A 72,089-nucleotide genomic window follows, 5' to 3' on the forward strand; every position below is an offset into this window, starting at 1 on the left:
TGCCTTCTCTTCTCTTTCTGTGGGACCAGAACCATACTTCATTTGAAATTAAAGAAACAAAGTGGCAGTCCAGGGCGACATTATTTCTATGTACTAGGAAGTCTTCCTCAGGGGAGAGCACTTATTATAGAAATTCAATGGAAAAAAAATGGACACGATATTATTCCACACATTCTGCTATCCCATTTGGAAAAACCATGGAATTAATAAGCATGAAAATAAAAGAAAGAGTTGCTAAGAAAAAATGAGTTATGTGATTCATAAGTGTTCTAGGTCTTACAAAAATTAATAATTCAAGTCAGCAAACTGGTTTTGATCATCTCTGTATGCTGAATTTAATATTATTTAGTATTACAAAAATAAAAAGGGAAGTGTCTCAATGTTAGCATTCTTACATTAATCACTCTATATTTGAATTAATATTAAATTTGATTACATTTTTATTCCTTCACTAAACAAATGAAGGATAAGTATTGATCATGTGCCAGGCATTGTGCTAAGAATACAATATTGAACAACAAAGACCTAGTCCTGGCTCTTGTGGAAAACACTTGTCAGCATGGGATAGATAACTATGGCTATAACAGTGTGATAGGAGAAGCAGAGCATGCTATGGATGAGCATTGCGAGGGTATAAAGCCCATTCTGTGAGGGTAAAATTGTAGCAGGACAATCAATGAAGAATTTCTGGAATTAGTGAAAATTAAGACTTGAAACACATATAGGAGCTATCCAGTTGAAAAAGACACTGCAAATATTCCAGGTGGAAGGAACAGTGCATGCAAAATCTTGGCAACAACATATGACTTTCAGGCACCATTAAGTTGTCAATAGCAAAGTACACTCTGGAAGATGAAGAGAGGTACAAACTAGAAGGGACAGATTTTAAGTCATTTAAGATTTTGGATTATATCTTTTTTTTTCCCCTGCTGGCACCCACCTGAGGCCCAGCCTCTCCTTTCCTGCCGCCAACCCCCCCACCCCCTTCCTCCCCCCCACAAGCTCTCATTTGTCTTCTTATTTTAAATTAATGATAAGAAGAAGTACTTTTCAAAGTACTAAGTTTTCTTTGGAAATGAGAAATAACAGCTTGATATGTTTGAAATGTAGAAATAGCAAGACACTCTCTCCCTACACAATTACATTTGTCTTGTTATTTTCAATTAATGATAAGAAGAATTATTTTACATTTCTGATACATTTGCATTGCTCTGTCTGCTAAAAGCTGAGGACTCATGTCTATTTTTAAAAAGTTTACACAGAGGAGTTTTTTAATACAAGGAAGAATGTGATGTCAAAAGTGCCCTTCAATCACATAATTTTAAAATTTGAAAGTGATTCCTAGTCTAAACTTCTCATTTCATAGTTTATAAAATGGAGACCCAGAAATGTGAGGTGACTTGTCCAGGATCATTTAGTGATTAAGAAAAAGGGCTTAGATTTTAAGCAAGTTATCTAACTTCAATATCTACTTTTATTCTACTGCATTTAATTCTGCATATACTAACATTTAAGTAGAGTGAATTCTCAAAATTCAGTCAAAAAATCTAAAACGCTTATGGACTATGGTAATCTAGTTAACTGAAAGCTTATCCTTTTTTATTTCAAATCTAACTACTGAAATATTTCTGAAATATATTCATTCCCTTCCCTGCTTTATTGAAAATATTAGAATGAATATTATTTAACATATTCTGGATTATTTCTGATCTGGCAGTCTCTTCATAATCAATACCAATTTTTATGGTCATGTGACCATAAAACTCCCAAAATTTGGGAGTTTAAAATCATCTGAATTATTTGTTACTTATCCTGGATTATTTCTTTGACAATCTTAATTTGATGAGTTTTATGATCATAAGGTTAGTTTGATTCTAAAACCAACATACGAGATCTTTTTTCTCAGATGTGCATCTTTGTATTAAATAAGATATCAAGTGCAGAAATTAATCCTGTTTAGGAATTTTTACATAGTTTTACTTACTCTTTCCATAGTTCAAATATCTTCCAGTGTTCTCTAAGAAATGGCAATCAGTGTTGAATAATTTGAAGATATGAATGATTTAGGAACTGTTCTATTTCTCATCTGATTATGCAAAATCTTGGGTTAATAAAGGGTATCAGGAAACTTTCTAAGGGTTTGGGGCAAAAAAAGAGCATCTCTTGTCTTTTATATAGGAGAACTAAGAGGACAAGCAGCACTTCAATTCTTCCTCCCTTAAAATTAAGCCACTTAGGTAAATCTTTGGCCATTATTATAAAAATGGAACAATTACTATTTAACATATCCTTCATAGTTTTCTATCCTTCTTCTTAGTGAACCAGTTATGGAAATATCTGGGCTGGTAGTGTAAATGGATTCAGGTTGAGAATTAACTTCTTTCTCTTCCCCACTTCAACTCAGGGTTGGGTAGAATCAGGTTGGAAGGGATGGTATAAAATAGGGCAAGGCAGGACAGAATATGATAAGGATTTCTATGTGGGAAAGTATTCCAAAGACCATGTTATCCAAAAATTTGAAACAAAAATATCTTCAAAATGCATAATTGTAAACAAAAACAGTAATTAAAGAAGCTTGAGTACATTCATGCTTTTGCCCATGTTTTTTGTCCTCCATGTTTTTCTATGGGACCAACCTATGGATAAGTTTGACTTAAAATGAGTTCCTATTGTAATTTGTTATTGAACATATATAAAATCTAAGATAAGCTTGTCTTAGACTACTTCTAATATAAGATAAGTAACATTTCAATTACTATTCAGCATATCACAGAAAAGTGAAAAGGATGGATAATGGTAGCTCCATTTCTAAATTACAGATAATGTGACTGAACACCAATATGATTGAATCATCATCATCAGCTTAGGTGATTGAATACCTGCTGAGCCCTTGATTTTATCCAAGTATTACGAGTTCTGAAAACTGTGACTTTACTTCTGAGATACTGCCTCAAATGAACTCAATAGGATTCACTGATGTAGAGCTTGCATTATGTCTGTCTTTGGAAGATTTGTCATACTTCATAGCAGTTTTAATTTCCCATCTCCAAAAGAATGAATTAGCTTAGCAGTTTTCTCTGTGTATAACGGTGCATTACATATATTTTCTAGTTTTAGCACTATACATTTATCTCTCTATGTCTATGGATGTATATATTTCTATTCCCTATTTCCTGAATGCTAAAACATCATTGATTATTAGATATACCATCAAGAACAGCTTTGGTGAAGAGGTAAATACCATGGCAAATCGTAAGGTTTCTTCTCTTTTCAGAACTGTCAAAACACATGTTTTTACAAAGGACATCTTAGAAAGACAAATGTGTGATATGCTTGTGCCCCCGCCCCACCCCCATCACTGGAATAATTTACTTCTGAAACTATTATGGAAGAGACCAGAAGAATAACCAATAAATGACACTCATTTGAAAACTATAATAACCCACTTCTTGAAAAAGAATAATTTCTTAATGCAATACAGGTATCAGTAGCTGTCAATCTCAATTGATTATGGTATAGTTTCATGGTCAGGTTCATGCATCAACTTGGCCAGATGATAGTACCAATTTGTCTGATTGGGCAAGTGCTGACCTGTCTGTTGCAATGAGGACATTTCATAGAATTAAATCGTGATCACATCAGCTGCATCCATGGCTGATTCCATTTGTAATTATCCAAGGGGAGTGTCTTCTGCAATGAGTGACATTTAATCTAATCAGTGGAAGCCCTTTCAGGAGGATTCAAAAGAGAAGTCTCTCTTCCTGCTTTAGCTGGCAAGCCTCTCCTGTGGAGTTCATCTAGAACCCCCATCGGAGTCATCAGCTTCACAGCCTGCCCTGCAGATTTTGAACTATATGTTCCCATGGTTATGTGAGGCACTTTTATAAATTTTACATTTATGGACATTTCCTGTTGATTCTGTTTCTCTAGAGAACCCTAACTAATACATATAGATTAATGATTTATTTTTATTAACAACTTGCTGGGATAGAAAATTTGGGGGCCAATATCATGGGAAGTTCAGGCATGGGTTCTCATTTTAACTTGTTCTGAATTGAAAATCAATGAACAGTTGTTCTAGTTTGAAAGTGCTGGAGTGCAATATATCAGAAATGGAATGACTTTTAAAAAGGGGAATTTAATAAGTTGCAAGTTTATAAGTTCTAAGGCTGTGAAAATGTCCAAAATTAAAGCAAGTCTATAGAAATGTCCAATCTAAGGTAACCAGGGAAAGATACCTTGATTCAAGAAGGCCGATGACATTCAGGGCTTCTCTCTCAACTGGAAAGACACATGATGAATATGGTGACATCTGCTAACTTTCTCTCCAGGCTTCTTGTTTCATGAAGTTCCCAAAATGGCATTTTCCTTTTTCATCTCCAAAGGTCTCTGGCTATGTGGGCTCTGAAGCTTTTTCCAAAATGGAAAAATGGACATCTCCATGGACACCATCAAATCAAAGTTACCACCTTGGCCCTGGCAATGTGGGAGATGACTCCCAGTGATGAATCCAGACCTAGTACCATGGGATCAACAATTTCATCCTGACCAAAAGGGGGAAAAGAAGTGTAATTAACAAAGTAGCAGTGGCAGAGAGAGTTCAAGTAGAGTTGAGAGGCTAGTCTGGTGGCTGCTGTCATGCAAGCTTCATTTAGACCTTGCTACCTATTTTAACCTGCCAACCCCCAGCCAGAACCATTCCAGCCAATTCCAAAGAACACCTAGGGCAATTTATAAGATTCCACAAGGGCTCCATGCACTAGAGTAACTTTCCAGAAACCTACAACCTCCAGATGGGTTCCTGGCCCAGACAGGTCCTGAAACCTAGCCCAGCCTCTCCAGAACATCAGATAGTTCCATCTCCCTGCCCCATATTAGTGACAGACCCTTCCAATATGAAAAATTTAGAATTACCATAACCCAAACACCCCTAAAGAGAGGGATGGAAAAAACAAAGGTGATGGTAGAGTTATACAGAGAAGATAGGATTCAACAAATGAATATGAATGCTGAATCGTTAAATTGATATCTCTTTTAGTCTCCAGTATGTTAGAGCATCTAGAAGTTAAAGCCTAAAATTGTGCAATGTAACCCATGCCAAGCTCTGAAATATGTACTACAACTACTTGTGGTGCTGTGCTTTGAAAGTTATAGCTTTTTTGTATATTTGTTATTTTTCACATAAAAAGAAGGAAAAAAATTGATTGTGATGCTAAAACAATGTTTACTCTCTCTAGCCTCTTATATTCTGGAGCAGTTAGAAGGAAAAATATGAGAGGATCTTACAGTAGCCCTTGACAAACTCTGGATCTGTCCTGTAACTACTTGTTGAAGAAGGCTTTGAAAATTATTGCTTTGTTGTTTCTTTGCTTTGTATATATGTTAAACTGTACAATAAAAGAAGTTAAAAATTAAAAAAAAAAAGGTACCACCTTGGTAGACTGCTCACCTAACATGCGGGAGACCTGGGTTCAATTCCCAGACCATGTACCCCCCCCAAAAATGTGACCACCCACAATTGGGTGGGTCATTTCTCCATGAAAACAGTCAAAAAGCTCCCAGCAATATTAAATGAGGATTAAAGGGCATGACTTTTCTGGGGGCCACAACAGATTTAAACCGGCACAGCAGTTGTCCTCACTATTCCTTTATACTTAGTTAGGAGGCAGAGAAAAAGAAAAAAATCTGTCTTAGAAGCAGTAAAGTTTTATTTGCTACAGCCAATAATACTTCCTAAGGGTTTTTCCCCTCTAGAGAGAAAAGTTAATCATTTCGTGCATTTAATCTGATGTGGGCACACAATCACTGTAAGTTTCCCAAGCCATTTCCTCAAACATATTTCTTCTGAGCTGTATTGATCTAAAAAGATAGCACAAGAAAGCATTTTCATCATTGATACTGCCCTGATAGGGTGCCACATGTATGTAAATACTTTGAGGTTCCTTAGAGTGCTTTCACATTTATTATTCTATTTTATCCCAGAGACATATATCTGTTGTACTAGAACTAGAATGAAATTTCAAGGCTAACAAGCCCAATCGCTTCTGTATATGAAGAAAGGTCCAACCAGCTTAGTGATTTCTACAAGGCTAAATTCAATAAATTCCTGGAAGCTAGCTCTCTCACCAACTCAGTTTATTTTTGGCATTGTAGCAATTAGAGACTTTAATTGCAAACAATAAAAGTCAGCCCCAGCTAACTTAAGAGAAAGAAGGAGTTTATTGGGAGACTACTACATAGGTCACAGAAACAAAAGAAGTGCCAAAAGAACTTATTCACATAAAGGTCAAGAACCAAAGCAGTACAGGTAAACAATCTTTATTGTTATCGAAGTAGTTTTCTCCCTTAAGAATGCTTCCTGAGTGCTTTTTTCAAATGCATGCCATTATTTGTTGCTGTAGTCATGTATCATTCTCCATGATTTGTTGTTGTAATTATTTATACTGGTAGATTTCTTGATTTTCAACCATCTCTGGCATATGACCCGGTCAGCCACGGTATATTATTCTTTCGATATACTGGCTGGTATCAGAACAAAGGATATCCAAAACAAGCATAAGAATTACACCATCCCATTAAAGACTCTGAGAGATCAATTCTTAGCAAAGTTAGGGATGAGAAAAAACTGAGAGAAAGAGTGGTTAGGAAGTTAGAAAAATAATCAGGAACAAAACTTTCATTTTCATGTTCTTTCTAGCATAAAAGTGGTATTTAAATATATGATAATAATACTTGACACAAGTTGTAGGGGCAACTTAAATTCTTACCAAAAGAACTAGCATACCATGTGGAAATTTCATTAATCCAGGAGAGTCTACATTAGAAATGATTACTTCAGAATATCTATTTATTTCTGTTACTGTTAAATCCAGAAATCTGATCCAAAGTACCTTAATTAAAAGAGATCTAAACTAAACTTTTCCTCTGTTGGTTAAAGAAGGCCTAAAAATAATGTTTTATATGACAAATAGTAATGGGTGCATTACCATTTACTAATGATTTTTAAATATTAAAATTAATAATTTGAAAAAGCTAAAATATTGGAAAACTAATATATGCTGCTGGGTGCTGTTTTAAGCCCTTTATGCATATTAACCCATTGTCTCCCCCAACAATTCCATGGCATAGTCGCCATTAATACCACCATTTAATGGATCAGGTAATTAATTGAAAGAGCAAGAGGTGGGTAACATTGTTATCACTATTTTACAGAAAAGGAAATTAAGATGACACAGCTAATAAATGGTAAGGGACAGATAATGACCTGATAATAATGATTTCAGCCTAACAAAATTTTTAAATGCCTGTATATCTACTTTCTCAACCCAAAATCACTCCAGAAATTTTATTAGCACTGCTATTTCACTTAGCAATCTATTTCTTTAGGTAATAAGAGTAAATAAACTTTAGCCAATCCCTTTTGGAAATTATCCCAAATCCAGAATCAGTGAGGTCTTAGCTGATAGAGTAGCTCTGTATTTTAGCATGGGCAGGCATCAGACACTGAACCCAGGTCTCCAGCATGGCAGGCAAGAACTCCGCCACTGGGCCACCATGGCCCACCCTAGCTGTGCATTTTGAAATCAATACCTAAATCACCAGCAGCAGCACCATAGCAGCCAAGCAGATATAAGAATGGGTTACTGATAGCAAAAATATGATAAAAGAGTTCAAAAAAGAAATATTCTTACCATCAGTATTTTTCCAGCCAATATAATAGAATTTCTTTAAATACCACTGGTTCATCTCTTTAAAAGGGAGTTTCACTTGAGCCATCCCAGCTAACAAGTCGCAATGTCCTTAATAAAATTTAGAACTAAGTCAAAGGACAATGGCATGCCCTCCAGAAAACATGGGTGCATGCAGAGTTGGGACAGCAGCTGTGAACTGTCATTAACTGGAGATGATAGAGTTTGAAGCAGAAGAAAATAGTATTCTTTGGCAAAAGTTCAGGTGATAAAGTGTTCAGAATGCCTTTGTCTAATGCCTGTTTTTGAGGTAACACTGAAAGCTATAGAACTTAATAGCCTTCAGCCCATTCTTTGTAGAATAATACCTCTTAGTAGGATCTTCATGCCCAATAGTTTGGGGTTATGACCGTTAGCCAGCGAATGACTTATTGAATATCAGTATTTATTTACCATGATGCTGGTACTCTTGGTGATGCAAAGGACATGATTGCTTCCCAGAAATAGCTCATCTCACCCATCAAAAAATTTCAAGTAAATGACTGGGTAGGCTGAATTGTACTTAGTATATCTAATGAAGAAAATTTCCAGCATTTCATTGTAAAGTATCCAGATTGCTTCTCACTCACAGACTCTCTGAATTCAACTTGGTTTTCTTTTTGTACTTAAAACTACTGGTCAGTATTGAGAGTCAGATGGAGGATACCGATATAAATAACGTATAATATCTGTTTGTTTGGACAATTTATTTTTCACTCCAACAATCAGTTCCTGAAAATTTTAAAGGATAAACTATTACATGTTAACATACGTGGTGATTATTTCAATTATATTATAATATGACATTTATTTTCTGGTAATTCTAGCTAACTTGTGAATAAAAAATTACTTTCTCTGCCATAAGGTACTCTTCCTTTATAAATGTAAATATTTCAGCGTAGAATAATTATACAATGTCCTAATTACCAAAAGCCTTAAGACCTCATCTTTTTTTTTCTTCTTTTTTCCCCCCTTTCTTATCCTAAAATTCTCACATGGCTCCTGGTGTACATATTTAAAAATATTTGGTGACTAAAAGAATAAGGCTTTTAAAATGTGGACACAACTAATTATGCATAAGTAAAATACTTATTGCAAAATTGTTGGGCCTAGGCAAATATCTAGCGTAAAAAGAGGATGGGTTTTTCTTAATGCCTACCTACTGCTACCTCATATAAATCTATTCCTCAATAACAATAATTCAATAAAATTACTGAATATCTACAGAACTAAGCATGCTGCTGGATTGCTTCATTATATGGCTGAATATTCTTGTCTTGTTCTTCTACAACCAAAATGTTCAATAGGTGATAGCAAGCACACCTGGGTCGGTAACCCAGCACTATGGAGAACAAGTCTGTGGAGACCACATCCATCTTTTCTTTGTTCAGGCAAATAAGAGAGAATTCAAACATAGAAGTTATTGGTTTCCAAATGGTGTTCCAAGTGGGGGCTACCTCGGCAAGTCAGAAAGAAACTCCCTAGATGGTCTCTGGGTTTCTCACAATAACCATCCCACTCCATCAAATTTCAACAAGATCAATATTGATTATTTACATTTTATATATTGCCAATCTATATAAAATCTCATTTGAGACAAAAAAATTTGATATCACTTATACAAATGATTTCTGTTTCCTTTGAAGTAGCAAAATTGAAATATATATTTATTGCCAAAAAAAAAAAAAAGAAAAAGAAGAAATACTCATTTATTGCTAAGTCACAGCCACTCAATACATTGTAGACACTTCTCTGGAAATTGCCCTTAGAGAAGAATGTCCAAATTCTGAAGTTCTTCTTTGATGGAAGTTATCCATCTCTACAGGATGACTCAGACTTTAAAAATAGTCCATTTATTCCGATATGTTCTGATAGTCTAGGTATGAGATTAAGCTGGATAATTAATATCATGTTTGATTAAATGTGACTATAAAGCAGTGAGATGTGCAATTTGCACGTGGATGAGAGCCAGAGGGGTGTTGGAAGATGGAAAGTGTGTCATTCAGCATTGCTCACTTATTTGTGCAGATCAAACTCCAGAACTGGACAGGGGAGTTTGGCTATAATGTTTATAAGACCAAATTACTCTAAATCTTCTACTGGCTTAATAGACAATATTAATATTATATATAATATATATGTAATGCATACAGAAGTGCCCCTACTTCCTTACCTAGAACGAGAGAAAAATTAGCAAACCTTCATTAACCATCCTCTTACCATAGATTTTTAATGTCACTATTGAAATTCTCCTCTGATGTGAGATGTATCCTTTCCCTTCCTGCCTATGGAATTTTTTAACTTTACTGTCTGCTCATGGTCCAGATTATGACCAATGAGCCTTGAATATGAAAACAAAGGGAATATGTAGATTTTCTATACTTCTTTGCTATCAATTTGACAGGAATTTTCAATAAATCAAAGGGACATTTTTTAATAACAGGAAAATTAGTTGATATGTGAAAGAATATTTTAATTATAAAGTTTACTAATAAAATTATGCAAGGTTCAGCATAAAAATTCTCAGAAATTTGTCATACATATATTCTCTTTGAAAGATTCTTTAGAAGATCTATTCCTGTAAGAATAAAAATGAGTAGAAAAGAAATAAATGCTATATGTGAAATAACAATATGTAAAGAATTTCCACAATAACAGATTGATGAATGACAATAAAATACTAAAATTCCTACAATAACAATACAGGGCAGTGGGTAAATGAGGGGAGAGAAAGAACAGGGGTTTTGAGGAATTGTTAGGAAAGAACAGAAAATAATCTGCTGAGTTCTTTAGGAAGGCATGGTATAGATATTGATAAGGAAAATACAACTATGGGATACCATTTTCAGGCCAGGAGAAATTTTACTATAACTAATGGTAGGAAAATAGAAACAGGAAACAATAGGAAACACTGAAAATAAAAATCATCAAAAAAATGCAAACTGAAGTCCAAATATACCTGCAATTATAGTAAATAAAACCAAGTTAAGAGTGGTCAACGGTGGCTCAGTGACAGAATTCTTGCCTGCCATGCTGGAGACCCGGGTTCGATTTCTGGAGCCTACCCATGACAAAAAAAAAAAAAAAAATATGTTAAAACTTTAAAGATAAGGATTTTCAGATTGATTTTTAAAATAAGCATACAACAGTTGTCCTGAAGTGATACATTTTAAAAAGGTTGAGGGCACAGGAACATTGAGAAGAAAAAAAAGGTAAACATTAACAAGTAAATATAAACCAGAAGAAATCTGGAAGTTAAATTTAATATCAGTCAAAATATAATTTTAAGAAAAAAAGACATCATTGACTTATACTCCTAATATTTATTTAGTGCCAGGCACCTTTCTAATTGGGCAGGGAACAAAATCAAAAGTGTCCTTGCTCCCAAGTTCATTATATTCTAAATAAAGTATACAGGTTTTACACACATATATATATAGAGAGAGAAAAATAAAGCAAGTTATAAGGAATAGAAAAGCTGGCATTTTAGCAGAACCTCAGGAAAAGAGGTAAATAAATGCATAAACCTGAGGCTATCCAGGGGAAAAGCATCCCAGACAGAGCCAATGGCAGTTACAAAGGATCGGAGCTGGAAGTATAACTGGCACATTTAAGTAACATCAAATGGGCCATTGTTGCTGGCAATTACAGGGGGGTAGGTGAGTTCAGAAAAATCATCTAGGGTCTTTTTGCTAGCAAGGAATTTGGCCTTAACCATGAATGACATAAAAAAGCATAGAGGAGATTTTAAACTGGGGGAAACATTTTAAAGAGCTACTGTGCCTGTCACAGAAGAGTGATGACTTGGAAGGCTTTTGCAATAATCAAAGCAAGAGATGATGGTGATGTTACCAAAGGAAAAGTGGTTGAGGTAGCAAGAAGCCATTTGGATTCTAGATAAATTTTGACAATAATGCTAAAAGGATTGAATGGTGGATTGGTAACAGGGTATAAGAAGAATTTTACAAGTCAAAACAACTCCAAGATTTTTTAGGGCAAACAAATGGAAAAATAGAATTGCTATTTTGCAAAACAGAGGAAAACTAGTGGCATGGTAGGTTTTTGGTTTTTTTTAGAAGGCAGGGTTGGTAAAAAAAAAAAAACAACTCACTTTTAGACATGTAAATTGTGAGATGATCATTGAACTTCTAAAATGATGAATTAAGGAGGTTATTGGGTATTAGGAGAAATAATACCTGAAGATGTATATTTAGAAGTTGTTCTAGTTTGCTAGCTGCCGGAATGCAACACACCAGAGACGGATTGGCTTTTAATAAAAGGGGATTTATTTTGCTGGTTCTTCAGAGGAAAGGCAGCTAACTTTCCACTGAGGTTCTTTCTTACGTGGAAGGCACAGGATGGTCTCTGCTGGTCTTCTCTCCAGGCCCCTGGGTTCCAACAGCTTTCCCCAGGGTGACTTCTTTCTGCATCTCCAAAGGCCTGGGCTGAGCTGCAAGTGCTGAGATTAGGAATGCCGAGCTGCTTAGCTGTGCTACATTGCGTTCTCTCATTTAAGCACCAGCCAATTAAGTCAAACGTCACTCATTGCAGCAGACATGCCTCTTAGCCGACTGCAGATGTAATTAGCAACAGATGAGGTTCACGTACCATTGGCTTGTGTCCGCAGCAACAGAACTAGGTATGCCCACCTGACCAAGTTGACAACTGAATCTAATTAACACAGAAGTCATTAGGATATAGATGATTTTTTAAATCATCACTCTAAATGAGATCACCAAGAAAGTGATTGGAAATTGAGAAGAGATGTTCCAAGATTGATCCCTCTAACACTCCAACATATCAAACTCAGGGAAATCGTGAGCAGACAGTCAAGGAGACACAGAGTGTCTGCCTGCTGAAGTTGAAGAAAACCCAGAATCCAAATAGAGTAAGATTGGTTTGCTTTAATATTGCCAATAGACTAAACAAGAAGTAAACTGCGACGTGATCACCGGATTTAGCAAGGTGGAGGACAATGGTGACCTGAACAAGTGACCGCAAATTGGAATAGTGAACACAAAGCCCAATTCGAGAGGATCCGGGAAAGGATAGGAGAAGAATTGCAGTCAGTCTGTATAGACAACCCTTAAAATGAGTATTCTGTAAAGGAGAGCAAGAAGAAGATAGAATAGCTGTAGGGAAATGGGTATTTAAGGGACTTTTTTCCCCCCAGAAAAGAGTTTTTACTACAAGATCTTTGTTGCTGTTGACAGAAAGGATCTAGTAGAGAGAAACAAAATTAATGGTAAGCGTTCAGTCTCAGAAAAAGAATTCTAAGAGCAAAAAGAACTCTTGACACAGAGCCCCCTCAGCGCCCCCTCCTAGCATCCTTGGCAGGTCCAAAGATCCAGATATGAAGCAATTGCCATACTGGCTGGTGTTGTATCCTCCAGATGGACGAAGACATCCCAGGTAACTAGAAATACAGTTATAATCTGTCTCTGCTGATAATATCCTCCCCTTCCAGTGTCTCACCCTGCATGATAAGTGCAGCTGCACATCAAGGGAGAATAGTGTGTCAATACCTCAGCAATCTACCATACCAGAAGTTAACAAGCCCCCATCCAATCAGGTGGCAACACATCACCTAGTAGACACCGTCCCCTCCCAGTGTCACTGTTCCTTTAAACCCAGCTCCCAGAACAAAGAGCGAGAGCCATATTTCTTTTCCTTTCCTAGCAGGCTTCGTTGGTTCCTGCCTGCCTGCTTTCTCCCTGATAATCTCTTTCTTCAATAAACCTGTTAAGCTTTCACTCACTGTCTCATGTGGCTTCCTTAACAACTCCATGCCTCACAATAAGGAGAAAAAAAGGGTGGAAAATGCCCTGTTGGTCTTGAATAGATGTATAGAAAATGTCAGAGAATTATGAACAGGTCAGCAGATACAGTGATGGGAACATGGGAAATTATCAAGTGATTTTTCTATTTCATTGTAACAATAAAAGTAAAGTCATTACATGAAAGTGAGGTTGGAGGAGAAAGAGCTAGATCTATGTAGAAAGAAGAGATGAAAAAAGCTGTCTAGATGATGAATAGAATATGAAATTAAAAAGGAATTATTAAGCAGAACTAAGGGCTTAATCTAAGGTTAATGACCATTAATTTAAAAGAGGACCAGACAGCATGATAGTGTGTTTTAATCTAATCTCAAAATTCATAAAGTTAAAAATAAAATATTTATGAAGAAAAACAGAGCTTATACTTGTGATGTGTATGTATGTGTGTGTGTGCACTTAGCGAGAGAAAGAGAGATTGAAGAAGAAAAGAGAAAATTGGGCCAATAAACATTGAACAGAGATTTCCAGTCTGATATGCAAAGAGCTTAAAAGTTGTCACTCTCATTCTAACAATAAGAAAAAAGCTAAGAAACTGAATATCAACATCTCTTCCTAGATCCATCAGAAAATGGAGGTCAAAGGGCAAACCACTGCCCCAAAAACTAGAGAGATAGGTGGTTTAGAGAATAACAACTTACTGAGAGAAGACACCTCTGCTAGATCCAGTGTATTATCTAGGATTCTCTAGAGAAACAATCAGCAGGAAATATCCATAGATATAAAACTTATAAAAGTGTCTCACGTAACCCTGGGAATACAGAGTCCAAGGTTTGAAGGGCAGGCTGCAAACTGGTAACTCCAGTGAAGTACCTCAATGAACTCTCAGGAGAGGCTAGCTGGACAACTGGAGGAATGGAAGAGTCCAAAATCTGTAGGGCAGGCTGTGAGGCTGACAACTCCGATGAAGGATCTGGACCAACTCCACAGGAAAGGTTCACCAGCTGAAGCAGGAAGAGAGACTGGCGCCTCTGAATCCTCCTTAAAAGCCTTCCAGTTGGAGTGTTAGAGGGATCAATCTTTGAACATCTCTTCTCAATTTACAATCACTCTCTTGGTGATCTCGTTGCAGAAGACACTCCTCTTGGCTGATTACAAATGCAATCAGCTGCAGATGCAGCCATAATCATGATTTAAGTCCATGACATGTCCTTATAGCAACAGAATGGCCAGCACTTGCCCAACCAGACCATCAGGCACAACCACCTGGCCAAGTTGACGCATGAACCTGACTATGACAACCAGCATCAGATAGGAACAATTAAAGTGTAATTGACTAATGTTAAACAATACTCAGAGGTCCAAGATGGAGTCCCTCTTGCTAAGCACCATGTCAGCAAGCTGAAATTTAACTTAATTGCTTTTGTCTGTAAGCACTCTGCTCTCCCAGACTCAAAAACTAAGGCCAATCAATCATAGTCTGCCAGCTCCAATGCACCTCGTGTGTCCTAGCATCTCTGGTTTGGTGTTGGCCAAGTGAATATAGCCAGTGAAGTCACCTATTCTGGTAACTTCCTCGTTGGTTGTATCAGCCTGTTTAAGCCTGTCTATGTAAACCATGCCCCTTTCTACCACTTTTTTTTTTTTGCATTCTACCACTTTTTGAGATCCCTTCTACTTTCTGGATGGGATCCTGCCTCATTAATGAATTGTTTAATAAAGCAATTGTTCAATAAAACTCTAATTTTTAAACTGTTGAGAAGTTTTTCTTTTAACACTAATTTCTGGAGCATGCTCAAATAGCTTGAGAGATAGAAACACCTGGAGGCCCAGCCATAGAAGGTCCCCACATTTTGGTGTTTTTATCAGAGTCTACCAGGTTCTCACTGTGAAGATCAGAGAAAAATCCCCTCCTGGTTTAGGCAAGGAGAGGGGAAAAGTAAATATTCTGGAATACACCACCTATGGAATTTTGTTCTCCTTAAACAAGGCCTGACATGTTACTGGAGCCTAACTGATGTGGGAGAAGGAAATATTCAACTTCATCTCCCTCTATCCTTTCTGTTTCAAATAAGGAATGAAAAAAAAAAAAAGATGACAAGCACTGATGAAGGTCACAGTCAGGGGCACAGGCTCGCTAATAGACTGAGACCTAATCACAGGACCATAGGACTCTTGTTTCCCCCACATCTTACCACCACATCAGTAGAGCTCCTACTTAATAACAAGAAACCATAGCTGAAAAGAACTGCAAAGGTCAGAACCCATTCTAGAAGAAGTCTCTAGGAAAACCCAAAGATAACAACGGAGACAAAAACAAGGACACTAGAGGAAATTTAAGCCTCTAACACGTATAGCAAACAGCAGTCTAAATACTAGAGAGATTACACATAGAAACTCACACTAAAGACCTGGTTACCTCAGTTTTTTTACCCTCTCCATCGTGTCAAACTTGCCATGAAAATTTACAAAGGCTACTAAAAGGCAAAACACACAGTTTGAAGATAACACAACAAGCATGAGAAACAGACACAGATATGGCAATGATGCTGTAATTATCAGACCAGGAATTTATATATGCTAAGGGTTCTAATGGGGAAAAAAGGGATAATATACAAGAAGAAATGGGTAATATAAGCACAGTCATAGTGACGGAGACTCTAAGTAAGAATCAAAAGGAGATTCTAGAATTCAAAAACACTAATAGAAATGAAGAATGCCTTTCATGGGCTCAGTAACAGACTGGACAGAAATCAGAGGAAAGAATCAATGAGATTGATGATATGTCAACAGGCTGAACAAAGAGTCTCCTCATGTATAAAAGGAACATTTGAAAAATTGTCATGTAATAATCTACAAATGAAGTGAAAATATAGCCCAAAGAATTCACATTTTACAGATTACATTCCTAAACTATAGCGCAAAAATTTGGAGATTAATTATGAAAGATTAATTCTATACTGCATTGGGGGAGAAAGATATTCAAGGGTAATTATAAAATATTTAGCATGTGTTGACAATGAAAGTATTACATTTCAAAATAAGAGCTGCAACTAAAACAATAATTTAAGGGAAAAATTGTAGCTTTAAATTAATTTAACAGAAAATAAAGATTGAAAATGTGATCAAAACTATAAACTTCAGAAGCTTGAGAAGTTAAACTTAAAGGAGAAAATGAGCAAAATCATCTCAAAAAATTAGAGGAAAAAAAATTTAAAGCCAGAGTAAACCCAGAGACACCAAAAAGAAAACAATAACAAAAACAAAATGTCATGAATCAATAAGACAAAGAAGGAAAACAGGGATAATTACAAAATTAAAAGCTAGATCTCTGAAAATGATTGGCCATGCCCTGACAAGACAGAGCAAGAAGAAAGGAAAAACAGTAAAATTAGAATAAAGCATAATATTTCTGTATGTGAAAGAGATTTTTAAATACGTTAAATGTGGTGGCATACGTACAACACAAAACTTCCCATTTTAACCAAACTCGTGTGTCCAACTCAGTGATACTGATTGCACTCACTGTATTGATCCATCATCCATCATGAAGACTTTTCAACACCACAAACAGAAACTCTATGCTCATTAAGCAATAACTTGCCATTTTCTCTGTCTCATCTCTGGTAACCCGCAATCTAATTTCTGAATTTGCATATTCTGGATATTTTATATAAATGGAATCATACATTATTTTTCCTTTAGTGTCTGGCTTGTTTTGCTCAACCTAATGTCCTTGAGGTTTGTCCGTGTATTTGCATGCATCAGAACTTCATTCCTTTGTATGGCTGAATAATATTCCATTCAATTCACTAATAAACATGAACATTTATAGGAAAAAATGAATCTCTGGAAAAAATATGAACCCCAAGATAGTGTTCAATAAGTCCTGAAGACTGTGGTTGAAAGGGGAAGTTTAGGGTTGTGTATGTCACTAGTAGGAAGTTAGAGGATAAAACATGAGATTGTATAATACAGAGAAGCCTGTTGTGGACAATGGTGGTAATTAATAGTGCAAATGTAAGAATGTCCTTTCATGAACTAGAACAAACATATGTCACTATAAAAAGGTGTTACTAATAGGGTGGTATAATAGGAAAAAACACACCTAATACAAATCGGGGACTATAGTTAAAAATACTTTAATATTCCTTCATTAATGTAAAAAAAGTTACCACACCAGTATTAAGGGTCAATAATAAGAGGGGTATAAAGGGTTTGGGGTTTTTCTTTTTGGAGTAATGAAAATGTTCTAAAATGCATTGTGGCGTCAAATATACAACTGTGTGATTACACTGCAAGTCACTGGTTGTACACATTGGATGAATTGTATGGTGTGTGAATATATTATAATAAAAGTTCTTTTAAGAAAACAAACAGCACAGTTTTCAAAGAGAAAAAAAAGACAGTGTTCAATGATTAATGGCAAATTTTGAAAAATAATAAATTTATGAAAATGAAAATAGCAGTACTTCCCATTCAAGCTACCCCCACACCCCAAGAAAAGCCTGGCATAGGCATTTGAAAAACTGAATTCTACGAACATTCCAGGAACAATATTACCAAAATTATACAAATTCTTCAATAAAATATTTTAAAAAGGCATAAATGTATACAAAAGCTAAAATTTATGAACTAAGCTTGTCATAAAAAATCAAAGAACATTAAAAGAAAAGGAAAGTAAATTCTAGTATGAAATAGAACAAAAATATTCCAAATCAAATGGTAAACTGTATCCAACAGTATATTAGAATAAATCGCAACTAAGTCATTTATTCCAAAATACAATAATAAAAGATCTATTAACAGGTATACATAACAGAGTACAAGAGATGGAAAAAATGTTCATAAGTGTCTTAGTAGATAGAGAAAATGTATTAATTTCATCTATTCACATCTTTAGAAACCCAGGAGTAAAAGGAAATTTGCTAAACATGATAAAGAAACCCCTAAACTTCAGAAGCATTTCCATTAAAATCAAGAACAAGGTTACTGTTCATTAGAAGTTCTGTTCCATCCATAAGACAAGAAACATAATTTACCAAGTTCATGAAAAAGAGAACTTCACATCATAAAAACGTTCATTTTCCCCAAATTAGTCAATAGGTGCAAAAAATTCTAAAGAAAATGCCAGCAATAATTTTCCCTAGAATTGACTGAAATGTAATGATTTAATAATAGATTAAACAATTTTTTATTAAAGGACACTTGCCCTATCATATATTAAGGTATTTAAAAGACAGTAATTAAAACAATTATACTCACAGAAATAAATAAACAGAACAATGTTGAAACGTGGTGTATAATAGAGATGGCATCTCAAATAAAGTGTAAAAGGATAATAGTATGTATACTAAATCTTATTGGGACTAATTAAGAAGAAAAAAAAAACAACCAAGATCCCTAGCTCCTACCATACAAAAAATAAATCTAGTTGGTTAATGATTTATATGTGAAAAGTAAAGCTATATTAGAAGAAAACATAGGAGAATGTTTTTGTGACTATGGGATAGGAAAGAATTTCTTCAAAAAGTTTAGAAACAGGCATCAAAGGAAATCGATAATTTTACCGTCTCAGGATTAAAGTTCTCTCTTCTAAAATTGACACCAGAGACAATGTGAACATACAAACAAGAAATCTCAGAGAAGATACCTACGATGTTTATTACCCAATGAAAGAATAATATCTGTAAATAAACCAACACTGCCATAAATCAGGATGAGGAAGTCAAGAAACACAAGTGAAACTCAGGCAAACAAAAACAAAACATGAATATGTAATGCAGAGAAGGGAAAAACAGCAAATGGATGATTATACAAAAGGATATTTAGTCTTGCTAATAAGAGAAATGAAAATTAAAATAACAAAATGGTATCATTTGGTATCTCTAACCAGGCGGAACTAACATATCAAAGAACCGCGTTTGTTGGTTTTTGTGAAATCTTACCACCCTGCTGGTGGGAATGCAAACATATGCAGATATTTTGGAGTATAATCTGTCAGTGCCTGTAACCTATTTAGACATCAGTCCAGTCTCTGGGTGTATGTATCAGAGGAGCACTTACACAGGTACACATGGAGAAAGGAAATAACTGCAGGATGTTAATAACTAATATTTGCTACATTCATAAAAGATAAAGCAATAAAGGAGTCCAAGGGAATGAACTGATCTACATTCAGCAATGGATTCCAGGAACATCTTTTTGAGGGAAAAAAAGAAGCAGTAAATAGAAGGAAGTTTAGAGTCCATGACTATTTATGAAGATTAAATATATAGATACAAAAGAATTTTATTCTTAGTTTTACAGGTACATATGTGCACACGCACACACAAATGCATACAAACATGTACATACACATAAACACACGGAATAAAAGAGCATGCATTGGATGCATGAGAGAGGAGAATTATAGGAGGCAGATCAAGAAAAATAGACTTGGTGATGGAATGTGCAAGGAGATTATGAATTAAAATTGTCCAGCATGGTCTTGTCTAGGCCAATTATTTTTCTGTGCCCTGAAATGAAACATCATCTGAAATCTCCTCATCTATTACATGAGTGGAAAAAAAAACACATAGATAAAATTTTCAGTAATCAGGAAATATGTCTGCAACTGAAATCTAAAGTTTCATACTGAAAAAAAATGTTTAAATAGAAAATAAAATTACCTCTACGAATCATATTTATTTCAGGCCTAAATGCTAGTCAACTGGAAATAGATGATTTCTTGAAACATGAGACATCCTGAATTTTTCCTGAGTCTTGAATAACTATGATACCTCAAAGATCAAAATATTTGGGGGAAAAAGTGTATGGCACACATATCCGTATATCTGAGGCATAACTTTCTTATGTGAAAAAGTTTTATATTTTAATGATAACAGGTATCAGAATATGTCTAATACATACTTCATTATTCTCTGCTTTCTTCAATACAGGCAACAAATGAAATTTAACATACATTACTAATTTGTACTATACTAGCTAGGCCCATTTGTCACTACTCAGTGGAATTCTTTCTCTTTCCTACAGATCTGGTCATCATTTTCTGATCACCATTTCCACAGACACTCTATTTCCATTTATAAGTTGACCAGGCTCTTTTCTTCTATTTTTTTCTGCTTTTCTTCTGTCTACAGTTCTTTCTCTTGGGCCCCTGGATCCTATATCTTCTTAATTTCCTAAATTTTCTCTTATAGTTCCCGGTTTTTGTTTCAAGTGACCATTTTATAATCAAGTGAAATCTTATACAACTTTCATAACCACTGACTGTCAATTTGGTCCCCAAAAATAAAATAATCAGATTATTTTTTGAGTGGCCATCAGGTATGGATTTTCTCTAGGGAAGCACCCTCTCAGAGCACCATAACTGGAGTCAGGGGAAAAAAAAAGGACATTTCAGATTCTGCAATGTACTTAAGCAAATTGGTCAATTTTCTTAGGCCTTCAGTTTTCTTTCATCTTTAAAAAGGAACTAATAATAACACCTATCTCAAAGGCTCTTTTGAAGTTTAAATGAGACAAATACATGTAAAGTACTTATCTCACTGCGTAATTCATAAAATACCTTATATTCATTAATAGTATTACTCCCAATAATTTTGACACTTTTTTCAAATACTATTTATAAACTACCAACTATGCCATTTTTTGCTGGATTCAATAATGTTTTAACTTTTGAAATAGTCAAAAAACTGGCCAACAAATAATTGGGTATATATATATATATATATATATATATATATATATATGAGAGGTTGATTTTCAGCCCTAAACTTCAAAATCCTTTGATCTCTTTAATTATCTTAGCTACCTTTCAAGTTTCAGGCTCCTTAGAATGTATCTACTAACATGAATAAGATACTGTACATATATACACACACACATACATACATACCACCCAGACCTCATTGAAGTCATTGAAGTGGAGACTTCATCTTTTCACGGGGCTATGTGATTTTTAAATTCTTTAGCATGGAGTCCTAAAAAGCTTTGTTGCAGTGAGTTATATGTCTAAATCTTCCCTTTGTATGTTCTTAGAATGAATCATTTCTATAACACTTGAGAAAAGCTGACATCACAGGACACAGACTTACTCTAAGCAAATGCGAGTTGGCCAAGAGGAGGATTTTTCACTGTAGTGATTTGCGAAGTTGGAAATTAGAGCAATCTCCGATTGAAACTCTAGCTTAATTAAAGTTTACCTCTCCTCTATATAAGACTTAAGAGTACTCAGAGGGGAAAATATGATATTATTTTTACAAGGCTTAATGCCAATCTATTGTGTTGGGGGGAAATTAAAGTTAACTAAAAGTTTCATGGAAAACATCTAGACATCTGAAATTCAAAATTTCTGTGTCTAACATGTAACTTCATAAGCAGATAGTATTTGCCCAAAAATTCTTGTCTGCATGGCAGTAGAACAAAAGTGACAGATAATAAGAGCAGAGAAAAGACAACCAAAATAAAGATGGATGGGATGGTGTGCTGAATGCAGACTTTAATATATTGGGATAACCTTGGTTCCAAATTTGAGGAAACATGCTCTAATTAAATTCTAATGCATTACTGATCATTTAAGGTCCTGTCTTAGCTCTAGTTCATCATAACACAAAATCTAAAATAAAGGTGTTGTTTGAGTAGTATATTTAAGAATGTGATCCCAGGGAGCCAGAATAAGGCACAGGGGAATGAAATAGAGAAGTAAATAAAGAGCCATTACAAGGATGCATTTTATATTGTTCACTTCTATGGGCAAATTGTTGCTCAACCCCTCAATGATAACTGAGAAGCTTAAAAAGTGCATCTAGGAAGAATTCATCCATTTGCTTACACCGCCCACAATTCTAGGTTGCACGTGCATGAGCACAAAGCAGCTCCCATAGGTTGCCTATGCTGTGGTTTCAGAGAAATGCCTGGGTCCAGAAGCTAGAGACATTCAGCTCAGGGAACAAGATATTATCAGGTCCACCTGTCTGAAGATGCTGGAAGCCGGTAGAGTGCTGGTTACTGCAGCAGCATTGGCATAGGAAGGATGGCCAGGGGATTTAAAGTGATGCACAAAAGGGGTCCATATTAACCATCTTCCATAAAGAAGATGCATGGCGTTCCCATAAGAGATAATAACTTTTCCAACCTGTCAACTCATTGACAGAATGGTTGCCAGAAACATTTTTATATTTGCTTGGAAGGGGAGTGAAGGGAAGAAAGGGTCATAACAATTCTGCGCTCCTGGAATTTTAATGTATTATTGCCTTGGGAGAATATCAGTAGAATTAATTTAGTCCCCTAGTCTTTAAGTCAACAAAACAAAACTCGAAGAAACTTTGTGTTAAACCAAAATCTTGTGTTTATTCCACATGTTAATTTATTAAATGACCTTGAATTTTCCTTGAACGTCTGTTCTGTGCTGCTAATGCAAATCAATATATTTGATATTGAATAGTCTATGTCAATTTCATTTCTGAGCCACTTGACAGCTTGAAGCAAAGTAATAACCAACTCCTATCAAGAGGAAAAAATAAATAAATAAAAAGAAAAACAAAACCAAATAGTAATCCCAAATGCCTCAGTTTCATAATTAATATAAACAAAAGCATGTTTAATCTGCTCTCAAGTGTAAATAAAACCAATAGCATATTCACAGCTCATAAATGCAATTTATGAAACAATTTCACAATGATAAAGGAGGAAAATAAGTTTATCCCAATATGTTTCATATTTCAAAACAAGCAATATTTTGAATTTTTAAGAAAGGCAATTCAGAAAACTTATGTTACTGGACAGAAATGAAGTCAGTTCAACTTTCCAAGAGAAAAAATATAAATGGGACCCTATTTAATATGTTGTTTCCCATCTTTTAAAATTCTTTAAATTCCAATAAACATTTCTTCTATCTTTCCTTTTCAGCTAAACAAACAAGACTGTCTTCAATAAAAATAGTATATTTTTCTTTGAAAAAAGATAAATAACCTTCATTTATATAATAATTACTATCACTATTATTGGGGTTCATAATAGTTACTAGCATGGTGTTAGTGAGAATTCAGCAACTATACCTACTTTCAATCCACAAATAATCTATAGACTCAGATCCTTTGCCATCCTTTTCTGGTGGGCTACTCTAATGAGAAAAAAATTCTGCCTAGGTAAAATTATCTCTGGCACCCTTTGCCCTTTTAGTGCTCTCTTCATCTTTATAAGCCTTCTTCTCTGAGAGGAAAAACCAATCACCTCTTTATATAGCCATGTCCTGCCTGGCTTTTCTTCTCACGTAGCTCCAAACCAATGGAATGGTCCTTATATGCCATCCCCTCAGGATTTAAAGAGATGAATGACAATAAAATAAGAGATCATTAAATACAGCCACGGATTCTTTAACTCAACTCACATCGAGAGATGGGATCTATTTTCCTCCCTTTGAATCGGAGCTGGCTTGTGACTGCTTTGACCAATAGAGAACAATGGGATGCTCTATGCTCAATCCAAGCCTATCCTTTAAGAAGGCTGCCAGGTTCTGCCATGTGGGTAAGAGCCCTACGCCACCATGTAAGATGTTCAACAACTTTGCTGGATAGATTACAAAGAAAGAAACAGGAGCCCAGTTGTCCTAATTAGAAGATCCCAGGCATATGAATGAAGACATTTTATATCCTCCAGATAAGACTAGTTTCTGTTAAATATCACCAAGTGACTTGAGCCAGTGTCAGATGGTACAGAATAATCACCCTGCTTGAATTTCTGACCCACAAAGTCATGTGATATAATAAAATGGCAATTGTTTTAAGACACTAAATGTTGGGATAGTTTGTCCTTCAGCAATAGATAGCCAGAATACCATGTTGTTCTTTTCTTCCCAAATCTAACTGGTCTATAGATCTGTTGTTCTTATTGTTTTTCTTTTTGTTGCTCTCAATGTATATTACTTGACCCCATTCATAAGATATTCTGATAATATCTGTCTAGAGTGGAGCCAAGAAATATGTGCATATCCTCTGATACATTCAAACATGAAAACTTTTCATTGCAGAAATCCCTCTAAAATAACCTTGAAAATTATATCATCTCTGCTTGAACATCCAAAGGATAGGGATATATCCATTTCACAAAGTAAATCCAGTCTTAATTATGGAAATGCTTTTCCTAAGGTTAGAGGAGAGTGATCCAGAAGTTAAGTGGCTCTGAAAACTCCATGACAAAAATTCATGAGCCACTGACATTCTGCTATTAATCTGATTCAACTGTATTTGCAAGCTTACTTCTTTTGGCCCAGCATTGAACTGGGAATATTAGTTCAAAATCGTAAGAGGAGCAATATATTTCACCTTTCCCTGTAAGTGGCCTGAGGTGATCTGTGAAAATGGTTCGCTATTCACTTGACCCAGAAAATCCCACAAAATTATGCAAATCAAGAGGTTCAGATCTTTGTGTTCACTGAGAAACTGCTCAGGTTATCAGGGGTATGCATATTCAAAAAGCCACCAAGCCTTTGAAAGATGTCACTGTATAGAAGCAATGTGTGCCATTCCATCGTTACAGGGGTTTTGGTAGGTGTGCCCAGGTCAAACAGAGGAGCTGGACACATGGTGGGGCTGGATGTGGAGTGCTGAATTTTTGTTGCACATGCTTACAAATGCAGAAGGTAATGCTGAATTTAAGGGTTTAGATGTAGATTCCCTCGTTATTGAGCAAATGACCTGGTCATTGAACAAAATCCCCAAGATGTGCCTTGGGCATTTACAGAGCTCATGGTCTGATTAACCCACACGTGAGCTCACCCTGCCACATTGAAGTGAAAAAGAACAAATTGTTCCTAAAGTAGAAGAGGAGATTATGTAGGAGAAAAGGATATCCCAGAAGAAACTAAAAAAACAAAAACTTATGGCTCAGGAATAAATTCATCATTAATTTAATACAAATTATAATTTTAAAAAATGCATTTCACTCAGTTCACTGATCTTTTGGCAGAGCACTATATGTTCAACCTTGCCATAGACAATTGATCAGCCTGGAATCCATTGTCCCGAAAATGGATAGTTCCAATTGACTGTGGTCAGGGAGTTAGCTCATGTGGTTCAGAGCATGGCTACTTATGGTAGCAGAGAATCTCCCTGAAAGAAATATAAAGAAACCAGCCATCTGGAATGTATCTAATACATTTTCTTTCATATAACCAACCTTAAATATTTAAAAGAGCTATCAATTACTCATCCTCTAGTATCTACTCCTCTCCAGACGTAATCAAGAGGGTGCAGTCAGATGACAGAAAATCTGCATCTTATTTTAAGAGAGAGAATTTAATTAAAAGAATTGGTTCCCAGGTATTAGAAAAGTGAAAAGCAAAAAGAGTACACTAAGATTGTCACAGAGGTAGCAATTTCATCTACCAATCCTAAGCATGGCAGAACAAAAAAGAGGATAGGATATTGAAACTTTGAAATTTGAAGGAGGGACCCTACAAAGCTGGTACTCAGACTTCTGAGGAAGGGGCACAGCCTTGCTGGCACTGATGCCTCCATAGCTCAGAAGAGGTAGTACGTGGGGTTAAGACCCTGATCTCTGACAAGAACAAGCTGACTGGGGCTGGTGTCTCTGAGGAAGCAAGAGGAAGCTGATCCTGGGAGCATAGAATATCTGTAAATTGGAATAAACTTTTGCCTCTGTAATGAACTGCCACTCCTGGGGTAAAGAAGTATTACTGAAGGCACAATAACAGGAACACACAAGACAGAGGATATCTTCTTCCTTCTCCAGCCTTCCAGACCCCCCTCTGGCAGATAATAACAGGGAGCTAGCTGGCAAAGAAGAAATGTCATTTGCAGATTCAACCCCAGCATTGACAAGTGGAGTGGTGATGAAGCTGAGAGACAATAGTTCAGTGGCCAGCACACCAGCATGAATACCAACAGTTCTTTCAGCCATTTCTAAAGATTTCTGGAGGATTCATATGCCTGGTTACTTCCTTCTGGATTAGTTTTAGTATGTTCAAGTCACCTGTAATACGTAGTGTGCGGGACTAAAGATTATGCTCTGGATATTGCTCGTTAGTGCAGAAAACACCTAACAATTAGTTCATGTGTTCAGGCCGCTATATTCCTAACTACAGACATTGGGATAACCACACTACACTACAAATTCATTTTGATCTAGGGCCTGGGGTTTTGTCTGTTATGTTTGTTTATTTTTCGTATTGTTTTCAGATAAATTGCTATTTTACTAAGTTTTCCCCAACTTTTGCTTAGGTGTATGCAAAATAATGCTACCTGTACTAAAATTCAGTCACAGATAGTTGCATGCTTAGTTTTGGTCATGCTACCATTCTGTTGGGATACTCTTTTCTTCTTTCCTTTCTTTCTTTCTGTCTTCTTTTCTCTCTTTCTCCCTTTCTCCTTTTCTTCTTTCCTTCATTCTCTCTCCCTCTTTCTCTTTTGTTCTTTTCATCTCTGTCATCTAATTTAATTAATTTGAACAGTTTGGTGTTCCTTTACTTGGTCCTCACCCACTCTACACTTTCTTTTACACTCTCTCTTCACATGTTTGGTGAAGAAGAATAAAGAAGCAAACTACATGCTGGGTCATTTGAACTTCTCTATTGTTTTATTTTTTTTCCCCATGAAGTAGATCAACCCCTTTCTCGTGCTTCTTCACAATATTTTTCCAAGGCTCACTCCCATTCTGTTAACCCAATTTAACGGCTTCTGTAATGCTTCAGTTATCTTTGGCTACATGTTCTTATTTCCCACATAGCTATATTTATTATTAAAAATGATTTTTTTATTAATATCACTTAAGAAAGTGACTAAGGAGAATAATAACTGCAATGGTAAAGGTTAACCTGACTATGGCTGGAAAGGAAAGTATGTCATGTGTTTGGCCACTGAAGGAGGTATATTTAACCAGAGGTATCTGTAAATCACCTCAGGAATTTTCGTTTGGTTGCTTTGCAAATCAAATATATCTGGGATCACCACTGAAGACTCCAATTTCATCAGCTTGAGATAAGATCCTGGAATATGTATTTTGATGGAAAAATTTCTCAGGTAATTCTGCTGTGAACCCCTAATTAAAAAACACAATTTTTGAATGTCTCAAATAATGCTTTATAGAAAATCATTTTCCATATTTAATCTCAAAAACTACTGACCCTCATAAACTATGAAATACTTTAATCCTATCCTGTCAAATAATTCTAAATAAATATTTCAATCTTGGAAAATTAACAAAATTTGTCACTGAGAAAAGTTTCCTATTAAAGAATATATTAAACTGGAACTATCTCTGTTATTAAAGTGACTTTGTATTCATGCTTGGTTCATTGGTTTAATACTTTTAAAAAATTAAAGCGTGCCTCTCTTGTACTGTGCACTGGATGTGCACATGATTTGAGCCTCAGTCTATTTGTTGATAAAAATGATAATTAAAAAAACACTTCCAATAGCTTAGATGTTAAATGGGAACTATTTATGGAAAAGATACATGCTTAATAAATAGCAATTTCCTGTCTTATAAATCAGTATGGCTAAACACAGTCAAAATATAAGTTGCTAGCAGATTTTAAATTTTCTGTTTTGATGACTTAATACTATGGCCACGTATTACGCAAAAGGCACTATGGAAGTGCTGGAATACAGAGGTAACTATGAAATGTGACTTGCCCCAAAATGCAGTCGCTCCTATATAAAGGTCTAGCCCCTTCACTGAGCTGTGCTTTCATGAGCCACTTCTTGAAGGTCCTCAGTTCTGGCATTTTATTTAATATTCCTTTCTAAAACAGTACTAGTTATCGTCCATCAGTTCATTTTCCCAGTCATTTTATTTCCCTAGCCATTTTTCATTGCAGACTGACCATCAGTACTGTCTGATCTAAGCATCCATAGAATCACTGGCACACCCTGGGAAATGGCCATACAAGTTTAGGGTTGCCACTTTAATGCAACTAGCTAAGTCAAGAGCTAACTTGAGTATACCAGGCTTACATCTGTTCGTGGTCTCTCTAAAGTCTTGCTAGCAAAATATGAGCTAATGAGCCATGAATATTAAGTCTAGAAAATATCCAAAGAAACACATATGATGACATGGATATTCTTTAAAATGCATACCAAACACTTCTTTGCTGCTTGTTTTCTGATAGGAGTTTTACAAAACAGGAAAACAATAATAATAATAAAAAGCCATGGATTGTGCTTTAGCATTTACAAATTCCTCTATTAATTCAGTCTTTTAGTCCTCAACCAAACGTTTTGATGGGATTTTAAAATGGTGCAGTCATTTTAGAAAGCAGTGTGGGAGTTTATCAGAATGTGAAACATAGAATTACATTTGACCTAGCAATTTCACTTTTTGGATTCTGCCCAAGAGAAATGAAAAAATATGTCCACCCCCAAAATTGTACACATATACACATAGCAGAATTTTTCATAACAGTCAAAGTGTTAAAACAGCTCAAATGTCCATCAGCCTATGGAAATGGATAAACAAAAACTTAACATAGCCAAATCATGGAATATTATTTGACATAAAATAAGAATGAGGTACTGATGCATGCTACAACATGGATTAACCTCAAAACATTAGGCTAACTGAAAGAAGCAATCACAGAAGACCACTAATTCCATTTACTATATGTAAAGACAGTACACTAGTTGTTACCTAAGACTGGGGGTAGTAAGAAAGAAGTTGGGGTAATAAGGAGTGACTTCTAAGGGCTACTAGGATTGCTTTTGGGTGATGAAAAGTTCTAAAATTAGTGGATAGTGATGGTTGCATGACACTGTAAATATACTACAAAAAACCACTGAATTATGCATTTTGAACGGGTGAACATTTTGATATGTAAACTATAAAGCTGTTTACCAAGAAAAACCTTGTTGATGGCTAAGGTGGCATTTTCATTTACAAATGAATCAATTGGAGAAACAGAGGATGCCTTGTTAAAGTTTCAAATCCTAGAATTTGTCAAAACAGAACTCAATTCCTGCCTTCAAGTTGAAGGCTACCTCCACTTTACAATAGTTTCTCTGAGACTTGGAACTAAAACTCATTCACTCAAACTATCAGGATATTGAAGGGGTTTGTAAACCATGACCTATGAGGAAAAATTAAGGGAGTTAAAGATGAAATGCTGAAAACATGACAATATTACAGAAATTTTAAATTACATATAAGGATATTCCATGGACGAAAAGGTGGAATCATTTTGGTTTGCTGCAAAAAAACAAAATCAAATAGTACCAGGCAGGAGTATTAAAACAATACCACACGGTTAAAACTTAAACTTGTAAATAATTGAACCAGTTTGAACACAGCTCCATCTAACACTGGAAATTTACCAAAAGTCTGTAATCCCCAGTACATTCATCTTATACAGTCCAACATTTTTTACATAATTGTTGAATAAGGAGAGATGTTCCTCGGGTGGTTCTTTAGCAAGGTAGGAGGAGTATTTGGTGAAGGGTTCCATGCATGCCTTCCCAGGATTTTGGAAAAAGAAGCCAGGTTGGAGATACTGTTCACTTCCCAATACTGAGGTCATAGTTTTCCTCTGCTAACATGCTCAGAGAGCACCCAGGTGGTCTTGACCAAAATTCTGGATAATGTCTTGCTCTCAGAAAGACCTATGCAATTCCGTCAATAAAAAAGAGGAGCTCAATAGGCATAGAGTCAAAATAGTGAAGACTAACTTATTGCTAACCCTTCAGTTGATAAACCTTCACTAGAAGAGAGGCATAAGCATTAAGTTTAGGAACTACCTGAAGAAAAACCCACACAATAACCTGAAGATTCTTTTAAACACACATTCTTTCTTTTACTGCTTGACTGCTTGGAGGTGGCTGACAAAACTGAATAACATTGAGTGGGAAAACTTGTACTATTCATAAAGATGACCTCGCCTTCTACTTACAAGTATAAGCCAAAAGATATGAAAGCTTTGAAATTACTAGTCCAATATACACATACCCACCCACACACTCTATCCCTTTGTGACCTATTCTTCCCTCCAAAATATATGGAAGTCTCCCTCCTCCTGTTGAAAACTAATTCTCTGGTTCCAAACCCATTTTCATCTCAAAAGAATTATTTAATTATCTCCTGTCTTCCTCTTCTTCTGGTGACTTTCCCCTTTGCATAAAAAAAAAAAAAATCCCCAAGACTGTTTTCCTAACAGGAATGGGGTGGGGGGTAAACTCCTCCTTTCTATGTCCCTGTACAACCAAGCTGCCTCTAGGTACTCCATACTTGTCTTCCTCCCTTCCCTCTAAATAAATAAAAATGATCATATTTATATTTTAGAAAGATTATCCTAGCATTTGTCAAAACAGATGCTAGGATCTGTTTTGACAAATACATATCTCCTTTTCTGGTTCTTTCTCCACTAGCTCATGAGAAGCTGATGTTTGTCCACAATTTCACCCTCAGCTACCCACCAGATTGACTCTGGCCTGCCCTGCCCGTCTAGTCCTCCTCTATATGCAGGACTATCATCCACCCAACTGTCAAACATGTCAACTGGAGCGTATTCTAGACCCACCTCCCTCTATTTCTCCTTTCCATCCAAATGATCCTCCAGTGCCATCAATTCAGTCTCATAAATGTATCTTGAAAGTGGTCTCTATTTCCTTTGCCACAGTCTTATTTGAGGACCTGTTCATCTCTCCTGTGACCAGTTACAAAAATCTTCTGTCTTCAGTCTGGGCTTCCTCCAGCTAGCATTCCAACTCATCCTCTACACGGGTGCTAGGATAATCTTTCTAAAATATAAATATGATCATATTAGTTCCCTTCTTAAAAATCCTTTCATGAATTCCAGTGCCAACATGATGAAGTCATACATTCTTAATAGATCACCCAGGGCTCTTTGTGACCTTGTCCTTTAATTAACTTTACCCTCAACTACACACAGAGTTCCTGACACTGTTTGCTAAGTAGGACATGCTTTCTCAAGCTTTCCTGCCTCTTCAAAGCCCATTTATGTTGTCTGGGATGGTTTTATGTTCCTTGTACGTCTACTGAAATACCGTCTCTTCCTCAAGACCTTGTTCAAGCCTCATCCCTTCTATAAAGTCTTCCTTGACTCCTTATTATGGAGTTTTAGACTCAATCCTCTTGGACATATTTCTATTTTATACTAGTCATATCTTAATATAATAATTCACTCTTTGTGGCTCATATAACAAATATGAGCCCCCTCCGCGTTATGAGTGCCTTACACATCTTTATTCATTTAATCCTCACAGTACCCTTAAGGAAGCACTTACCATTATCCCCACTTAAAAGATGAGATCATTGAAGCAGAGAAAATTAAATAATTTGTCTAATATCTAACATATGGTGAGGAGACTATTCAAACTGAGGCAGGCTGGTAACAAATTTTATCCTCTTGACTACCACTTCAAGTTGCCCTCATAGTCTCCTGAAGACCCTGAAGGAAAGGGAGGTTCTATGTCTTACTCATCTACTTAGCCACTGCCTGCAACATTGGCTGCCCCACAGCTGGTGTCCTGTATATGCTGACTTACTAAAAGACCAAGCCCAAGAGAAATGACACTAAATCCCAAGTGTATTTTCCCAGAGAAAGTGATTTATATATTTCTCCTGTGAAATCAAGGAAAATATGGTTTATATAAATAAATTTAAGCACCTGTAGAAATATTTTAAAAATAATTTACAGTTACAGGAGGCAAAAAATTATATATATGCGGGTATTACTCATTGTACATCAACACAATAAAAGTGTACCACAAGACAGATGGCAACTCCAAAAAGTCATAGAATTATTGATCAGATAGGCACTGAAACAGAAACTCCGTTACTCCATTGGCCTTCAAGGACATGAAATAGGAGTTTGTGCCATGAGGCATTTCTGAAAATGCACTATAAAATATGTTGTTTCTCTACGTAGCAAGATGCTTCAATCCAGAATCATCGTATTAAATCACTACTGGGTCTTTGCGCCCTCTTTTTTTTTTTTTCTCCCATCCTATAAGACATTAAAATGTCAGGAATGAGGAACTGCTTCAATAGGTACACTATGAGAGGGGTGTTGCTTCTTACAGGGTCAAATGATGTTAAAGAAGATAACATTACTGTCTTCAAAGACCAATAAGTGAGAAGTTAAGCAATTGTCAGCACCCAACACCCTTTATTTGAAATATAAAATGGTATAAAGCTCAATTTAGTTTCTAGAAACTGTATTAGTGAGGAAGGTATCAATTGTGTAAATTGTGACATGTAAAAATTTTGAGTCAATCCATCAATATGCTTGGAGAGAAGACTGGCAACATCAGTTTTCAAGCACTACAGACTAATCTGGAAGTCAGCATAGTTTAAAAAAAAAAACTGCATACATACACAGAATGATCAATAACCACCTCTCCTCACACACATACATTCATAAAAATCTATTGTGTACAAACGAAGGCAACATATGATAGCGGAGAGAACTCGGACAAGTAAAGACTGACCTATTGATTCTCATTGGGCTCAACCTTTGCTAAATTATTTGGTACGTTACTTTCTTTATCTGTCAGTTGTTTTTTTTTTTCATTTTTAGCATGAAAGAAAATACCTTCCTTGTAGAAGTTTTTTGTGAGAATCAGTGATGTTTACAAAGTCGCACTTATCACTTCATATGTACTCAATAATTGGCATCATTATGATTCATAAAGAATTATTAAGTATCAGTGCATATGGGCATAAGGCCTAAAACAAGTTCCCTGAAGGAAAAGTATCTGAAATCTTGTCATAATCTAAAATCACATATGACAGAGAATAAGAGAAAGGAGGAAGACAAGCATAAAAATGGGTGTGGAAGAGGGGCTCGCAGGAAGGAAGACAAGGCAGAATAAACAGTGCGTGGCAAAGGGGTGACAAAGCTGACCTTGTACCCAACCCCAAGTCCTTTTAGGGAGACCTGCCTCTCCCTAACCTGTTTAAGCCCTTCAGCCCTTTCCTCTATTCTCTATCACACATGATTCACACTGAGATGTAAATAACTGATCTTGCTGCTCTGTGGTCTTTGCATTTTATTGTAGATTACAGCCTTAAAACCCCGTGCTGGCAGTCAAAAGATCCTTCGTGTTGGCAGTATAAAAACAGGCAAGGGTAAGGTTTCCAAGAGTATATTATTGTCATAGCATTATTTTTATAGCTGAGCTCATGCTAACCTGTAGACCTGTCACATGTAATTCTAGGAACAACAAAAACTTTATCAGGTGTTTCTAAGGAACCAGTGCCTCCTAAGCTCCAAGCCCCACTAAAGACATTGCACATAGTGATTAGTGTTCTAGACACAGCCCTAGGAAATTTTTTGGAAAAAAAAAGAAATAACAAAATAACCATTAAGCACCCCAGGCAAGAAACAGACAAACTGACATACAGAGGTTATGTGGGGAAAGAAAGAGAAGATAAATCTAGATACCGGAAGTAAGTAAAAGATGAAAGGAATGATAAAGAGTAAAAGCAAAGAAAACAGAATGAGGTTAAATATTACACAGTAAATAAGGTGTTAATCATTTATAATCTAAAACGGTCTTGATAATCCCTTAAAAAGGTGTCATATTAAAGAGAAACATGGCATCTCTCAGTAAATCTAACAAAGTCCATTTTAATTCAATACCTATTTGAAGAAGCTTAAATTTGGGGCCTGTATAATAAGTAGTATATAGTATGCATTTTTAAAAATACATGTCTTTGAAACTATCGGAGCAAACTTGATGAGATGAGATGCTTTCAAGATGAGTCATAGAAGCATCCCTTCTATGCTATTAAAATTCATACTCTCTCCTTCTCCCTCTTCCTCCCCTCTCCCTCTTCCTCCCCTCTCCCTCTTCTGGTCTCCAACCTTGATTGTTTGTTTGTAGTTGAATTTGTGTAAGTTCAAAGCCACCATGGTAGGACTCCATCTAAGACACAAACCGGAAAGGGAAGATGAATCAGACGATCTACAATTTACCGAACCCTCTAAGAAATTCCAGGACACTTTGCGCGTGCCTACATTAATAGGACTTGTTGTCAGGTCTCAGAAAAACAACTTGACATATAAAATGGAGTCTATGACCGTCTCGGCTTCTCACCCACAGCAGCTTCCCTGACAGGACCTGACGTGGCACCAAGATAGACCAGCATGGACATGCCGACGCCCCAGACCAGAAGCAAGACCAGATAACCATGAGCATGAGGTCATGATCTGCTCCAGCTGATAACTCCCGGCTATAACTGCAGCCGTATGTCACCCCCACCCCTCTTCGTGTGTTTTTCCCTTTAAAAGATCAGGCCCTCAAAAGGAGAGTCACAGCCGTTTTCCTTCCTTTGCTTTGACTCTCACTCTGTCACTTTCTACCTGCTTTTCCCCCAGTAAATCTATGATGCTTTAACTCACTGCCTTGCATGGATTCCTTGACGACTCCGTTAACGACTCCGTGCTTAACACTTATTTTACCCCAACTTTCATTAAAATTAAGAACTAAGGTTTTTATCCATTTACATATGCTCTAAATTATAGTATCCTAGAGAAGGAAATGCAAATGATCACTTACTGAAGGAACCCTAAGATACTCTCTGGTAGCTCATTTAACAAAATTATAAGGCACAATTTCTCCTTTTACTTACAAGGAAATTCTCTTAGAGTGAGAGGTTAACTTGCCCATATTAGAGCTTGCAAGGGCCAGAGTCAGAATCTGAATTCAGGTCTGTCTGATTCCCCAGGGCACATTCCTCCCACTCCCTGAGCCAGGAAGGCAGTATAATCCCCAAGCTGTGTCCATAGCAGACACAAATATTTTTACAGATTATTCTCTGCCCTGTTCATAGATGTTGCCTTAAAAAATCTCCAAGCATTCTCTAATAGTGCATCTAAAAGTAGCATTTTAAAAAAGAAACCTGTGGGCCATGCTGACTACCATGCTGGGACAATCTCATTCATTTTGGTGCCTCAAACTGCCTAGGGATGCCACAAATATTTGTTGAAAGAATGAATAAAGCACTAGTGCTGAAAAAAAAAAGTTTGGGAATAAAAATGGAATAGAGAACCAACAATGCATACAAATAGAAAGGAAGTCTTTTGTTCATTTCATGCATATTGGGATTTGCATGAAATGAATAAACTGAATAGACAAGCAAACACTGAATTTTAGCAGTGGTTTGGCTATTCACAACAGAAACATGATGAATATTTCAAACTAAAGGCTTAACAGTTTACTTGGAAGATGGCTCCTTTTAGATCACCTCACTTTTATGCTAAAAAGAAATTGGAAAGGTCAGAGTATTTCTAACATTTTCCTCTTGGGAGATGGCGTTTCTTAAAATGACATCTCAGCAAGGCTGCAGAGCATCCCAAAATTTGGTGGCATTTGTAAATCCTTTTTGGACAATGGGTTAATGTTATTCTATTCGTGACTCCCCATATAAATTTACACACCAAGTCAGGATAAATGTCTCTGAAAAAAACATACAGCTCTTTTATTCCAACCATTGGGATGGATACCGAAATCCTGAAGGGAGGGGAGGTTTGAGATCAAGGATGGAAAACAGGTTGAATAATTCTCGTGCATGACTAAATTGAAATAGTAATAATTCTTAGTGCAACCAGTAATTGCTAACAACGTTCAATGTCGTGCAAGTGCATATTCCAGTACGGGTTGCATACAGTCAAATTTCTTCTTTCTTTTATTAAGAGTTCTCTAATAAACAATTCCAAGAAAAATGCATACTTCACACTTTTGCCTTAGATGGGTCATAATCAATTATAGCCATCAGTTGCTATAATAATCAGGACTCTGAAGAGCTCACTTTTCTCCAGGTCATAGGCTGGTATGCAAGAATCTCAGAGAATGCACACCTGGCACACGGAATTTTAATGTTTTTTGAAGTTTCAGGAAACACATCGCTGAATGCAATGCAATGAAATATCCTTCTCTGGGTTAGCACCCCAAAGTATCAAGCAGAGGAATACAAAATATTAAGGTTGCATTTGCTATCCCCATCCATTATTTGTGACCCCTTCCTCCTTAACAATCTCACCCTGCACAATTAGTCACAATAACACCATCAACATCTTGCTTGTTGATGGGTCTTTCTCCCTCTATTATAAACACTTCAAAGGCAGGAATTTATTGTCTTAATCATTCATTTTATCTCCAACACAACCACTGGTTCAAAACTGAATGTCCTCAGAAGGTATCAGTGGAATGTGGTTTGTGGAATGGCTGCTACACCAAGGTCCCTAAGCCACCTGTGATTGGAAAGGGCTGGATAAAAAGTCACTGGTACTATCATTCCCCAGGTGTTAATAATGCACCCAGATGCCTGGGCTCTACTGTATTCCAACCCAGAATAGCCTCTGCAAAATGCACTTCTGCACGAGAGCCTCATGAGAGGAGGACCAACAAACAGAGCCAGATGAAGGGCAGTGGCCCTCTGCCGTTCTGGTTGGAGATGCAAGTAGCAGGCCAAGGGGCGAAGGAGAGATCTGAGAATTCCCTCGGGAATGGCTTATTCTTCATGACTCACTACATCAGGACTCAAGTTTGACACCTTTCAGTTTTTAACAGCTGTGACAGAAACTGTCAACAAACTAAGAGCTGAACAGTGCCTTCTACTCTATTATTCATCTTTATCTGTATGCCCATCCTATAAGCATACAGAGTTCAGAATTCAAAGATCTCATTAATTCCTGTTGCATCCCAAAGTAGTTTATAAATGGGATAACGTAGTCTGACTCTTTCTTTCCTTATTTATTTAAAAAAGGAAATATTTTGCCACCAAATTTCCTTAAAACCCAAAGCACACTATTTTCAGGGATCTGTTTCCACATATGAATAGTCTATATTAATTATGTCACAAACGCCACATTTATATATGCAATGTATATATATATATATACATATATGCATATGCGTGTACATATACCCATACACAATGACATGTTTCTTTGAGAGATGGAAGGGGAAACATTTCTACCTTTATGGTTTTGTTGTTTATCTACCAGATGATTAGAAAATCAAACTACGAGCTTTATAGATGTTGGAAGCAATCCTGTTGTCATTTTTTTATGCACATGCTGACTCAATGTCACAGAATAACTGTGTTGCTTTCTGCTTTCCCTGACAGTCCAAAGAAAGAGTAATGCATACAAATCATTTTACTGTTTAAAAGTTTTGAATAAAACATGTTAACCTTGTCATACTAAGTGACAGACAGAAATGTCACCATTGTTTGCCTGGGACAAATAATCCATATACTTCATGTATAATTCATCTGATCTTTAAGAATGTTTAACAATATTGAATTTAGATAAATTTCAATGTTATGATGCATCAAACTTCCTTTATCAATTTACACATGTGCCTCATCAATTTAAGTCTTCATTTGTATTACTCTTTTTTGTATTAACTATGGCAGATCTAAAAGCTATTCTTATTTTCAATAAAAATTTATGGGTGCATTATCCATATTACAGTCTCTTCTCTATGTCCTTTTCTCCATCAGATCTTAACTTGAAAACCCAAATAACCCACAGCTTATAAATGTGTCACAGCCTCCCCTGTAGCAAGTGCTGAGACCATGAGTGCTTTGACATAGAATCTTTTGTCTCCGAACAGAGATTGAAGAACTCATCAAGATAACATTTCAATTCTTCTAAAAGAAGATCTCAATGCCCCATGAAGCCCTTCTGTCAGTTAAAGCTAATCAAAGACATCTGAAAGTGAGTCTGCTTGGGGTGAAATAGATGGGTAAGAATGTTTTGAACAGGTTTGCAGGTGATCTGGGATTCCCTCTTTGTGAATCCGGGGGAATGGGTTGGCAGTGCACCACTTGTGGGAGATCTCCAGCGCAAATGGCAGCGCAGCCCAACTCGTGGTTTCCCGGAGGACCGAGTCTGAAGACTTCCTTAGATCCAGCACCATGTGAAACCAGTGTTTGGAGGAGGAAAGGAAAGGATTTGATTGAAAGTGCCTTCAATACACTTAGAAAGTAAAATACCACAGAAATATTCAGGACACAATTCACTGAGGTTAGGAGCAAGTTGAGCGATTAAATGTAAACCAAAATGTGAGATTTTGTGAAGCATCTTCCAAGAGGTCCTTTTCCGTCTTAGGAAGAGCAACAATTTCCGTACAACTTAATTTACCTTAATTTTGCCAAGGTCCATCTTTCTCTCACCTAGTAACCCCCCCACCTACCCTGCAATGTTTCCTCAACTATGAGGCTTAGAGAGTTCTTCCTGGGGCGTCATTTAGTTTCAATTAAGAATTCGATAAAAGAATAACTTTTTAATGATTCAAATGATCAGAGTTTTTCCTTTTTTTTTTTAGAAGGAAGTAGAGGAAGGTGCTAGCATGTGTATACATATAATATTTCATAAACTAAGAATTTGCATGTTGAAACCATCCTTTTTTTCCAGGTTTTAACCTTATTTAAATACATATGTCTATGCCAGCTCACCTTCACTGAGTTACATCTAGGTGTATGGGGCATGAGCTCATATAAACATTTAATAATATTATAGATACATATTTTTCCTGGTACATTGGAGAAGGGAAACTATCTTTCACTGTTGGAGCTATCTCCTTTGTAACTCATTCACAGGGTATTCAAAACATTATATGATAAATGAAGTATTCAAAGGGACAAAGGAGAGAAATATATAATTGTGTAAGTCAGCCTATGGAAAATCGCTTAAATTTATGCCTTGGACTTAAGAATTTCCTTTTGAGAGCTATTAAATGTGTTCATAAGATTTGTAGAATGCTTTTTTCAAAAATCTAGTTTTCCGTTTTTGTTTAGTTTGTGCATGGGTATCTTTTTCATGGGTTGAGGGTCCAGAGTTGCTTTTTTTTTAGATCTTCCTGGAGATACATGACATATACTAAATATACTTAAAAACCACTGTTTAGCAACCTGGGGGTGGGGAGTCTTATTTCTCTAGAATGCTTTAAATTAACTTCTACCTGAAGTTAGGAAATTGCATCAGCTGTAATATGGAAATACAGCCTTTACAGACCTAAAGAGTTAACACTGGTCCTTAAAACACTGATTTACAATAGATATCACTGATAAATTTTCACATTTCAGTCACAATATACATATGCCCACAGATTTCTATTATTTTCCAACAGTTCTAATTTCATTGTGGAACATTTACCAGATGGAAAGTGGCCATTTCATGGGCTTTTGGCAGGTAGAATAAAGCTGGCTCAGCTAAATGAAAATCCCATGTTTGAGGAGCCCATGAAATTGGCAATAATTGACTTTCGAACACACGAAGAATTTTAAATCTATTTTTATTTGCAACAAGACAAGAGAGTTCTTTGAAAGCATTTTTTTGTTAACCCTGAAACAATTTTCTGCTAAATTTGGACTTTACACTGGCTTAAGTTCAGATAGAAAATTAATTTACTAAATGAACTCTACTACTAATATTACCTTTTCAATAATTATTTTGCTTATTCTAACGTGTCAATATTTAAAAGATGGCAACTGTAATTTATTGAATGATATTTTGGCATAGTTGCATACTTCTTGTTGGAGATTGAACCATGTCTCCACACAACGCATGTTCAGAGCCACCCCTGGTCCTGTGGACGTAAGTCCATTTGTATATAGGATCTTTGAAGATGTTACTGGTTCAGCTTTGCCCAACCGAATGAGGGTGGGCCTTAATCCAATCTGGCTGAAGTTCTTACATGCAAGGGAAATTGGACATGGGAGAAGAAGCCACTGGAAAAGCAAGAAGCCAGAAGTTAACAGAATCCTGAAGAGAAAGGGGAAGATAACTCATGTGATAGAAAAACTCAAGGAACCCCAAGGATTGCTGGCAGCCTGCCCCAGAAGGCCACAGTCTTCAGGGAGAAAGCCACCTTGCTGATGCCTTCATTTTGGACTTTTCTTAGCTTCAAAACCATGAGCCAATGTATTCCCATTATTTAAGCCAACCCATTGTATGGTGCTTATTTAAGCAGCTGAGAAACTAATACATTCCTTCAAGACCTCTATTTTCTTGAAAGCACTTTAGAGAAGTGGAAGAATGGAGTGAACTGATATTATATATGAAGTTATTCATCCTTGGTTAATACATAGAACTGTTAAAACTTCTCACTAACCACAACTTACTTTCCTTTCTCCAAGTTTTGGGGTCTACTTCAAATGCCTCTGCTATTTCACAGCTACTTTTTCTTCTACCATCCCTTCATTTTTGTGGGTAATCAGTAAAACATGTATCATTTTTAAAGGACAGATTGCATTTAGGATTAAGATTAGTATATTGGCCTTATGGAATCTCCCCCTTGTGTTTTCTATTTAACAAACTACTGCTTAATATTTTATTTTCCACTTAGAACCAACAAGCTGGTATATTCTTCTAAGTGAAAAAAAAAGAAAAAAAGAAATTTGCAAGGCCAATGCCAACAGTCCAATAAAAAATTGGATGGTTTTGACAATGGCTCTTTGGAAAGTATTTTATGTTATCAACAGAAAGAGTAGAGAAAAATGTATTACAGTTAGGATTTCGATAACGATAAATAAGCTTAAATACTTCTCAAAACATCAATGGACCAGGAGAATGAAAGTTGATAAACAGAATGCTATGAACTATCTGTTGTCATTTAACAGTAAGGTAATGAAATAAAACATTGAATCCCTTTCTTTCATTTGAATACTTGTTATTAGCCAAACACCAAAAGAAATGTTTACAGGAGTGGTTTTACCGAGAACATGCTTTTCACCAACTTTGATTAAAATATTTTTCAAAACTATAAGCCTTATACAACTTAATAAAATTTATCATATTAATGTTTTGTCATCTCAACTCCATCATTTTCATACTTTCCCAACAATAGTATAAGATCAATTCACTTGGTGCATTTCACAAAATGAAATACATTGATCAAGAAACACTGAACAGTCAATAGACTGGCTAGGCTGTCTTCCTCACTCCATTTTAGAAGTTCAAATGTGGGAAATTTCATTCCCTGTGTTCTCATTTTTCCTTGGTGTGGTTTTGACTCAGGAAATGGTTCTTCAAATACCCTAATGAGGAAAACTGATCTTTCAGATGAGAAACACACACAGGGTAGGAAAGTGCTAAGTGTGAATAACAATAATAGTCAAAAGAAGGAGGAAGAAGAAGAGAAAGGGGGCTTTCACCAGGGTTGCAACTAATGGAACAAAAGATGGGCCATTTGAGACTGCAATTTCGAATGTAAGTATGCAATGCAGTGTATGATCCCGTAGCGGGTAGAGATAAAACTGTTATTCATAGAGAATAGTCATGGAATGCATCTAATGGTGAGAATTTATTTTTGTTTCAGGAAACATCTTGATGAGCGATTATCTTGTGAAGCCTAGCCCAGAGAAAGGACTGGAAGGTGACAAAGAACTGAGGGAATTTCTTTTCAGGTGATGTAAGTTCCACTTGGAGTTGGAGCTTGGACAAATACCAGTCAAAATGACATACACCAGGTCTGTTGCGGCTCGGCAGGTGTTGGCACTGGTAGCTGACCCTCAGGGAGCCACAGCAGTCCAAAAAAAAATGACATACACCAGTTAAAAAGTTTTCTCAGCAAAGTTTCTTTAATTTTTCTACTCTAGAGAATATTAAAGAGTAATAAGATATTACCTGCACAGCAAACTGCTGGTCAGATATCTTCCTTTTGGTTGGAAAAGTCAGAATAGTAAGTGCCCCTGTCCTCTAGCTGAAGACAAGCAGACAAAAGGGTATTACCCTGCAGTATAATTCCTGGAACATAACCTATATATGACTTCCCTGGTAGTGGGGTGACTCAGTGCCTTCTTTTATAACCAGGATAACTGTCCACACTAACTTCAAGTTATAACTTTTCATTTCTCATTTGGGGCACTGAAGGACTTGCTTCCTTTGTTCTCTAAAAAAAAAAATTCAAAATGGCAAGCATACATCTAACCTAAAGGAAAATGTAAACACTTCCCAGGACACCTCATGCATTCATTCTCTCTCCTGTTGGAAATTAAAATGGAACAGTGCAGGCCTTGAGGTCCCCTGTTCTAGCAACATTAATGAGAGTACATCAAGTCCATCTGTTTGCAGATGAAGGGAAGGTTATCACATGTTAACCCCCCACAGCCTGCTTTTCCAAGAACCCACAAATAGGACATGGAAAAAATGGGAGAAAATGAAAAATTGGGTAGCTGTAACACAATATAAGAAAAAAGGAAGTTGCCTGTCAAGAGAACCGAAGGCTGAAGGCCCTGAAAAAAATAAAAGATGATCATTGAGAAACACCTGTAGCAAAAATACCTGGGAGCTTTCAAAACAGGGATGTCTAAAATGCAAAGATAGTTCGTCTTACTGGGTTGCAATGCGACTGACTTCTGATGTTCCCAAACCCTAAGTAAAATCTCAATATAAGGAAATGTCTTTGCTAATGTCACCTTGGGGAAAGTGCAAGGATAGGCTCAATGCAGATAAAAAGAAAAGTTGTAGGAGATAAGATACACAGGTAAAATCCAGAGGAAAATAGGAAATTAGGGCTACAGTAACTAAGAGAAACTTAAGTCCTCCAGGAAAAAATTCTCAAGATTGTGGATGTGGAAGTTGGGGGGAGGGAGAGAGCATGGGATTTCCACCAAAATACCCACGTCAGCCTGCTGGTGCGGTGGTGACAGATTTGTTGTTTCTTTGTTTGCTAATTTGTTTTCCATATTAAAAGACAGAAGATATCTTTTCGGCTAATGCTCGGGTAATGCATGTAAAACAGGTCTGTCTCTTACTCTTTGATGATCACCGCAAGGCCACAGTGACATGGACAAATAACCAAATTAGAGCTATTAAAAATGAACATAGCATGTGCTATTAAAAAATAAAGATGGATCTCTTCTGTCACATTGTTTTGACTGGATGTCATAGAAGGTGTTTGTTTCTTTGTGTGTTTGACCTTTCTGTGTTTTTGCCTGAGGTGATAGGGTTAGAAAAATAGTACATGAAAAGTGAAAATGGAATAAGAAAGCCAAATATCTAGAAGGAAAATGTGTATGTAGTTTAAGAACCAGAACTATACGACAATAAATTAGGCTACTAATAAATTTAAGGCACTGCCCCCACCCTCCCATGACGTGACCATAGTGATCACTCTCTTTGCCCCTGGCTTTTCTTTGTTTTAAGAAAGTAACTTAGTTCAGCAGCACCCACATCTGTCCCATGATCAACATCAACCCTCCACGTGTTCCTCAACAAGCAGTTCAATCCTTCTCTCAGCCCTCTGGAACAAAAGTTCCAGAGCCTTCACCCTGAATCCACTTGTGAGAAAGTGGTTAAAAATATGGATTCGGGATCTAGGCTGCCAGGGCTTGAATCTGAAACCAAACTCTGCTGCTACATAGCTCAAGGATCCTGGGGCAAGTTATACAACCTGTCTGTACCTCAGGGAAAGCAATAGTATCTACCTTGTCCAGTTTTTATAAGGACTCAGTCAGTGAATATAGGTCAAGTACTTAAAAACTGAGCCTGGCACATACTAAACACTATATAAGTGTGGGTTACTATTATGATTAGTAGTTGTAGTGTTATGTAAAGCACACATTTGTACACAATAGCTACTCAATAAAAGGGAGTTCCATCCCTTCTTTCCCACCATCCCTCCTCTCACCCGATTTTGGACAGATATAACCATCTCTTTATTTCTCTTCCATCTGCACAGTGCCCTGCACATTTTCCAGCACCAACAAACACACTAATAGCTTGTTGGAGAGAGGCAAAAAGCAAATGTTTAAAGGGTTCTTGACTTCAGGACTACTTAGTGTCTCAGAGTTTTAGAGATGGAAGGGACTACGTACATCGCTTATTCCAAATCTGCAACCTTCTTTCTTTGGTGGTTAACTATCTCTATACATCTTAGCTCAAACTCGATACTTGTCTATACTTTACCCCTACATCTAACTTCCCAGTGACTAATGCAATAGTTTTTATTCCTGACTGCACATTTGAATGATGTAAACGTTTTTAAATACCAAGCTCATAAGTATAAAGGTTTCAAAATATGTCTGATCATTAGAATCAATTGGCAAGCTTTTAAAAACTATATACACTCAATTCTTGTTATTGGCAGCTGTTGTGGTCTAAAGGTTCATGAGAATGCTGAATTACATGAATACTGAACCCAGCCTTGTTCCAGATCATTTGGGTATTTTTTCCCTAGTTCTGTGCAAGGGCGATTTGTGAATGCCCTCGAGCCTGAGCCTTTTTAGCGCCTTATGAGGCTCAACTGCATTCCCCTCCTGACCAACAGAATCAGTGTATCTGGATTGAGGCCCCAGGGAATTTTGTTTTCAGAAGCATCTGAAATAAGTCTAATATTCTTCTTAATTTCAAAGCCACTGCTGTATTGAGCCACATGGTGCAGCCCTATATCTCACCTCATCAAATCCTGTCTAACACCTGGACTTGGAGTGAGGAAAATGCGGAGCAAAAACCCATCATATTAAGAGGGGAACACAGGCATGATATTCTAGCAACTAAGGAAGAGACATAGTTAAATACTGATATTATCTTCCAGGGGAAAATGTCCATTCTCCCTGGGGCAGGCTTTGGAATTATTCTGACTTGGAATAGTTCTGCTTCTGGGATGCCATCTCAAACTCAGTCTATTGCCAACTCTGGAGAACCTATGAAACAAGTAGAACTTCCCTCTGACGAAAAACTCTGGTAGACAGGAAAAATGTAAGAGACCGGATGTGAAGATTATAAGTCAGTACGCCTAGAGTTGTGATGACTATGCAAACTGCTGATAAAAAAAGGAAAAAGCACATATGACAATCACTGAGGTATGTGCTTGGTTTAGTCAACATTCACTAGAGAAACAGAACCAACAAAGAGATTTGTAAATGAGATTTAAAAAGGTGTCTCATGCAACCGTGGGAATGGAAGAGTCTAAAATCCACAGGACAGGCTGTGAAGCTGACAGCTCCAATGAAGGGTCTGGATGAACTCCATAGGAGAGGCTCCCTGGCTGAAGAAGCAGTGAGAGAATCTCTCTTCTCCCTTAAAAGTGCTTGATTGATTGGATTATCTCCTTGTGGGCGGCTTGCCTTAGTTGATCACAGATGTAATCAGTCACAGATGCAATCTACTGACTGATGATTTAATCAACCAGCCACAAAATAGCCTTGCAGCAATGGTCAGGCCCAGTGCTTGCCTGACCAGACAACTGGGCATCATCATTTGGCCAAGTCGACACCAGAACCTAACCATCACAGCACCTGTACTTAACAAGACCTTTTCTCTTCAGTCTCTTTCCCATCTCTCACCTTCTCCCTAAAGTTTATTTTTGCTCACATCACATTCTGAAAAAAAATAAGCTAGCCTGCCAAACAGGTATGTTGCAGTTGGCTGGTTGCCAGAAAACATTCCACATATATAAAAAACTTGACCTCGATTTAGACTGGATAAATGCTATTGGGAGATATTTATTTGAATATGTGTTTGCTTGTTATTTGGAGGAAAGTTGGTAGAGATAGAATGATGGAAAAAACTATCTCAATATGAACTGTTAAAGACATTAAATTTTGTAGGTGCAATCTCATAGCTACATGGCTATTTCTCTCACCTTGCTTAAGGATATTTAGTTTAGAACCGAAGATAAAGAAACCAGATTAGTCCACCTACCACTTTTTTTCAGGTATGGAAGAATTTATTAGGATCCCAGTGGAAAAGTGTCAAAACTGTCTTTCCTAAGGTTTCATTTCGATCTATCATAGTCCATGAACAAATCTACTTCATTTGAAAAAGCTAAAAAGGCTACATAACAGAGGGAAAGTTATAATTCTGATGCTTTGGAAAACATAGGCTATTTAGGGCCTAGAATCCTAAACCTCATATTAGGATTTCTCTAAATCCTTTAATTTTTATAGCATCAAAATGGAAAGAAGAAATTCTTCTTCAAAAGGAAGAACATTCTTAAAAGAAAAATCTGTGCTAAAATGAACAGGTCATTTTTTTTCTCCGCCAGCACATGCAAATACTGCTATCCCAGCACTCATCATGTGGGTTCTTCTCTACCCCCTTCTGGATACTAAGAGCTCCTGAGAGTGCACCTCACCTAGTCACCAACATCTAGTACTCAGTCTGAAGAAAAGCACTTGAATGAGTGAATATAGTAATATCCCTTTTAATCTAGAAAAAGAATTTTTGACTTACAGAGAAGACTCTGACTGCCAACAGAGTCACCTGTTGATAAACTCTGTTCACCTAGTCGGTTCCTGACAAGCAGCATGCAGTACTCAAATGTCTACTCTCTGGAGCCTGGCTGCCTGGATTCAAATTCTAGTTTCTCCACTTAGTAGCTGTGTGACCTTGGGCAAGTTATTTAACATATCTGTGCCTCAGTTTACTCATCTCCAAAAAACAAGATCTTAATATTACCTACTTTATAGGGCTATTACGAGGATTAAATGAATCAGTATATTTAAAGTGCTTAGAATAGGGCCCAAAACATATTTTGTTTTAGTATTAGCTATTCATATATGCCATGTATATATGCTTCCTCCATTAATCTCTCCAACAACCCTCTGAGAGAGGCACTATTAGCTTACTTTACAGATATAAAAGCTTAGACCTAGGGGGTGCAAGGGTAGTTCAGTGGTAGAATTCTCGCCTGCCATGCAGATGATCCAGGTTCGATTCCTGGTCCATGCACTTTCCAAAAAACAAGCAAAACAAACAAACAAAAAAATTCAACAAATGGTGCTGCAGTAACAGGATACTCACATGGAAAAATAATGAAACATGACCCCACCACACAGCATAAAAAAAAAAAAACTAAACTAAAAACTCGGACCTAATTAAATGCTTAAATGTTAGATATCTTTTTAAAACTAGGTTGGCCTAATTCCAAAGCTTTCGCTCTTTGCCTAACTCCACAATATTTCCTTTTTGAGCATTCATTAATCTAGGGTCCACTAGATGTAAGGTGTTGCAAGTGCTGCTGAGAATATAAAAACCTGAACAAGGCATGGTATCTGTCTTCCAAGGGTATAAAGTTAGCACTAGAGTAAGATGTGGACACAACTGATTTTATTAGGAAGAAAACATCATAAGTAGTGAAATAGAGTTTTGAGGTTCTAGGAATGAATTAAAAAACAGCTTATTAGCCCCAAACCCATCCCTCTGGCTATTGACGGCAAGATTCCACAACAGTAGGTGTAATCAACAGACCCTAGTCAGTATTTTCTTGCTGCTATTGGTTGGGGTCAGTAGTCGAAACTGTACGGGCCTAAACCTTCCTAGTTAAATCTATAATAACAAGACTATAATATAATCTTTGTTTTCTCTTATTTGGACAAATATGTGCATGCATTTGGGTTTCCTAGGATTGTTTTCTGCTTGGAGGTTGACGTTTTGACACTGTATCAGATACATTAGTGCACCATTTCCCATCCTCTCAGTCTTATCGCTTCATTGGTTGCTGCAGGCAGTCAGGCAGGCTCCTTCCAGCTTTGCACAGGTTCCACTGGCCAGCTCCTGGCTCCTCCTACTTTCTGTCCTGACATCACTATATAGGACATGCCTAGTGCTAAAGCATGTGTAAACCAGAAGTCTGAGGGCCTCGAACCAATTGGAGCTAGCAGCCAAGGGGTATACATTTCCCTTCCTTACCCTGAGATGATGGTCCTGACACACATTTATAAAGCTCCTCAGAAGATCCCTCAGGACCAAACTACCCAACTGAATAAGGCATCCTTGTGTTGTGTTCCCTCTCTTATTTCACTTCCTTGTCCCTAGGATCACATGTGCCCAAATTAATTTCTCACAACTTAGCAATCATTTCCAACTCTGCTTGCAGGAAAACCCAGGATAAGATTGTCACTTTTGCCTTATGTGCAACTATTAAGATTTTTCTAAGAAACATTTGATGAGTTGTGTTGAAGGTGCCTAAGAAAGCACCCGGAGCTAATACTTAACTGAGAACACAACTACTAGAAAAACATAAGCTCTCTGAAATGCACAGCCAATAGTACAATCACTGTATTATCTGATTACTTCAGTCTAATTTTTAATTTCTACTCTGTTGAAGGAAGAATATAAAATCCTGTAATGCGATGGTATTGATATTTGCAATAGATAAAGCTATTTACTGAGCGACTGAAAGAGGACCTGATCTGAATTGGGCATCCTTGTTGATTTTCCCCTACCTCATCATCCCTTCTGCCTTTTTAAACATTTTCTTTTTAACTATCTGAGAGATATTATCAAAAATATGCCTCATTTCTTAACAAAACTGGGCCCCCAAACCAGAGAAATGCTTAATTACCTGCTAAAGTAATATATTATTGATTTTGATTAAAAAAGATATGTCTGGAATATTCAATAGTACCATTGATATTTTGTCACCTGTATATTTTTTGGTATTGCATTAGTCAATTTGATGAAGTTTAAAATTGACAGAATTTTTATAGGTGAATGTACATCTGATAGAGTTCATTGTGTTAGTCTCTGAAATACAATGTTCAGTCTGTCCCCTGCTGACACACGTTGTAATCCTGACAGCTGGAGACTCTTTGCCCTGCCTGGATGTTCATCCCTACCCTTAGCTCTGGGAAAAACTCTGCCCTACAGGGAAAAATGTTAAGAGTTTCTAGAAGCAGAGTTCATAGAGAAGCCTCGAGCCAGCTCTGCTTCTGTGTTTGGTCTCAATTCCCTTAGCTAGGCTTTTACTGTTGAACTTTGGTTGTTATGGTTAGGTCTCCACCATGAGTGGCTAGACCTCCAGATGCTGGCCATCTATCTGGCTGATGAAACCTCTCCTTATGGCCTCCCATCAGAGGCCCCTGATGATAAACTCTGTCCACCTATTGGGCTATCCACCTGTTGTCTCCTTCTGTACATCTTTAATACTTACCAGCTGCATGCCTGAACTTCCTTTCCTACCTGACCAGCCTTCCTTTAGTTTGTTGCTGGGTTTCTGGCCTAACAGCCCCTTTGTCTGTTCTAACCTGCCCCGGTACTACTGCCTAACCTCTGGGTCCAATTTCCTCCAAGCTGGCCCCTTCTGTTGCTGACAACATCTCCTGTCTTGAAACCAGATATAATGGTACTACAGTTGAAGTACATTAAAAAAAAGCAGAAGTCACAAGCACATAATGCTTCAAGTAAAGTCAAATGATTTCTTCTATCTTATGTTATTTTAAACAAATCACACTAAAATAATCGGAAGTCATTTTCCTTTGTTTGTTGGCAATGGTTGCTGTATTTTAAAGAAACCCCCTACCCTAACTTTACATTCTCTTCCTTCTAAGAACAATTGTTTCCTCCCTTGCTCAACGTCCAGTTAGCCAGTTACTGATGGTGGCTATGGCAGTTTGTTTTTTTCTGAAATTGTAGACTCCCATCTTGATGTAGCCAGCCATCCTATTAACATGTGCTGTGGCTTCCAATGGGAACAAGATTAGAGAATATGACTAGATGTACATGGAATGCACAAGTGAATGGTGCTTCTGTTGGAAGATCAGGAATATCAGCTTTGTGGGAGGTATTCCTCAATGTACTGCTAGCGAAACCACTGCTCTAGCTGGCTTATTTCTCCTCTATATTTTGCTCTTGCCATCCGTTGAATGGTGTGTGTACAGGAGTGGCATTTTCTTTGCTTTTATTTTTACTTGGTGCTTGGCTTCATCTGAAGAGAGGATAATGGTTTTCCTGTTGGATTCATATGTGTACCTCTTTTCCATCCCCAGTGCTCACGTGAAGGAAGAGAGAACAACTGCAGCAGCACAGGACATAGGAAGTACTGAGCTACTCTTAGAACTTTTTTGCATCTATTAACCCTTAGTATACTGTTAAGAATTGAGACTACTTTGGGACTTCAATCAGCTACTTTTATTTTATTTAATTGGGGTGGGAATGAGGCCAGATAAGCTGATGCAGAAAACCATGCATTTTAATCAGCATGCCTTAAACGCTTACCTTCTGGTGTCTGAGTGGTGAGATGGTGTTCTATTATCCAAGCATCACTTACTCAGTCTGAAGTGGTTTAGATTAAAAGCAAAAGCCATACACTTCTGTCATTCTGGCTATATGATCAATGATCCTGACATTTTTACAGTTTCAGTATTGTGAGGGAGAAAATCCAGTTTTTAAGATTTGCCCTTTAAGAAATTAGAAAATTAAAAATTAATCTGATTGAATATTGCACGACTACAAAAAAGAAAATTCCACATATCGTTCCAACCGCTAAAGGACAGTCATTTCCTTTCCAAGACCTGACATGCGCAGCGAGTACCAGCTTCAATATTTTGATAACACCTTGGGATGAAAAGCTTAAAACCTTGTCAAAGACTTCCAAATAATCTTACAGAGCTAATGGGACTGAAAAACAAGGCACCCTCTGATGAATAGGTATTGCCAAAAGATTTCTCCCAAGTATGCAATGATTCATGAAACTTTCATTGCAGTTATATATTTTAGGCGATGAATCCTAATTTTCAAATACAGTATATGAATTGTAATTTTAACATGTGGAATTTTATCTATGAATAGTATATTTAATAAATGATGTTGAGGCTCAGATTTAGATCAAAACAAATGATCATCAATTCAATCCTAATTTTGTCCCCATTTTAATCTCATTTCCATATACATTTTTTTGGTTACATCCACCACCCTACAGATATGAAAAAGATTCCCCTACATTGAGAAATGAAGCATAGAATGTTGGAAAGAGGACAAACTCTGGATAGGATGTTGAATTTTTCTTTGATTCTTACGAGGGATGTGATCTTGGGCAACCAATAAAAGTTTTCTCACAATATTATTATTGCCATAACTTAATGAGCAGTTAATATATGCTAGATATTTTAAAGCACTATAAACATTATCTTTAATTTTCACTCCACCACCATAAGATGGATACTGTAATCTACATATTACATATGAGAAAATCAAGTCTTAGAGAGGCTAATTCATTCTTCCAGTTTCACAGGGGAAGTGACAAAATCAATACTGAAGCTCAGATCTCAATTTCCCTTTCTGATACATGGTGACAAATTCTGCAACATTATTGTGAGAATTTAATGAGAGAATGTAGAATAGTTCCAGGCATTTAATAAATGCTTTATAAATAATGGAATCATGTTGACCTTCCTCTCCTTTATACTCTATTTCCAATCTTTTGCTAACTCCTGTTTTTTTATATTTCTTTTGGACCCCCTGAGCTGTTTTTCCTGGTTATATCTTCTTTTTCTTATCAATACCTCTTAATGTTTATTTCTCATCATCCGACCACCTCTATCCTAGATCATATCAGAAACCTAGCCTAACTCCCCAGTGATTGCAAAGCAAAGGTTTAATTTCTTTGAATGAATTTTAGGGTCCTCCCAAAATGGTCACACACTAACTCTCCAGGCTTAGTTATACTTCATGACAGCAAACTTAACAACTATTACTCTCCATGAGCAAGGTGTGTGTGTGTGTGTGTGTGTACATATACACATGTGTATATGTGTGTATTTTTGTCTCTCTAGTTTTGCTCACACTATTGCTGCTATCCTATATTTATTCCCTTCCCTCTCCCTCCCACCCCTGCCGATGCCTGTCATTTCTGCCCGCAGTTTTATAAGGCCAGTTGGAAAGTTAACTCTCACATGCAACCTTTCCTGTCTTCAGAGAGAGTCTTCCTTCTTTTAATTTAACATAAGGAGGGTGATTTAATGGATGTAAAAGGACTCTGAACAACTTTCATGTAAACATGGTCAGGCACAGTAGACTTGCTCAGATGCTCTGAGTAATTTGTTTTGAAAGAATTGGTTACAGTTTGGAGTTCAGTATTTGTTCATTCAGCAAACAGTGAATGTCCACTCTGTACAGATACTATGCTTGAGATTAGAAACGTAGCCATGAACACAAAAACACAGGTGCTTTTGTCTTGATTTTTCCAACCTACCTACCCAGAAATATATGATTAATTACTTAATTGCATCCGTTCGTCCTCCTTAAGTGATTACTGTATGTACAGACTGGTTACTCATCTGATGAAATAAGATTTATTAATATCAACAAACAGTGGGAGTCACAATAAAAACATGCAGGGAATAAAGCTTTGATTCTTCTTAGGAATGTTGTGAAAAAATTGTGCCCACAGTTTCAGAGATTCCATACAATGAAACTAAGTGTATTACCAGACTAGGGTCTGAATTCCAGTTCTACCACTTACCTGGTGTCATCTTTGGCAAGTGACCTAATCATTCTGAACCTTCTTCAGCAAAGTAGGTATAATAATTTATTCATTTATTGGGACTGTTGTGAGGATCAACTAATGTAATATAAATAAAGGGCTTGGCACACTGGCATGAATACTCAGTGAGTAGTTGCTTCTACTGTTCTCTATATTTCTGCAGATGAGGATGATTTAGTTGGTTTCAAGAAAGTGAAAATAAGAAATATGAATGAAAGCACATTTCAAACTATACAACTGAATAAAACGCTTATAGAATTATCATGTTAGTTCCTTATTCTCCCCTTCTGAGACACTTCAAGATAGAGAATAATGTTATTAATCTCAACTCTTCCAAAGTCAAGCAGTAATAATGCCACTTTTGGAATCCCTTTTAATGAAAACAAAATATCTATGCCCAAAAATATTCATTACAATGTTATTTAAATGTTGAGGAATTAGAAGTAGCCCGGACGTCCGAAAATGAGATACGTTTAGGTAAATCTTGTCATATTTATTAGCTAGATAATATAATATTGATGCTTTAAAACTCTAAGTTAGAATGCGGAAATAGCTTTGAAATAGTATCAAAGTAAAAATCATTGTACAAAATTATGGCTAAAATTATTTAAAATATACAATGAAAAAATCATTTTGAAGGGTCCACATAAAACTGGTTCCAGTGGTATGAGAAGAATTTTATTGTTCATCTTTTCCTGCCATTCCATAATCTCTCTGTCAATTCTGTATTTAAGATGATAAACTATTGTTTCAAAAAATAGCACCCACATTTCATATTTCTGACATTAAAGTTTGGCATCCTACTAAAGGACTAAGGAATCTTCTGAATATTTGAAAGGCTAAGGAGGAAGGTAATTTTTTCAACATCACCTCATCTAATTTTACTCTTCCCTCCTTGACATTTATGGAAGATAAGACCAAAGTTTTACCCAGACTTAGCTCTGTGGATTGTACTGATGCCACTGGGTAGAATGGGCTGCAAACAATCAGGTTAACCACAGTGAACAGAAGTATACAGTTTCAATAAGATTCCCATGTACACTGACTCCTTATTAGCAGAAGTACAATGGATTTGCCGAAAGATTCATTTTACTTGGGGCCCACGTTTTTATTTAATTATTGATCGAAAACACTCATGCCAAATTTGGCAAAATACATTCTCCCTCAACAGAGAAAAGGAGAGATCCCTGAACAGTCCTCTTTATAGTCTACTGAGGATTTCTCCTCTGAGTTAATGGAAATGGCAGAGAGAGAGGGTGAGGGAAGCAAGCACAGAGCACTTTGGAGCTAAAGATGCAGAGCTGAGCCGATTTGGAAACCAAATGTACTTGTTAATTCCCAGAGTGATTTTATAAGCAGAATCCTGGACAGGCTGCCAAACAAAATTAATCCTTTTAAATGATAATACAAATTTTCAAATCACAACAGAGAGCTGTAAGTTTAAAAAGAAAGTTTCACTTTTACAATATATCTTAACTTGAAGCTGAGTGTCCAGTAACCATCCCCACCTATCTCTACACCATTATAGCTAACTGGGTCATCAATGGATGTATGTTCTTATCATTAATTACAATTATATGTTCAGATCGGAAAGTGAGTGTGTGTATGTGTGTGTGTGCATGCACTTGCACACACATGTATGGATTGAAATGTAATCTTATAATGTTTTATCAAATGATTAATCCTGAATACCAAAAGTTTGCAATAAACAATGCAGATGACAAAGCACTAATGGTTCATTTCTGTGCTTGGTCAGTGAAGGCAACAGGAAAATGAAACATGAAAATTGATCTTCAGCTATAACGTAATTAAGAATAGATGATTACATATTTGATGTTATTTTCAGATTTAAAAATCATACAAGCAAAAATAAATTTGAAAAGTCAGTAGATTTTTAGACCATATGAATTCTTAGTCCATAGGAAAAATATTCATATTCAGTTGCTTAAGTATTTAAGTCAGTACATGCAAAGCACTTTGTTGAGTCTAAAAACCTCAGCCCCTGCTGGTACGTGCCCTACCCTCCTGGAACTTACATTCTTGTGGGAAACAGATATCACATATACATTAAAAAGATAATTGCAAACTCTGATAGGTGCTGGATGGAGGAGCACATAGAAATATTAAAGTCCATAACAAGTGTATTTGACCCTCCTTGGGGCATCCAAGAAGACTCCTCTTAGTACATCTGAATTGAACTATGAAGGACAAATAGAAATTAACCAGGAGAAGGAGAAGAAGCCTATGGGACTAGCATGAAACAGGCTCTGTATCTGGACAGAATTCAGCCTTAAAGTTTGCCAAGTCAAGGTAGGTTACAAAATGAGAACTGAGTTTTGGATAACAAGAGGTTATTAAGGAAAAAAAATTAAAATTTAACTTCTCCTTCACTGACTTGACACAAAGAAGGAAAGATGAGGATTATTTATCCCAAGGGTTGGGTGGTCACTTTATCTCCAACACCTTGACCCCCCCCCACCCCAACCACCATTCTATAAGCAAGTCCATGGAGTGGTAACAGACTGCCTTATTCCCAGAAAGGAGGTGGAGAAGGCATAGCCTTGCCAAGAAGATGCAGGCTGCTGGGAAGTCAGGGCTTCTCTAGACCAAGAGTCAGGATAAGGTTGGGCAGACTTTGTCATGTAGCCAATTCCCTAGACATAGGATGCTTATAGAAGATGGAGAGTATCAACCATACACAGAGAACCGCAGTGAGAGTTTCAGTTGGTGTGGACAAGCACAGAAGCTACAGAAATTGGGGCAGGCGGTAGGGGCTAGTGCAGGCAGCCATGGGGATGCTCTTCACTACATCATGTCAAGTACTGCACTAAAAGATTACTGAGATTATCTCTTTAATACTTACTTGCAACTAAGTTAAAGACTATTTGTGGAAGCTGGGAGCTGTGTAACATAGAAAAACATGTTCTTAATCCATTACCGTGAGTGTGAACCCTTGTAAATAGGACCTTTTGATGAGGTTGCATTAGTTAAGGTCTGACCCAACTTAATCAGGATGGGTCTAAAATCTAGGATGGGTCTAAAGACTGAAGGCCTTAGAGGGAAGACCCCAAAGACAGAGAAAGTCAGAGGGGAGAGCCAGAAGCTGGAAATTGACAAGTCCTAAAAGAGAAAAGAGAAGTCATCATCAAGTGCATTGTCATGTGACAGAAAAGCCAAGGACCAAGCATTGCAGGCAGCCAGCTGCAGAGTGCCCCAGCCTTCAAGGCGAAAGCATCACCTTGTCAACACCCTGATTTTGGACTTCTAGCCTCAAAATCATGTGCCAATAAATTATTGTTGTTTAGGCCAACCTATTGCACATTATTGTGTTTAGCAGCCAGGAAACTAAAAAAAAAAAAACTATTGGAATCCCATTTCACAGATAAGAATAAAAGAAACTGAGGCTGCAAACAGTAAATAATTTGTTCAACATCACACAGTTTATAAATTCATTAACTGACCTCAGACAGTTTGCCTCTGGTCTCCCTGATCTAAACCCACTATACTGCCTCAGACTGAATTTCCCAAATGGCCAGGGTAGCTGGGGCCTGGAGAAGATAAATCATTTTTTAATAGAAATAAGGTTGTTCTTGTGTTCTGGTGTGATGAAGAACCCATACCAACTTCCCATTGGAAGTCTATTCTGGATATTGAATGGGAGAGGCAAAGGATAAGTGTGGAAAGAGCAGTTAGGGCACCACTGAAAGTGAAGGAAATAGACTAGCACTTTGACCTAAGGTGGCTAACTGGAACTAGAGGGATAAGCTTAGAGATTTAAGGGATCATTGGGAGGTGAAATCATGGAACATAATGATGCTTGGTTTTAGGGGTGAAGGAGCAGCAAATATTGGGGGTGATATCCATATTTCTTGCTTGCTCCACTCTAAATCTTCTTTTCTATTAAGATATATGCTCTAGAACCCAAAGGAAGTGTCTCAGCTAGAGATAAAAAATTGGGAGATAAGCACATAGTGATGGATTTCAATTTCTACTTTAAAATGGCCCATCCCAACTATAAAATTGTATTAGAACAATTTTTATAAAATTTTCATTGCAAAAAACCTTCTGGTGAAAGAAAAAAATAACAGGTCATATAGTTCTAAATCTAATTTTCAGATAAGAATATGGAAATATTTTTTTCACGCTAGCGGAATCTGTGTATTTTTCAATGCCAGGATTGAAAGTGGAACTGAATGACTCATCAGCAAAGTGGGCCAATTGTCCACAAAGTGATGGGAAAATATCAGTATGATCATGCACCCAGAGAGAAAGTCAGCTTCCCAAATAATTTTAACTGTGTGAGTCTTAAGTCATTTTCTTAAAAGCCAAAGAAACCGTCTTCTGATGATTCTTTTAAGATAGGATACTTCCTGTGGTTGATAGGGCTAAATTATTTACCTTAATAATAATGCTCTCCCAAAATAACTTACTCCAACAATCAATGCTATCTTACAAAGCATGAAACAGACTGTCACCTACCTGATATAACATCAGGAAACCAAGAAGACTTACTGCCACTTTTTGCTCCTACTTCAAATGATCTCTCCCTTTCTCCTTCACATTACCAACATTTAAAAAGAAATATTTTACCTACTATTTCTACATTCTCATTCTGTACTTATGCATCAGCTTTTCTAAAAGTTATTTTTTTACTCCCAACCCAATCACTGCATGAGTTTCTATTTGGAGTTTGTTTAATAATAAATAAACACAGAGAGAAGGGTCAAGAAAATTTATATCCATCATTTGCCACATTTCAAAAGTATGAATCCATGTATGACATGCTTCCACTAAATTCTTACAGATCAAGTAGATACATTTTGCATATCATTGCTCACTAACAGACCCAGCCCACACTCCCAGTACAAGTTGTTCAGAAATACCTGTTTTACTTGAGTACTACCAGAGACAAACTCATTATTCAAACATGTGTACACGTTATGGTATGTTGCTGGCTTGGCAGTTATGCATCACTTGTGACTCTGGTATCTTCACCCATACCGAGCAGACATCACTAATCAATTACTGCACTTTTTCCTTCTGATGCTGCATATAACCTAAAAATCCTGAGCACAGCACTATAGATAACCACTACCTATTAATCAGATATGGATCATGTGATGACACTCACTTGCCATCCTTGGAAGTATAGAAAAGCACTGAAGACGTTTATTTTAAACTACATATTGCCACTTATCAGCCAGGTATTTTGTGACAAGTTACATAACCTTTCTGAGCACATAGGTCCTTCCTGCCTCACAAGTTTGTTGTGAGAATCAAATTAAATGACGTTTATGAAAATGTTTTGTAAACATTTTGAAGTATTGTATAAAGTCATTTCTTATTATCATTTTTATCCAGAGCTTCAAAGGAAAGGACAGTAGAATGAAGTCAAATTTAAATAATCCTAACAAATACTTTATGCTACATTTGAGGGTGCAATCTCTTTACTTGAAAATGCAAATCTAAAATTTGGTTCCACCTGAGATGGCAGAGCCTCTGAGAGCTATCTGGGGGCTTGATTGTGATGTGAGTGTTCTTTTCATATATGTATTTACGTGATTGACCATGTATGCATTAAGTAAACAAACTTTTTTTGTGACTGTATTCCTTCATTGGCGTATGCATGCTCAAAAAGAAATGCTACTGAGTAAATAGGCATCTTAGCTTCTGCAGCGAAGATACAGGAAGGAATCTATGCTTTGAAGAGATAAAGAAAGCCTATAATCAGAGTTATCCAGGCAAAGGCATTACCTGTGGGAGGCTGCTCTACTTTGTACTCACGCAGCACCTTTCATCCACAAAGCTCGAATCACACACTATTTATTAAGCCCCTTCATGTACATGGACCTCATTGATCCTCTCACCAGGGTTATAAAAGCACAATATGGACCCCACTATGTGGATATGAAAACTAAGGCACTGGAAAGTAAACTGCCTCATCAAAATGAACAAATGAAAAATTAAGAATAGAGGGATAACTGTTGGTGTGATTCACTCTTTTTAGTGTGAGCCCTGATTTTTTGCTATTTATTTCCTTTATACCATAAATATTTCTAACAGCAGCCATGCATGCAACGGAGAATCTCTGTGGGTAAGGGACACCTTTATTAAAACAATCTGTTACCCCTTCCCCTCCTTTTCATCCAACTGAGAACACATAAAATGCCTAAGACTCTCAATCAGGGGACCCATCTACCAGACCTTTCAAAACATCTAAAACTTACATTTTATTTATTTATTTATTTATTTATTTATTTATTTATTTAACATGGGGGTAAAACAAGGACAAATGTCCACAAAACACACTCCAGCCAGCTTTGCAGATAGCAATTTGCTCCTCTGGCATAATGCGCTTAAAAACCCAGTGAGTGTACTAAATCAAAACACAAACAGAGCAGGCACTGCTGTTGCTGTATGTCAAACCTTTCCCACCTCAGAACTCTGCTTCTGTTGTTTCCTGAAACATTTCTGACACCTTCAATCAAATTGATATAGTTATTCTTTTTTCACAGCACACAAGATCTGTAATGCTACACCCACCTTTTCTTTAGTGAGAAAGGAGATGAAAACATGTCTTCCTTCCTCACGGAATCTGATAAAGGAGAATAAATATAACCTCTTTCATAATTCTTATCTCTCCTGGTCAAAGGCTAAAGGTCCCAGTGCTGCAAGCTGAGTGATAATAAACTTTTGTAAAGGAAGAGAAATTCAAAATTATGTTTATTTCATCTCAACACTGCCTGCTGACTTGAGGAGAAATTCATGTCTTCCCTTCATTTAGACTCCCATTGTGATCAATAACCTGAATGACAAATCCCTGAGCTAATTGTCTGTTCCTTTACTTTAAAAACAGGGCATACTAGGGTTTCCTATTGACATTTAATAAATCATTCATTTTTTTCTTTCTACATGCATGATTTATAAAATAAACAACAAAGAGGCACATTTATAAAACAGACCACAAGGTATGTTGATCCACACCAGGGTATTTTTCTTGTGTTAACCATTTCCAATTCAGCTGAAATACATTCGGGCAAGATTTAGAAGCTTTTCATAAACAACATATATACATACAAAATAAAACTAAACAACAACAACCTGAAATGCTATTGCCACTAATTTCTTGGCTGGTCGTTATATGTCTGTTTTGGTATATATGTACTTCACTAATGTACATAGTGCCATACAGAAAGCAGCTCATATCCCAGATAGCTGCCTCCTCCACCAACCAAAAAATAACACAATTGCTAATCATGTACACACACACACATAACACATACACACACATACCTGAAAAAAAGCAAGTTTAAAAGAATCATAACCATCATCAGAACAAATTCTACATATGGTACTGTACTTTTCAAATTTTGCTAATGTCTTTTTTTTTTGGGGGGGGGGGCATGGGCAGACTCCAGGAATTGCATCTCCAGCATGACAGGTGAGAATTCTGCTATGAGCCACTGTTGCACACCTTCTTTTTGACAAAAGAAGGTGTGGTGATTGGATGTCCAGTTTGCACATATTCTCAACTTTGGCTATCATTCTGGTGGGTGTGGACCCACCATCATAAGATCTCTTCACCACATTACATCATGTTCACTGCCATGTGATGGAAAAGCCAAGGCACCCGAAAGGTTGCCAAATAGCCACAAGATACCGAACCTGGAGGAAGCAAGACTTCGAGCCTTTTAAACCATGAGCCAATAAATTACTGTTAAGTCCATTCTCTGTATGGTATTTGTTTTAAAAGAAGGAAAACTAAAACAGAAGGCATGCTTAACTTTAAGAATGATGGTTCTAGGGGTGCAAGGGTAGTTCAGTGGTAGAATTCTCACCTGCCATATGGGAGACCCAAGTTTGACTCCTGGACCATACACTTCCCAAAAAAACAAACAAACAAACATACAAAAAAAATCAACAAAAATAGTGCTGCAATAACAGGATAATCACATGGAAAAATAATGAAATGTGACCTTGCCATACAGCATACAAAAAAAAAAAAAAAGAAAGAAAGAATGATGGCTCTGGAAAATGAATAACAATCAGAAAGTTTATTTTGGGTTATAAGATTCACCTGAATGAGCAAAGCTCACGATAAAACTAGTGCAAACAGTTCTTCATGCTCAAATTCTGAATCTTAATCTTATAGACAAAGCTGAAATAAAGGCAGAAGTGGAAGGAAAAAGAAAAAAAGAAAACTCCCCAATCTATTTCTGGCAACCCCTGTGGGTGGCTTGATTTCTCCACCTAGATTTATCCACTCCTACTCATTTCTACCTAGTTATGACTCAGCACCCTATTTCCCCCACACCTAATAATTACAAGAGTTCGTGTTTTAAAACGTCAAAACTCAGAATTATGTGCTTCCACATAGATACTTTAGAGTACACTGGCATAGCTGTTCATCAGAGAGACAGGTACACGGGTCAAGGTTGGAGATGAATAAAAATAGGTAATTATCTATACAGAAGAAGCAGGGCTACTTGGAAATGTTGACTATACCAAGGTAAAACCAGCCACGAGCAAAGGAAAATTATATGATGGATAAACCAAGATCTCCCTAAACCTCTAGGATTATAGGGGCAATGTTTATGCATAGATGAACACTAAACAATTTCCTTTGTAGAAAAATGAAAAGCGCAAAGCAAAATTCTTCAGCCTCATAAAAAAAAGTAGTTGCAGATATGACAAGCCCCATGGTCAATTACAGAATATGAAGTTAATCTCTGCCTGAAAGAAAAGTATTCTGGAAAAAGTGATCTCTTTGTGGATGATTCAAGGAACTTGATTATTTCTTTCATTGTCTTCATTTACCTTCATGGTACTTATTGCTTACTGTTTACTCCATGCAAAGGATGGAGTCCAATTGTGTCAAATTCTATAAGTTTCTGATAAAATATTACATTAATGAGGAGGTTGGAATTAAGGCATCAAAATAAAACTCTGAAGTTGAACAGCAATTTATTATATCTGAAGTTTTCTTTGCTGGTAAATTTGTCCCTTTAAAATAGTGTACTTATCTAATAGCACCTCTATTATTAAATCGTCAAACCTTACAGCTCCTCATCATTCTCAGCTTTGAAACTTGCTTTTATTTAATTGAGAGAAAGGAGGACAATCAAAAGAGATCTTCCATCAGCTCCCACCACCACATCCACAAACTTACACCTACTGGTCCCAAATCTGGTCCGCCTCACTTTTTGTTCTTTATACAAACCGTCCATATATAACCCCTTCACTTGTGCACTAAATACTCCTATATCCTATAGAAGATATAATCCTATAACCTCTCTGTTCATCAAGAATATTGTACTAGCAATTGTACTTTTTCCAGAGTCATTGATTATACCCTCTAATAGAGCATTCCCATTAGCACACAAACAAATCCTGTTGGATCTCTGAAAAGTAAGTAAATAAATAATAGATAAATAAACAAACTCTCCCTTGACCTCCATATATCCTCCAACTACTTCGCCATTTCACTCTATCTTTTATAGCAAAATTTCTCTAAAGATCTGTAGATATCCATTACGTCCAATCACCAATCACCTCCCATTCTCCTCTGAAACCTGTCCATTTTAAAGGCAAATATAAGACACCAAACATTCCATCAATCTCCTACTCTCCAACTCTGTTTAATTTCTCCCCATAGAAATTATCATCTGACATATTTACCCAGAATTTTTTACATATAGTAGGTTCCCATGAATATATTAGAGCACTTGTTTATTTCAGAGCACATGGTAGTTGCTCAATGTTTAAATGAGTGAATGAATACAAAAATCCTTGAATAAGCACTCAGTTTTCAGTTTTACCTAGAACATAAGCCACATCGGATACAGTATGCAGCTACTGGTTCAAAATCAACAGGTATATGACCTCCTTAATACTTCCTGGCAAAGGCATAACTTCAAAGTAATTCTGATTCACTTAGAAATTCCAAGAAGCATTAGGATTCATAGAAAGAAACAAATGTTTGCCTCAGTTTTAGAGGCAAACATTTGTTTCTTTCCATGGATCCTAATGCCTCTAAAACTGAGGCAAAGGATTAAACATACTAGAGTTGAGTCAGAAGTCCTGTGTGGGAAGGCTAGCTTTAGCACTGCTTAGCTATGAGACTTCAGCTCATTTATTTCTTATTTCTGAGCATCATATTCCTTTTTTTCTCTATGGGGGTGTTAATGTCGTGTCAATTGTTTTATTCAATTTTTACCTTCTTTGGGACTCTGGGATTTTTTCTTTCTTCCTTTTTTTTTTTTTTGCATGGACAGGCGCTGGGAATAGAACCCAGGTCTCCAGCATGGCTGGTGAGAACTGTCTACTGAGCCACTGTGGCCCGCCCTGGGATTTTTCTTTTTTATGCTTTCTCTTAATTTTAGAGCAGTTTCTCTAGATGGTCCTCAGCCAATGACTTCACTTCAAATATCATGTAAAAAATAGATGTGACCAAAGGAACTGTCTCACCTTCCCACCAACTCAACCACAACTTGTTGAAGTATCTACCAACTGTTTTCCAGTTACCTGCTCCTAAGACAACATATACATGAGAATGCTTGATCTCATTTCTTTTTACCTTCTCAAGGATTTTACTCCTACACTTTTCTCTCTGCAAGGAATTATCAGTTCAGTGCTCTCTTTTCAATTGTTTTCATCAGCATACTAGCTTTTCTTATGCCTTTTACCTTAAAGAAAAGGCTATGCAAAACATAACAATGATGATGCCGCAATGACAAAGAAGCCAACAAGGGTGGCAACGAAAAACATTCTATTGTCTAAATTATATCACTGTTCATGGAACCATTCCCATATGGATAGATATTTGGGTTATGTATATAAATTATATCACTGTTCATGGAACCATACCCATATGGATAGATATTTGGGTTATGTCCAGATTTTGTATCTTTGGTTTTTATTTCATAATCTGCTATGCATATTTTGTATGTGTTTTCTGGTAAACATGCATGGGAGCCCTTCCAGATCAAATACTTAGTTGTGCTATTGCTGGTGTGTAGGTTTATGCATCTTTGATTTTATTAGAAAATATTAAATTGTCTTCCTACATGATCATGCCAATTTGCACTCCATGAACAGTGCAAATTCTCACCAAAGCTTATTCTTACCAGACTTTTTGATGTTTTCCAACCTGCTGAGTCCCAAACAGCTCTTAATTGTGATTTTAAACTGCATTTCCATAATTATTAATGAGATTGAATATACTTTAATAAGTTTATAGACCATTCATGTTTTTTCTCTTTGAAGTGTTTGTTCATGTCTTTGGCCCTTTTGTTCTGTGGAACTGTTTGCCCTTTTTCTTATTGACCTTTTTAAGACCTCTCTATACATTCTGGATACTAATCATAATCATATGTTGGCTGCATATATTATAAATATATACTCCCAGTTTGTGGTGGACATTTCTTATCTCTATGGTAACTTTCAATGAGAAAAGTTTAATTAAATGTACTCAGGCTGATTAAGTGTTTGTTTTACAGACTGTGCACTTGTGTCTCATCTTAGAGAATTGGTAAAGGGTCCTGGTTAAGGGTATGTTTCCTAGAATGGGAGTGCTGGCCTCGCGTCCTGTGTCTACCTCACACAAGTTGTACAGCCTTGCGTAGTCAGCCAATATTGCTTTAGGTGCCTCATGCGTAAAATAGGGACAACCTTATATCATAGAACCCTATATTATAGAACCCTATTGAAAGGATTCAGTGAGTTAATATACTTTAAATAATTGGAACTGCACTTATTTTAAGATCTAATAGTCATTAACTATTTTTTTTTAGGAGATTCTTTTCTAATCGCAGTTCATATATATTTTTTCTTCTAAAAGACTTAAGGATTTGACTTTCAGAGCTAAAACTTTAACACATATAAATTTTATGATTGTACCATGTGAGGTCCAGACCCATCAAAGTATATGGGACACTTCACAATTTGTATATCTTTTTGCTCAGGAACCAGAGCTCACCTTCTCTGCTTCATTCTAATTTGAATATATACGCCACAAAAGCAAGTTTTCTCACAACGTTTGTCATAATAACCTTTTATTTATTTATTAACTTACTTATCTAGGCTTCCACAACTCCTCACTTAGACTCCCTATCCCTTCATTGACTGTTCTTTCTCATTTCCTCTTGAGGATTCCAGTTCCTCTAGTTTGACCTCAAAGTTAAATTGCATTAGTGATGAATTCCTGGTACCTCTTTTTTTGTCTATAGTTGGTGCTTGGCATCTGTGCCCAGATTACCTAGGGTCAAATTCTTATTTTTCCTTGACTAGGAATATGACTAAGCAAGTTATATAACTTCCCTGCACCTCCACGCCCCAGCAATAAAATAGATATAATAGTATTTCCTACCTTGTAAGGTTGTTATGAGTAATAAATAAACAAAATAATTCTTGTGAATCACTTAAAACAATGCCTAGTCTTTGGTCCATGCTCGATAAATAGCAGCTATTATCTTCTAGAGGATTTCAATTCATCCCATGTATTGAAATGTATACATTTAGCCATATCCTTTTTTTAAAATTAGAGTATCTGTAAGTTTACAGAAAAATGCTGCAGGACGTACAGGGTTCCCATATACTACTCCACTCCTTGCACATACAGGCTGTTTCATTTTCAGATTTGTAACAGGTGTTTCAAACTCAGCATGATCAAAGCTTAACATTCAAGACTCCCTCCTCAGAGAAAATAGCTCTACCATACATCCATTACTTTAAGCCAAAACCCAGTAGTTACACTTGGTTTACTTTTATGCTTTCTTCCTATATCTAGTCTGATCAGTTCTACCTCAAAGAGTTATTCCAGTGCTCACTATTATCCCCCAACTCCACTCCTAGAAGCAACATCTCCTCTCACCTGGACCAACATAACAAACACCCCCAGTTGTTCTCTTTGATTCCATTCATGGTTCAGTTATGATTTGACCTCCATTGAGAAGTTAAAGACTTACTGTAACTTCATTACAATCTAATGTAAATCCAATCACTCCCCACTTGCTTAAAATCATCTGTGGCTCCCCATAGCAAACAATAAAATTCCAACTCCTGCCCATGCATTTTAAGACACTGAGTGACCTGGCCCTAGCACACCTCCCCAACCTCCTCTTCTTGCACTCACCCTCAGTCACTATGCCCAAGCCACATGCCCTCTTTCTGTGTCTTGAATGTGTCAAACTCATTCTTCTCTCAGGGCATTTACACTGTTGCTTGGAATGACATTCCCCTAGATCTTTGCACGGCTGCCTCTTCCGGGTGCCAACTCAAAAGTTACCTCATCAGAGAGGCTCTTCCTGACCGGCCTGGTTAAATTGGCTACCTCCAATTGACAATCATGTTATTGTATTTTATGTTCTTCATGGCATAGATCAATGTTTAAAATATACTTTTTAGTTTCTGACTCGTGGTCTGTCTCTTACTAGAAGTGAACTCTTTTTAGAACAGCAGCACTGTGCTTTTTCCATACTAACTAGAACATTGACTGATACACATACCACACAATCAATCCAAATACCTGATTGTTGACTGACCGACTGTCATCCTCACAACCAGTGAAATAGGAGATAGGTAATTTCCATTTTACATGTAAAGAAACTTGGACACAAAACTGCTAAATGGCAAAAGTGGAGGAATCTAACGCTCTCCTGTTTGCTATTTTGTCCCTTATTGCTTAGTATATAGCTGTATATTCAATAAATATTTTTAGGAGAAATGTAAAAAAGCACCAAATAAAAATTCAAAGGAATGTAAAAAATAAAAAATTCAAAGGAATGTAAAAAAAAAAAAAAAAGGCTGGAGAGAGTCATTTTTAGGGTCTTCCAGCCCCATCAAATGAACATTAGAAGGTCAGAATTAGGTTTCAGAATTCACACCCAGTAGAATCTATAGGGAAAATTGTTGCTATTTCCTGTGAGGTAACTCAGGATACAATTGTTGTGAAAAATGCTATAAAAATGTAAAGTTGTTCTTCACACCTTTGCTTAGTGCTATTGTCTCTGTTTGTCAAGTTGCAGCCTACCAAGACCACAAAGCCTTACATAATTCAAGCTTTCAGGAATATAAATCTGATTTGTCAGATAAAAATAAGAAAGGCTTTCAGAAAGAAAACTAAAACTCAAAGATCCCATCTATTGGGTCCTGTGCATGCACATGTCAGAAATACATTTGTCGTCCTGGTCCTATGGCAGTAGGTGACTTTATTTTAATCTAGGACCTGCTTCTGCCAAAGGCGCAAATAACCCAGGTAGAAGCTGCTATGCTCAGAGGCACAGGAAAAGAGGGTCCCAAAAGAGTATCCAGAGGGTATTACTGCCCTGAAGGATGGAGATCTGGGCAGCTTGTAAAAGGGTCAGTTAATATTATAACCTATAAAGTCAACCTTCCTAAACCCCTATCCTAGGATTCTCAGCCTAGAAGGCTACTAAACCTACTAGGAAATGGAACTAGTCTACGACTTCTCTTATTGCCTTAGGAAGGATTGTTTCCCAAGCCTCAAGCTGAATCAGCACTTGGGTCTGTGGCTACTAATGGATCCAGGAATAATCATTGAGGCAAGCTACTATAAGGGAAACAAGTAGGGTCAAAATGGGGAAGTGGAAAAAATATATGAGGTTTGGCATCAGAGGGACTTTCAAACATCATGACTCCACCCAGACTTCCTCAAAGACCTTTACTGTTTCTGTCCACAGCCTCCCCCAGCTTTGAGGTTGCTTTTCCCTCTAACTGCCCAAACATCTTGTCCCCATGTCCAGAGTTTCAAAAGTGCCTGGGAATTTAAATCTTCCCTCTCCAAACCTCAAAGAAGCCCTTACCAAGTGGCAGAGAATTGGTGACTGATGAAAGCCCAGCTTCCATACCTCAGGCTGGGGCAAACTCTGAGACATGTCTTGCTCACCAGAGTTCCCCTGCGGACTCAAGCTGATGTCACCTTTTGTGAGCCCTTGTCTGAAACTGCACCCTTGATTGGCTTCTCCCCTATTCTGCTTTCCCCTACTCCCTTCCAAGTTTCTCCTGGGAGCATTTCCACTGTAAACCACTTGTGTTTGAATCCTTATCTTAGGGACTGCTTCTGAGTAACTCAACTTAATAAACTTAATTATCATGAAGATCCATGATGAGGACTAAATAGAATCTCATTGCACCTAGAATGGCTCTGAGCATGGAGTAGACCCTCGATAAATGGCAACAGCTACCATTTTTTTCTGTGAGGGAAGCTGAAAGTCTTTTCTACTTTATAGCCTTCTATGAATCTAATTTGGGGTCTTCATGATGTAATATACCTGAAAACTGCAGTTCTCATCCAGACAAACTAATAGCTCTGGTCCTTCCTGAGCAGGCTTGTATGTAATATTGCTCCCCTACAATACTTTACGGAAGGGGTGAAATGAGTTTAGAAGAGAAAATACCACTGGTTTTAAAACCGCATTCTTATTTCTGAATTTACATCAGCCATTTACTAACTTAAAATTTTGATTGCAGATAAAATGTTTAACTTCTCTGCTCTTATTCCTCCACTGTAAAATGGAGGAAAAAATCCCACTGATTTGTCTGAGTTGAGATAATTGTATCATGTCTACAAATCAGAAGCAGTAAAGTTTATTAGTTAAAACAAGAACCCTGGAGCCGGACTGCCTAGACACCAATCCCAGCTCTGCCTCTTGCTGTGTACACTTGAGTATGTAACTGATAGCTAAATAAATAAAAAAATATATAAACTCGATATAATCCTTTAGTTGGGAAATGCTTAGTATAGTCTTCAGTAGCAAAAAAACAAAAACAAAAACTGTTTGGTATAATAACTTCAGTCAAGCAGCACTGAATTATTTTAAGCATAAAAAGCCCTGTTGAAATCGTTTGCTGTGGTCTAATCTCAACAATAAGAAAACTTATCTCTGTTTCCAGAAACCCTTCCTTGCTCTGCTTGCAGGAACGATGTTAAGAATTACTGATTGCATATGTAGAACGGTATGATTTCTAAATGTTGGGTTAATTTCTTTTTTTCTGTTAATTAATAAAAAAAAAAGCGAATTAGAAGGAAAAAAAAAAAAAGGAATGAAACTCCAGATGAACTAGTAGCACACCTTCCACCTCTTGAAAGACAAAATCAAAGTCCTAAATGGTCAGCAAAGAAGGTCATACCAGCTAACAGGATATGCTGACCAAACAAAATGAAGCAAGCAACCGTTACTCAATTTTAATGAATCCTGTGGCTTTTACTTAGGTCTTTTTGATTGTTTTTCTACTTTCTTCTGGACCGTCACCATTTCATTGTCTGTTTGAGGTTATAAAAACCGAGACCACCCTTCCCACTCTGAACTGGTCTTAGAACGTTTCTCCTCCAGTTCCTTTATGATGCATCCTCAATAAACTCACCTTCTCTCCAAGAAAAGAGCCTTTGGTTTAATGCAGAATCAGGTGGGCCTGACCATATAGGACTGTGTTTTCTGACAGTAACATAACCCCACCTCTAAAATCCACATGAGGGGACTAAAACACGCAGGGTAGTTCTGGAGACTAAATAAGTTGAAACATTTAAAGTGCCTCTGATCGTCCTTGTCATCTAATAAGTACTCAATAAATGATAGCAGAAGTGCCTATCTGGCAGAGAGTAGAAATTCAGGAAATATTAGGTCTTTTCTCCCTAGGAAGTAGAGAATAAATATGATGACTATAAATTTGAAAACTATTCTTTTATAGATACTTCAGAGAGAATGCTGACCAGAAATTTTATTTTCTTTGAGAACAGAAGAAAAGAGGGTTTCATCTCAAACTGGCACATGGAATTGAGTTTAGACACACAAGAATTTCAGACAGTCAAAATTACTAGAAGTTGAAATGGATTATTAAGGAGGTCATGAAATTTCCTATTTTTGGAGCTCTTTGAGAAATAACAACACATGTCTGGAATAGCTTGGGTCTGACGTTGACTACAGATTGGAAGGAATGCAAAGGGAATCCCCCTTGTGATGTTTCCTTCTCATAATTTCTTCTTTGCATGAAAGCTGGAATATGAGCCAAAATACTAGAACTCTATTTTCCTAACCATTCTTTTCCTTCTTTGTGCTATTAATATATTTTGAAACAAGTAAGGAGAGTTCATTTATTAAAAAAAAAAAAAAAAAAAAAAAATCTGAGGATTACCCCAGCCTATCACCTATGAATAGAGCAAACAACACTTGAGGTTACTGCTCCAGCACTTGCTGTCACAGACACCTCCTACAGGTGCTGCATCCTCTGTAATGAGGTGGTTCTTCAGGGGGGTTATTACAGTTTTGTGTTACTGCCAAACGCTGTTTGGATTTCTATACTAAGAGGAGTGAAAACATCCTTATCTTTTCCTTTAATAGTGTAATGACATGACTCAAAGATTTTAAATCAAAAAATGGTAATGTTGAGAAGGATAAGAAAATGGGGTCTCCACTTGAAGATGCTCTGTTCTAGTTTCCAAGCTGCTGGAATGTGATATACCAGAACTGAAACAGCTTTTAAAAAGGGGCATTTAATAAGTTACAAGTTTACAGTTGTAAGGAAGTGAAAGTGTCCAAATAAAGGCACCAAAAAGAAGTTACCTTCACTCAAGAAAGGCCAGTGGGCCAGGAATGCCTCTATCAGCTGGGTAGTCAGATGGCAGGCATCTGCTGGTCCCCTGCTCCTGGGTTCTCTTGCTTTCAGCCTCTTTTCCTATGGGGGTTCCTCACTTTGCTTCTACAGGTCTGGCTGTAATAGCTTTGCCTCGCTTGGCTCTCTCCAAGTTCCAGATTGCATGACATCTCATGGTAGCGACCGCTGGGCTCCAAATATCACCAGACATCCATGTCTCTGTTCTCTACAGGTCTGCATCTGTGTCAGCTCTGCTCTGAAGTGTCTGTTGGCTCTGAGGCTTCTGTCATATTGTCAGCTCTGTCATTTTGTCAGCTCTGTCATTTCTGTCAACTCTGAAGTTTCTTTCCAGAATGTTTCCTCTTTTAAAGGATTCCAGTAAACTAATCAAGACTCACCTGGAAGGGGTGGAGTCACATCTCCATGTAATTAAAGGTCACACCCACAATTGGGCTTGCCACACCTCTGTGGAGATAATCTAATCAAAAGAGTCTATGTTATTAAATCAGAAGTAAAAGAAATGGCTGTCTCCACAAGATGGAACCAGGATTAAAACATGGGTTTTCTAGGGTACATAATACTTTCATATTGGCACATTCCATCCTCTGGACCCCCAAAAAGACATGTTTTCTCCATATGCAACATACAGTCACCCCATTACAATATCACAAAAATCTTACACCATTTCGGCAATAATACAAATACAATACAAGGTTAAAACCAGTACGAAGTCTCATCAAAGTCTGCTCTAAGGCAAAGATTTTCTTCTCTGGCTCTGACCCTGTAAAACTCAGAATATGTTATCTGTTGCCAATACACAAAGGAGGGGCAGTCATAGGATACATGTTTCCATTTCCACTGGGAGAAACTGAAGGAAGAACAGGGGTCACTGGACCCATATAGTACCTAAAACCTGTAGGACATTTCAAAGTCTGAGAGTCATTGATCGTTGGGGCTTTAGAAAGCAGTAGTTCCACCCTTTCCAAGGGTCTATGCTGTGGCCTTGCTCTCTCCAAATGCTGGCATGGAGTTAGCAACCTTGGGGGACATTGAAGAGACCACCTTTTTATAGCCTCCCACCACTCCAAGCATTGGGGCTGCACCTGGGCTCTCTGCCAATTCAAGGGCACACTCTCAACCCCTCCAGAAAAATGGGGTGACAGCCAGGCTTCCTCCAACCACCATTTATGCACACCACCCTCTCCGAGGCCTGAGGTGGCATAACTCTTCCTGAACAACGAAGCGGAAGGTCCATCCTCTGCTTCTGGGGCAAACTCACCCTCTCCACGTACATGCATTACTGTCCTGAGATTTCCTGGCTCCAGACCTTAAATCCTTTCTGGGTAACTCAGTCTCCAATCCTAGCTTTTTCCTAGCTTTTTCTGAAATGGCTGGCTGCTTCCATGTTTGCTTAAATCCTCATATGGGGCCCTATTCACTGGGGTCTCACTTTCTGGAAGCCCAGAATTTTCCTGACCATCAATTTCTATTTTCTTTGTACCCAAGAGTTCAATTCTCAATTTACCTCTTTCCTCTTGCATTTCACTATAAGCTGCAAGGAGAAACCAGGCTGTACTTCCCACATTTAATTTGGAAATCTCTTCTGCTAAATATCCAGGTTCGTGGCTTTTAAAATCTGCCTTTCATCTAAAACCAGCAGTCTATTTTGCCAGATTCTTTGTCACTTTCAAACAAGGATTGCCTTCCTTCCAGTTTGCGATAACATGTGCCTCATTTCTGTCTAAGGCTTCGTCAGCGGCATCTTTAGAGTCCATGCTTCT

General features: G+C 37.0%; 1 long non-coding RNA gene across 1 annotated transcript; it reads right to left on the reverse strand.

Moving 5' to 3' along the window:
* Window positions 1-31,040: 31,040 nt before the first annotated feature.
* On the reverse strand, window positions 31,041-57,694 carry LOC143660714 (uncharacterized). The gene is made up of 3 exons (XR_013164201.1): window positions 57,582-57,694; window positions 50,433-50,614; window positions 31,041-31,251 (listed from the first exon to the last, which is right to left on the reverse strand). It is a non-coding gene; the product is annotated as an uncharacterized LOC143660714 (long non-coding RNA).
* Between the last annotated feature and the right edge of the window lie 14,395 nt (window positions 57,695-72,089).

Source organism: Tamandua tetradactyla, chromosome 2, assembly GCF_023851605.1.
Source record: "Tamandua tetradactyla isolate mTamTet1 chromosome 2, mTamTet1.pri, whole genome shotgun sequence".
NCBI classification, from domain to species: domain Eukaryota; kingdom Metazoa; phylum Chordata; class Mammalia; order Pilosa; family Myrmecophagidae; genus Tamandua; species Tamandua tetradactyla.